At 45.8% G+C, this 71,174-nt stretch overlaps 4 protein-coding genes and 1 non-coding gene across 5 annotated transcripts; 1 reads left to right on the top strand and 4 right to left on the bottom strand.

Annotated features, from left to right (window-relative positions):
- The first annotated feature begins 25,476 nt into the window (after positions 1–25,476).
- LOC123114848 (zinc transporter 2-like) lies at positions 25,477–27,007 on the top strand. Its single transcript, XM_044536238.1, has 5 exons — positions 25,477–25,796; positions 25,863–25,974; positions 26,079–26,140; positions 26,261–26,384; positions 26,495–27,007. Exons 1-5 carry the CDS (start codon positions 25,503–25,505, stop codon positions 26,887–26,889), a joined length of 987 nt encoding a protein of 328 aa, XP_044392173.1. The 5' UTR covers positions 25,477–25,502; the 3' UTR covers positions 26,890–27,007.
- A 5,107-nt stretch (positions 27,008–32,114) lies between these two features.
- LOC123114847 (uncharacterized) lies at positions 32,115–34,917 on the bottom strand. Its single transcript, XM_044536237.1, has 2 exons — positions 33,885–34,917; positions 32,115–33,445 (listed from the first exon to the last, which is right to left on the bottom strand). The coding sequence occupies exons 1-2, from the start codon at positions 34,006–34,008 to the stop codon at positions 32,115–32,117; spliced, it is 1,455 nt and encodes a 484-aa protein (XP_044392172.1). The 5' UTR covers positions 34,009–34,917.
- A 145-nt stretch (positions 34,918–35,062) lies between these two features.
- On the bottom strand, positions 35,063–37,386 carry LOC123112328 (ras-related protein RABB1c). The gene is made up of 6 exons (XM_044533286.1): positions 37,211–37,386; positions 36,578–36,717; positions 35,835–35,917; positions 35,528–35,738; positions 35,379–35,444; positions 35,063–35,276 (listed from the first exon to the last, which is right to left on the bottom strand). Exons 1-6 carry the CDS (start codon positions 37,254–37,256, stop codon positions 35,187–35,189), a joined length of 636 nt encoding a protein of 211 aa, XP_044389221.1. The 5' UTR covers positions 37,257–37,386; the 3' UTR covers positions 35,063–35,186.
- Positions 37,387–40,209: 2,823 nt separating this feature from the next.
- LOC123112327 (subtilisin-like protease SBT5.3) lies at positions 40,210–46,520 on the bottom strand. The gene is made up of 11 exons (XM_044533285.1): positions 46,285–46,520; positions 46,070–46,185; positions 45,880–45,977; positions 45,550–45,714; positions 44,361–44,478; positions 42,321–42,861; positions 42,133–42,230; positions 41,814–42,059; positions 41,532–41,646; positions 41,219–41,432; positions 40,210–41,125 (listed from the first exon to the last, which is right to left on the bottom strand). The coding sequence occupies exons 1-11, from the start codon at positions 46,402–46,404 to the stop codon at positions 40,524–40,526; spliced, it is 2,433 nt and encodes an 810-aa protein (XP_044389220.1). The 5' UTR covers positions 46,405–46,520; the 3' UTR covers positions 40,210–40,523.
- TRNAI-AAU (transfer RNA isoleucine (anticodon AAU)) lies at positions 41,694–41,767 on the bottom strand. The gene has a single exon. It is a non-coding gene; the product is annotated as a tRNA-Ile (tRNA).
- Positions 46,521–71,174: the final 24,654 nt, after the last annotated feature.

The following is a 71,174-nucleotide window of genomic DNA, read 5'->3' as shown; positions in this document are numbered from 1 at the left end:
CGTGACGACACCTCAAGGCCACCCGCCTCGCAAGGCGGTACGGCAGGGTGAGGCGTTCCACTCTCCATCATCTCCAGACGAAGATCCCCTGAAGATGAGCTCTGCTGAGAAGGGTTGAGATCCGAACTACAAGGTAAAACTTCGGTTATCTTCCTTGGAAATAGAGCAGGGATGTCTTTCATTTTAAAACCCCTCTCTTTACTTACAGCTCGGTGGAGAGCTGATCCCCTTGGGGGCGCAATGCGACCGAGGCACCCCCCGGCGCCGGACCCTCTGACGAAGATTTCTTCCCTGTTTTGAGATCATGGCCTCTGGGTCTTCAGAGGCGGTCCTCTTCTTCCCCTGGTTAGAGGAATTCTCGATTCCTCCTTTCCTAACAGCCTCCTTCGGGGAGGCGGTAGCTTCCTTGTTCCCCTCTTCGCCTTCTTCCAAAGGCGCAACCTCCAGCATCCTGGTTAACACGGGATCCGGCGTAGTCTCAGGGAGGGGGCCGGACACCTGATTAGCTTTGCTTTCTCTATCCACTCATGTTTAAGGGATAGCTCTTTTAAGGGCAACTTTATGATAAATATATGGATAACGTGTCCGGGTACAGGGCTACTTACTTGAGTATCCGGGTGATTGCAGCTCAGACCTGCGTCCTCGGACGAGTCCGGACACATTGCTTGTCATCCGAAGAACAATTTGTACATCTCTATGGGCGTCGCGCCCATAAAATGTTGCAGGGCTCGTGGTCCTTCCGGATTAAACTCCCACAGGCGGATGGGGCGACGTTTGCAGGGCAGGATGCGGCGAATCAACATAACCTGCGTCACTATGACCAGATTGATATCTCTTTCTAGGAAATCTCGAACGCGGCCCTGCAACAAGGGCACGTCCTTGGACGGCCCCTAGTTAAGCCCATTATTGACCCATGATGCTAGTTGTGGTGGGGAACTGAGCGAAAGGCAGGTGGCGCCACCCATTTGGTGCCCCTGGGAGCTGTGATATAAAACCACCCTTGTTGCCATAAGCTGAACTCCTCTTGAAAAGAGCCCTCGGGCCATGGAGCGTCGGCATTCTTGCTTATAACAGCACCTCCGCACTCTGCGTGCTGCCCCTCGATCATCTTCGGCTCCACTTTGAAGGTCTTAAGCCACAATCCGAAGTGAGGAGTAATACGGAGGAAGGCCTCACACACGACAATGAACGATGAGATATGGAGGATGGACTCCGGAGCTAAGTTGTGAAATTCCAGCCCGTAATAAAACATGAGCCCCCTCACGAAGGGGTCCGTCGGGAAGCCTAGCCCCCGAAGGAAGTGAGACGCGAACACCACGCTCTCACCAGGTTTGGGAGTGGGAATAACTTGCCCTTGAGCAGGCAGCCTATGCGAGATTTCGCCGGTTAGATACCTGGCATCTCTTAGCTTTGACACGTCTTCTTCCGTAACGGAGGAAGACATCCACCAGCCTTGAAGGTCGGAGCCGGACATCATCGGAGGTCTGAAGTGCCGGAATCTAGAGCTTTGGGTGTTGGAACTCAAGGTGAGAGGCGGATTTGATTGAGATTGAAAGAAAGGAGTCGAGCCTTGGTCTCTTTATAAAGAGGTTGAATACCAAGAGCCCTCCCCGTGACCGTTTGGGACTCGCCTTCAATTGAGGAGACATACCAACAGGCACGATTGGGTTACCCACGCCCATATTGGTGAGAATCCCGGAATAAGGGGACACGATCTCTGCTTTGACAAGACGTGCCAAGGAAACTGCCTCGCTAAACGTGCTGAGGTGGGACAGTAAAACGATTTGAATAAAGGCTTGGCCGTGGCGTGATGTCACGCTGCGGAATACGTCAGCAGATTAGATCTGTGCAAATATTATTCTCTCTACGGTGGTATGTGGAACTTGTTTTGCAGAGTCGGACACTATCCTTGTGTTCAAAATCTTCTATGAAGTATTTAGAGGAGGAACCCGCCTTGCAATGCCGAAGACAATCTGCGCGCCGGACTCGTCATCATTGAAGCCTGGTTCAGGGGCTACTGAGGGAGTCCTGGATTAGGGGGTGTCCGGATGACCGGACTATAACCTTTGGCCAGACTCCTGGAATATGAAGATACAAGATTGAAGACTTCGTCCCGTGTCTGGATGGGACTTTCCTTGGCGTGGAAGGCAAGCTTGGCGATACGGATGTGTAGATCTCCTCCCATTGTAACCGACTCTGTGTAACCCTAGCCCTCTCCGGTGTCTATATAAACCGGAGAGTTTTAGTCCGTAGGACGAACAACAATCATACCATAGGCTAGCTTCTAGGGTTTAGCCTCTCTGATCTCGTGGTAGATCTACTCTTGTACTACCCATATCATCAATATTAATCAAGCAGGAGTAGGGTTTTACCTCCATCGAGAGGGCCCGAACCTGGGTAAAAACATCGTGTCCCTTGTCTCCTGTTACCATCCGCCTAGACGCACAGTTCGGGACCCCCTGCCCGAGATCCGCCGCTTTTGACACCGACAGGTGGCATTGCCCTTTTGGACGTCGCCACCCTTCACATTGTTCTTCTTCTCCTTTGAAGCACCCTCTCCCTCCTTCACAAAAGTTTGCTTGAGAGGAGGAGGTCCTTTGGTCTTGTCATTCTTCTTCTTATTCTTGGACTTGGGTGCGAACCCAACTCCCTCCTTGGCCACAACTTCCTTTTGATTGCTCAAAAGGTCATTGAGATTCTTCTCACCTTGTATGCAAGACACAAGGACTTTCTCAAGTTGCTCCTTCAACTTGGCATTCTCCTCCACAAGATGCACATGCTCACAACACGGGTTAGTAGCATTTGCATTATCAATTAAGACCATATGAGGAAAGGTGGCTTTCTCCTTGGTTAGCTTCACTTGGAGTTGATCATGAGACTCCTTGAGGCTAGCATGAATACCCTTCAAGGCCTTGTGAGCCTTGTCAAGTATATCAAACTCCTCTTTGAGTCTAGCAAGGTCAACCCCAAGTTTAGCCTTCTCGGAATTTAGCACACGAGAAACAACAAGTGCATGATCAAGATCTTTCTTTAATTTAGCATGGTCATTGTTGTGTGACTCCTCAAGAACCAAACGATGAACATGCTCTTCCTCAAGCGCATTAGAGAGGTCTGATATCTCATCGGCATAGTCACGACTATGACCTTCCATCTTAGAGATGGTTTCTTCATGAGCCTCGATCATGTCATTGGCTTCACCAAGTTGTTCCAAGAGAGCAACAAAGTGCTTCTTGGATTTTCCCTTGAGCTTACTCATGAAAGACTCAAATTCATTTACCTCTTCATTAGACCCCTCACTTTCATCAATGCAATCTGTCAAGGAGGGATTAGTATTGATGGTAGTTTTTATGTTGGGGGTTACCTTGTTGGTGGCTTTGGCCATGAGGCACTTGGCGGTGATGTTCTAGTTGGGTGAATCGAAGAGAGACACACGTGGAGTTGTGGCAATGGCAACGGAGGCCATGGCCATGACTATACTATCTTCATCATCATCATCATCCTCATTGTATTCTTCTTGTGCAACCACCCCTTTGGTCGGAGTCTTCTTCGTGAAGTTGTTCTTGTTGGGGAAGGACTTGTCTTTGTCTTTTCAGATGAGCTTGCCACCATTGTCTTCCCGCTTCTCGTAAGGGCACTCCGCAACAAAATGGCTCACATTGCCACAATTGTAACATGTTCTCACACGTTGCTTGCCCTTGAAGCCACTTGAGTTATTCTTGTTGAAGTTGGGCCTTGTGTTCTTCTTGCTCCATAATTGCCTTAAAGCAAGAGCCATGTGCTCATGGTAATAATATTTTGTATCTTCGGGGTTGCTCTCCTCATCTTCCTCTTCCTCATCTTCTTCCACACTAACCTTGGCGCAAGGTTGGGCTTGTTTGCTCTTTGATAATGCAACACCGCATTGTCGGCGGTCTTGTCCAAGATCCTCATTGCCACAAACTCATCCAACACTTCATTTGAGGACAAGGTGTGGAAGTCCGGCCTTTGACGGATGACGGAGGACATGGCCTTGTGGTAGGGCATCATGGCCTTGTGGTAGGGCATCATGGCCTTGAGGAACTTGCGCTTGATCCAATTGTCATCCGTATCCTTGCTCCCATGATCTCGGAGTGAGACCGCGAGAGTGGTTAATCTCCGGTAAAGCACACGAGGTTCTTGGTCTTCATTCATTGCAAACTCATCGGCTTCATCTTGCACCACTTCATAGTTGGAGCGTTGGATGCTAGCGCTTCCCTTGTAGAGGGAAACAACATGGTGCCATGCTTCCTTGGCCACGGTGAATGGTTGGAGATGTGCAATGTCTTCGGGTGGAATTGCATCTTGGAGGATGAAGAGAGCATTCTCATTGAATTGATTATCCGTGGCTTCTCTAGTGGTGAAGTTGCTTGGGTCATGCTGATAGAAACCTTCTTGAATGATTCTCCAGAGATTAGTGTTCATATGTTTTAAATAACACTTAAAGCGATAGAACCAAGCATCAAAATCTTTATTTTTCACAATCTTAGGGGGAGAGCCGGCATGATTTAAATGAGTGGAGGGAACCAGTCCTCCGTAAGTGAGAGGTGGTTCAAGATGAGCATACATGCCATTTCCATTTCTACCACAAGATAAAGGAACTCTATCACTAGAAGCTTCCCCCTTATCGGAGTTGGCATCCACCACCTTGTTAGTGGGATCGACCACTTCCAATGGTGCGGTGGATAATTTGAGACCATCAAGAAAGTTTTTAAGCATGCCTTTGACCTTGGCCGTCATGGAGGTTTTTAATGTGTCCAAAGCCACATTGAATTCCTCATGTGAGGCCGAGGTTCCCCCATCGGCTGTAGACGAGGACGGAATCACACCGGGGTGCTCCTCCTCACCGCCTACGGTGTCAACCATCTCTTCGGACGGCAAAGTCCTTAATAAAGAGACGAGGCTCTAATACCAATTGAAAGGATCGATATAGTTGACTAGGGGGGTGAATAGACAACTAACAATTTTTAGCTTTTATTTACCAAATTAAACTTTGCATCACAGTAGGTTGTCTAGATATGTAACTAGGTGAGCAACCTATATGATGCAACAACAAGAAGCACACGAGCAAGCAAGGTGTGCAACACAAAATAATCTTGCACAAGTGAAGGTAAGAGATAACCAAGAGTGGAGCCGGAGGAGACGAGGATGTGTTACCGAAGTTCCTTCCCTTTGAGAGGAAGTACGTTTTCGTTGGGGCGGTGTGGAGGCACAATGTTCCCGACAAGCCACTAGGGCCACCGTATTCTCCTCACGCCCTCACACAATGCAAGATGCCGTCATTCCACTATTGGTGCCATTGAAGGCGGCGACCGAACCTTTACAAACAAGGTTGGGGCTCTCTCCACAGCCGAATTGGAGGCTCCGAACGAAACCACGGAGCTTCACCACAATGGAATGTGGCTCCGAGGTGACCTCAACTGTCTAGGAAGCTCAAACACCCAAGACTAACAGAATCCACACACGAAAGTATGGGGGAAACAAATATCCTTTCGTGGAAGTATAGATCTAGGTCTCCTCCTTCAATCCCTAGCAAATCATCAAGTTTTAGTGGCTAGAGAGAAAGAGATCGGGCAAGAAATCTTGAAGGTATCAATGGTGGTGAGAGAGAGGGAAAAGATGAGAGTGGTAGGTGGAAGAACCACCCTTATATAGGAAACCCTAAAATCCAACCGTTACTGCGAAAACAGTACTGCAGCGGTACAACCGCTCCTAGTCCCAGACTCCCAGTACAACGAGGACTCATGGGTAACCTGCAGAAACCCTCTCAAGCGGTACAACCGGGCAGAAGGGCGGTAGTACCGGTTGTGGAGAACAACCGGAACAACCGCCCAGCCACTGCTCAACCACCGCCTTGAAACCGAAGGGAGTCACCCCTGTGCACGGTGGTCGAGCGGTACAACACCGGTGTTGTTGGAAATATGCCCTAGAGGCAATAAGAAAAGGATTATTATTATATTTCCTTATTCATGATAATTGTCTTTTATTCATGCTATAACTGTATTATCCGGAAATCGTAATACACATGTGAATACATAGACCACAATATGTCCGTAGTGAGCCTCTAGTTGACTAGCTCGTTGATCAACAGATAGTCATGGTTTCCTGACTATGGACATTGGATGTCATTGATAATGAGATCACATCATTAGGAGAATGATGTGATGGACAAGACCCAATCCTAAGCATAGCACAAGATCGTGTAGTTCGTTTGCTAGAGCTTTTCCAATGTCAAGTATCTTTTCCTTACACCATGAGATCGTGTAACTCCCGGATACCGTAGGAGTGCTTTGGGTGTACCAAACATCACAACGTAACTGGGTGACTATAAAGGTATACTACGGGTATCTCCGAAAGTGTCTGTTGGGTTGACACGGATCGAGACTGGGATTTGTCACTCTGTATGACGGAGAGGTATCTCTGGGCCCACTCGGTAATGCGTCATCATAATGAGCTCAAAGTGACCAAGTGTCTGGACACGGGATCATGCATTGCGGTACGAGTAAAGTGACTTGCCGATAACGAGATTGAACGAGGTATTGGGATACCGACGATCGAATCTCGGGCAAGTAACATACCGATTGACAAAGGGAATTGTATACGTGGTTGCTTGAATCCTCGACATCGTGGTTCATCCGATGAGATCATCGAGGAGCATGTAGGAGCCAACATGGGTATCCAGATCCCGTTGTTGGTTATTGACCGGAGAGCCGTCTCGGTCATGTCTACGTGTCTCCCGAACCCGTAGGGTCTACACACTTAAGGTTCGGTGACGCTAGGGTTGTAGAGATATTAGTATGCAGCAAACCGAAAGTTGTTCAGAGTCCCGGATAAGATCCCGGACGTCACGAGGAGTTCCAGAATGGTCCGGAGGTAAAGAATTATATATGGGAAGTCGAGTTTCGGCCATCGGGAAAGTTTCGGGGGTCACCGGTATTGTACCGGGACCACCGGAAGGGTCCCGGGGGTCCACCGGGTGGGGCCACCCATCCCGGAGGGCCCCATAGGCTGAAGTGGGAGGGGAACCAGCCCCTGGTGGGCTGGTGCGCCCCCCCCCTTGGCCCCCCCTGCGCCTAGGGTTGGGAACCCTAGGGGAGGGGGCGCCTCCACTTGCCTTGGGGGGCAAGGCACCCCCCTTGGCCACCGCCCCCCTTGGAGATTGAATCTCCTAGGGCCGCCCCCCCAAGGGTCCCTATATAAAGAGGGGGGAGGGAGGGCAGCCGCACCCTTGCACTTGGCGCCTCCCTTCCCCCTTGCTACACCTCTCCCTCCCGCAGACGCTTGGCGAAGCCCTGCCAGGATCCCTGCTGCATCCACCACCACGCCGTCGTGCTGCTGGATCTTCATCAAGAAGGAGGAGACGTCACGCTGACCGTACGTGTGTTGAACGCGGAGGTGCCGTCCGTTCGGCGCTAGGATCTCCGGTGATTTGGATCACGACGAGTACGACTCCCTCAACCCCGTTCTCTTGAAGGCGTCCGCTCGATCTACAAGGGTATGTAGATGCACTCCTCTCTCTCGTTGCTAGATGAACTCATAGATTGATCTTGGTGAAACCGTAGATTTTTTTTATTTTTTGCAACGTTCCCCAACAGTGGCATCATGAGCTAGGTCTATGCATAGTTCTCTTTGCACGAGTAGAACACAAGTCTGTTGTGGGCGTAGATGTTGTCAACTTTCTTGCCACTACTAGTCTTATTTTGCTTCAGGTATTGTGGGATGAAGCGGCCCGGACCGACCTTACACGTACGCTTACGTGAGACAGGTTCCACCGACTGACATGCACTAGTTGCATAAGGTGGCTAGCGGGTGTCTGTCTCTCCCACTTTAGTTGGAGCGGATTCGATGAAAAGGGTCCTTATGAAGGGTAAATAGAAGTTGACAAATCACGTTGTGGCTTTTTCGTAGGTAAGAAAACGTTCTTGCTAGAACCGTATTGCAGCCACGTAAAAGATGCAACAACAATTAGAGGACGTCTAACTTGTTTTTGCAGCAATTGCTTTGTGATGTGATATGGCCAAAAGTTGTGATGAATGATGAATGATATATTGTGATGTATGAGATCATGTTCTTGTAATAGGAATCATGACTTGCATGTCGATGAGTATGACAACCGACAGGAGCCATAGGAGTTGTCTTAATTATTGTATGACCTGCGTGTCAATGATTTAACGCCATGTAATTACTTTACTTTATTGCTAAACCATTAGCTATAGTAGTAGAAGTAATATTTGGCGAGCAACTTCATGGAGACACGATGATGGAGATCATGATGATGGAGATCATGGTGTCATGCCGGTGACGAAGATGATCATGGAGCCCCGAAGATGGAGATCAAAGGATCTATATGATATTGGCCATATCATGTCACTACTATTTGATTGCATGTGATGTTTATCATGTTTTTGCATCTTGTTTACTTAGAACGACGGTAGTAAATAAGATGATCCCTCATAATAATTTCAAGAAAGTGTTCCCCCTAACTGTGCGCCGTTGCGACAATTCGTTGTTTCGAAGCACCACGTGATGATCGGGTGCGATAGATTCTAACGTTCACATACAACGGGTGTAAGACAGATTTACACGTGCAAAACACTTAGGTTAACTTGACGAGCCTAGCATGTACAGACATGGCCTCGGAACACAGAGACCGAAAGGTCGAACATGAGTCGTATGGAAGATACGATCAACATGGAGATGTTCACTGATGATGACTAGTCCGTCTCACGTGATGATCGGACACGGCCTAGTCGACTCGGATCATGTAACACTTAGATGACTAGAGGGATGTCTAATCTGAGTGGGAGTTCATTAAATAATTTGATTAGATGAACTTAATTATCATGAACTTAGTCTAAAATCTTTGCAAAAATGTCCTGTAGATCAAATGGCGAACGCTCATGTCAACATGAACTTCAACGCGTTCCTAGAGAAAACCAAGCTGAAAGATGATGGCAGCAACTATACGGACTGGGTCCGGAACCTGAGGATCATCCTCATAGCTGCCAAGAAAGCATATGTCCTAGAAGGACCTCTAGGTGAAGCACCCATCCCAGAGAACCAAGACATTATGAACGCTTGGTAGTCACGTGCTGACGATTACTCCCTCGTTCAGTGTGGCATGCTTTACAGCTTAGAACCGGGGCTCCAAAAGCGTTTTGAGCAACACGGAGCATATGAGATGTTCGTGGAGATGAAAATGGTTTTCCAAGCTCACGCCCGGGTCGAGAGATATGAAGTCTCCGACAAGTTCTATAGTTGTAAGATGGAGGAAAATAGTTCTGTCAGTGAGAACATACTCAAAATGTCCGGGTTGCACAACCACCTGTCCCAGCTGGACATTAACCTCCCGGACGAGGCGGTCATTGACAGAATCCTTCAGTCCCTCCCACCGAGCTACAAGAGCTTTGTGATGAACTACAATATGTAGGGGATGGTGAAAACTATTCCTGAAGTATTTTCAATGCTGAAGTCAGCAGAGGTAGAAATCAAAAAGGAACATCAAGTGTTGATGGTCAATAAAACCACCAAGTTCAAGAAAGGCAAGGGTAAGAAGAACTTCAAGAAGGACGGCAAGGATGTTGCCGCGCCCGGTAAGCCAGTTGCCGGCAAGAAGTCAAAGAATGGACCCAAGCCTGAAACTGAGTGATTTTATTGCAAAGGGAAGGGTCATGGAAGCGGAACTGCCCCAAATACTTAGCGGACAAGAAGGCCGGCAACACTAAAGGTATATGCGATATACATGTAATTGATGTGTACATTACCAGTGCTCGTAGTAGCTCCTGGGTATTTGATACCGGTGCCGTTGCTCATATTTGTAACTCAAAGCAGGAGGTGCGGAATAAGCGGAGACTGGCGAAGGACGAGGTGACGATGCGCGTCGGGAATGGTTCCAAGGTCGATGTGATCGCCGTCGGCACGCTACCTCTACATTTACCCACGGGATTAGTTTTAAACCTCAATAATTGTTATTTAGTGCCAAGTTTGAGCATGAACATTGTATCTGGATCTCGTTTAATACGAGATGGCTACTCATTTAAATCCGAGAACAATGGTTCTTCTATTTATATGAGAGATATGTTTTATGGTCATGCCCCGATGGTCAATGGTTTATTCTTAATGAATCTCGAACGTGATGTTACACATATTCATAGTGTGAATACCAAAAGATGTAAAGTTGATAACGATAGTCCCACATACTTGTGGCACTGCCGCCTTGGTCACATTGGTGTCAAGTGCATGAAGAAGCTCCATGCTGATGGACTTTTAGAGTCTCTTGATTATGAATCATTTGACACATGCGAACCATGCCTCATGGGCAAAATGACCAAGACTCCGTTCTCCGGAACAATGGAGCGAGCAACCAACTTATTGGAAATCATACATACCGATGTGTGCGGTCCAATGAGCGTTGAGGCTTGCGGAGGATATCGTTATGTTCTCACTCTCACTGATGACTTGAGTAGATATGGGTATGTCTACTTGATGAAACACAAGTCTGAGACCTTTGAAAAGTTCAAGGAATTTCAGAATGAAGTAGAGAATCAACGTGATCGAAATATAAAGTTCTTACGATCAGATCGTGGAGGAGAATATTTAAGTCACGAATTTGGTACAGACTTAAGGAAATGTGGAATCGTTTCACAACTCACGCCGCCTGGAACACCTCAGCGTAATGGTGTGTCCGAACATCGTAATCGCACTCTATTGGATATGGTGCGATCTATGATGTCTCTTACCGATTTACCGCTATCATTTTGGGGATACGCTCTAGAGACAGCTACATTCACTTTAAATAGGGCTCCGTCTAAATCCATTGAGACGACGCCGTATGAATTATGGTTTGGGAAGAAACCTAAGCTGACGTTTCTAAAAGTTTGGGGATGCGATGCTTATGTCAAGAAACTTCAACCTGAAAAGCTCGAACCCAAGTTGGAAAAATGCGTCTTCATAGGATACCCTAAGGAAACCATTGGGTATACCTTCTACCTTAGATCCAAAGGCAAGATCTTTGTTGCCAAGAACGGATCCTTTTTGGAAAAAGAGTTTCTCTCGAAAGGAGTAAGTGGGAGGAAAGTAGAACTCGATGAAGTACTACCTCTTGAACCGGAAAGTAGTGCAGCTCAGGAAAATGTTCCTGTGGTTCCTACACCGACTGGAGAGGAAATTAATGATGATGATCAAATTACTTAGGATCAAGTTGCTACTGAACTTCGTAGGTCCACAAGGACACGTTCCACGCCAGAGTGGTATGGCAACCCTGTCCTGGAAATCATGTTGTTAGACAACGGTGAACCTTCGAACTATGAAGAAGTGATGGCGGGCCCAGATTCCAACAAATGGCTTGAAGCCATGCAATCCGAGATAGAATTCATGTATGAAAACAAAGTATGGACTTTGACAGACTTGCCCGATGATCGGCAGCGATAGAAAACAAATGGATCTTTAAGAAGAAGATGGACGCGGATGGTAATGTTACCATCTATAAAGCTCGACTTGTCGCTAAGGGTTATCAGCAAGTTCAAGGGGTTGACTACGATGAGACTTTCTCTCCCGTAGCGAAGCTAAAGTCCGTCCGAATCATGTTAGCAATTGCCGCATACTATGATTACGTTATATGGCAGATGGACGTCAAAACGGCATTCCTTAATGGCTATCTTAAGGAAGAACTGTATATGATGCAGCCGAAAGGTTTTGTCGACCCTAAGAATGCTAACAAGGTATGCAAGCTCCAGCGATCCATTTATGGGCTGGTGCAAGCATCTCGGAGTTGGAACATTCGCTTTGATGAGATGATCAAAGCGTTTGGGTTTATGCAGACTTATGGAGAAGCCTGCGTTTACAAGAAAGTGAGTGGGAGCTCTGTAGCATTTCTCATATTATATGTAGATGACATACTTTTGATGGGAAATGATATAGAACTTTTGGACAGTATTAAGGCCTACTTGAATAAGTGTTTTTCAATGAAGGACCTTGGAGAAGTTGCTTACATATTAGGCATCAAGATCTATAGGGATAGATCGAGGTGCCTCTTAGGTCTTTCACAAAGCACATACCTTGATAAGATACTGAAGAAGTTCAATATGGATCAGTCCAAGAAAGGGTTCTTGCCTGTATTGCAATGTGTGAGATTGAGCTCGGCTCAATGCCCGACCACGGCAGAAGATAAAGAAGAGATGAGTGTCATCCCCTATGCCTCAGCCATATGATCTATTATGTATGCCATGCTGTGTACCAGACCTGATGTAAACCTTGCCGTAAGTTTGGTAGGAAGGTACCAAAGTAATCCCGGCAAGGAACACTGGACAACGGTCAAGAATATCATGAAGTACCTAAAAAGGACAAAGGACATGTTTCTCGTCTATGGAGGTGACGAAGAGCTCGTCGTAAAGGGTTACGTCGACGCTAGCTTTGACACAGATCTGGATGACTCTAAGTCACAAACCGGATACGTGTATATGTTGAATCATGGAGCAGTAAGCTGGTGCAGTTGCAAGCAGAGCGTCGTGGCGGGATCTACATGTGAAGCGGAGTACATGGCAGCCTCGGAGGCAGCGCATGAAGCAATGTGGATGAAGGAGTTCATCACCGACCTAGGAGTCATACCCAATGCGTCGGGGCCGATCACTCTCTTCTGTGACAACACTGGAGCTATTGCCCTTGCCAAGGAGCCCAGGTTTCACAAGAAGACCAGGCACATCAAGCGTCGTTTCAACTCCATCTGTGAAAATGTTCAAGATGGAGACATAGATATTTGCAAAGTACATACGGATCTGAATGTCGCAGATCCGTTGACTAAACCTCTTCCGCGAGCAAAACATGATCAGCACCAGAACTCTATGGGTGTTCGATTCATCACAGTGTAACTAGATTATTGACTCTAGTGCAAGTGGGAGACTGTTGGAAACATGCCCTAGAGGCAATAATAAAAGGATTATTATTATATTCCCTTGTTCATGATAATTGTCTTTTATTCATGCTATAATTGTATTATCCGGAAATCGTAATACACGTGTGAATACATAGACCACAATATGTCCCTAGTGAGCCTCTAGTTGACTAGCTCGTTGGTCAACAGATAGTCATGGTTTCCTGACTATGGACATTGGATGTCATTGATAACGAGATCACATCATTAGGAGAATGATGTGATGGACAAGACCCAATCCTAAGCATAGCACAAGATCATGTAGTTCGTTTGGTAGAGCTTTTCCAATGTCAAGTATCTTTTCCTTAGACCATGAGATCGTGTAACTCCCGGATACCGTAGGAGTGCTTTGGGTGTACCAAATGTCACGACGTAACTGGGTGACTATACAGGTATACCACGGGTATCTCCGAAAGTGTCTGTTGGGTTGACACGGATCGAGACTGGGATTTGTCACTCCGTATGATGGAGAGGTATCTCTGGGCCCACTCAGTAATGCATCATCATAATGAGCTCAAAGTGACCAAGTGTCTGGTCATGGGATCATGCATTGCGGTACGAGTAAAGTGACTTGCCGGTAACGAGATTGAACAAGGTATTGGGATACCGACGATCGAATCTCGGGCAAGTAACATACCGATTGACAAAGGGAATTGTATACGGGGTTGCTTGAATCCTAGACATCGTGGTTCATCCGATGAGATCATCGAGGAGCATGTAGGAGCCAACATGGGTATCCAGATCCCGCTGTTGGTTATTGACCGGAGAGCCGTCTCGGTCATGTTTACGTGTCTCCCGAACATGTAGGGTCTACACACTTAAGGTTCGGTGACGCTAGGGTTGTAGAGATATTAGTATGCAGCAAACCGAAAGTTGTTCGGAGTCCAGGATAAGATCCCGGACGTCACGAGGAGTTCTGGAATGGCCCGGAGGTAAAGAATTATATATGGGAAGTCGAGTTTCGGCCATCGGGAAAGTTTCGGGGGTCACCAGTATTGTACCGGGACCACCGGAAGGGTCCCGGGGGTCCACCGGGTGGGGCCACCCATCTCGGAGGGCCCCATGGGATGAAGTGGGAGGGGAACTAGCCCCTGGTGGGCTGGTGCGCCCCCCTTGGCCCCCCCTGCGCCTAGGGTTGGGAACCCTAGGGGAGGGGGCGCCTCCACTTGCCTTGGGGGGCAAGGCACCCCCTTGGCCGCCGCCCCCCTTGGAGATTCAATCTCCTAGGGTCGGAGCCCCCCCAAGGGTCCCTATATAAAGAGGGGGAGGGAGGGCAGCCGCACCCTTGCACTTGGCGCCTCCCTTTTCCCTTGCTACACTCTCCCTCTCGCAGACGTTTGGCGAAGCCCTGCCGGGATCCCTGCTGCATCCACCACCACATCGTCGTGCTGCTGGATCTTCATCGACCTCTCCTTCCCCATTGCTGGATCAAGAAGGAGGAGACGTCACGCTGACCGTACGTGTGTTGAACGCGGAGGTGCCGTCCGTTCGGTGCTAGGATCTCCGGTGATTTGGATCACGACGAGTACGACTCCCTCAACCCCGTTCTCTTGAACGCTTCCGCTCGATCTACAAGGGTATCTAGATGCACTCCTCTCTCTCGTTGCTAGATGAACTCATAGATTGATCTTGGTGAAACCGTAGAATTTTTATTATTTTCTGCAACGTTCCCCAACAGGTGCAACCGCTTGGCCCTGGACACTTGAGTGGCTAAGTCCCAAGCGGTAGAACCGCTTAGCGCACCGGTAGTACCGGTTTGCGGGGCACAACCGGACCAACCGGACCACCACCGCCCAAGTACCACATCAAAATAGAAACCGGGTCGCTTGTTGAGCGGTACTTGGCTGGTACAACCGCAAGAGACACCCAAAATCAATTTTTTAAGCATGTTGGCGGTACAACCGCCTGGGAGCAGCGGTACAACCGCTTGGTCATGATAGGGCTGTTCATCCCCAGGGTATCACCCCAGGGGTGGTGGTTGGGTAAGTGCCAGGCGCCAGCGGTACAACCACTCGTACGAGCGGTACAACCGCTGGGAGAACACAATGGGCAGTTGAAAAAGAAAGGGAGCTCTCTCACACACAAAACGTGGAAGGCAGCGGAGGGTGTGGCAGAAGTGTACGTGCAATGATTCCCCCAACTCTTTCCGATGTGGATTCCCTCTTCATAGTACGGGTTCCCTATGACCAAAGAGATAAACACGTAGAAAGACACCGTTTTCGATCTTTTCCTTCCAGAGAGAATAGCAAACCGATGTAAGCCTAATGACCGAGAACCTGAAGCACGTAGAGGATGATTAGACCAACAAAGGGTTGTCATATGTATTTGGTATTTTGAATGTACATATTTTTGTCTATAAACATGATTAAAGTTATACATGAGGAAGCGTGCACGAGTATAGGTGTCGCGAATCCTCCCACGGTAATACAAAATACCAATAATGTCAAACCTACATAACCCGTCATAACCTACGTGAGGGATGATTTGTCCATATTTAATTGGCCCACTCCCCCATCCCCCGAATTCATCGTGCGGACCTGTCTGTTTTAAATTTAGGACCCTGGTAAGTGACACCCATGTGACACGAACACATGCCAACTCCGAACGTTTTTATGGCAAGTTTAATGATGCTAGGATGACAACTTTAGTTGCCAAGCACGGCAACTTTCTTTTCGGATTGGAAATTTCAGTTTTTTTTGGTTTATTTTTCTTTTTGGATGGCAACTTTAGTTTTATAAAATGTGAGGGCCGGAGTGCTTCATGCCACACGTTTGACATTTATCATTTGGGTAAATTTAATCCAAAACCTAAAGTATAGGTAGGTATAGCAAAGCTATACAAAGTACTACTCGAGAACACCAGCCGCACGATCTTGGCAAACAAACACCTAAAGATTAACCCAAGTTGTCTTGCATGTAAACTAGGTCCTGATAACATCGATCAAGCATTTGTTGTTTGAATGCACCTTACCAGAGCAAGTGTGGAAGATGCTTGGGATTTATGATATTATCAAAAAAGAAAAATTAAGGTGGACAGGGCCGACGAAGCAATCTTGGAACATTTGTTATGCCTTCCTGAGAAGGATATCCAAGTTCTCGGGCTTCCCAAGCTAAAGGAGACAATGGCCACTCCTGCATGGTACTTATGGTTTGAACATCGCAAGTTGACCCAAGGGGAAGCGTCTCAGAACGCTGCCCAAATTAACTAGGCGGTGAGAGGTTTAGCGACTAATTTCATTATTTCTTGGAGTCCAAAGGCCAAGGTGAAATCGGCTACATGGTTGAAACGTAGGTATGGCTACACTAAATGAATGTAGATGTTGGTTCCTAATGATTCATTTGTTGGAACGGTTGGGGCGGTTTTACATGACCATGAAGGAAAATTCATTGCGGCGGCAAATGGAAAAACTGATATATGTTTGACTCGTTCACTACGAGATTTGGGATGAATCTACCTCGAACTGTTGGTTGCAGTAAAACTAAGATCAACTCATACAGTGTGGAGGTGGTCACAACATTAAAAATGGTTATTCTTCTTGAGTGGCCATTGCCATCTTCGATGACTCTTACTTTATGTCTCTAGATTTTAATCATGCTATCTTTGATAATTGTAATAGAGTGAGTTATCATACAGCTCACGAACTTACTAGGCTAGCTAGATTTTCACCTTCAAATACTTGGTTGGAATTCATGCGCTGATGCAGTGATTCCTTTGATTGTAAATGATGCAGCGATTGTTATGACTGAATAAAGGAGGATTTGATTGTAAAAAAATACTACTTCTTTTTCGAGAGTACGCCTAGGCGTACCATAGCTTTATAGAAGGCGGAATTTCAGTTACAAGAAACTACACTCGCTGCGAACAATGAGAGTAGCACAACACCACACCAAAGACGAACAACACCGCAAGCAAACTACAACACAAAGAGCCTAACCAAACTAAAACACAACACCGCATCTCGACTGACGCCGGACACCTCCAAAGACCACCAACTTCCGGAGAGCTTCACTTGTCGACACACCATCCACTCTTATCGCCTAAGAGGAAGTGGCAAGCGGGTGGCAGGACTCGATCCGATCCGAGAAAGACGCCGTCTTGGACACACCGGCTATGGGCGTACATAGCGCTGTCGTGGAACAGAGAGGACAGCGACGAACAACGGAGGAGAGCGTCAAGGAACTAGCCATGTCTCCAACACAAAGCTCCCAACAGAGAAATGATGTCGAAGACGCCGCCCTTGTGCCGATCCAACACCGAATCGAGGCTTTCGCCCGGAGACAGCCACAACTCCGAGTGAGCGAGGGACATGACGAACATGCCTCGACGACGCCTCCAACGAGGGGGATGACATCCACGGGTGCCATCGCCGCCGGCCCCATGAAAGCCAAGCAAGATTTTCATCCGCGCGTCGCACCTCACCACACCACCAGGAATTGGGCAACACCGTCCCAGGAGCTTCACACCGCCGCCACAGCAGCACTTCAGCAACGCAGCTGCAAGCCGAGGGTCTACAACCAAACACACGACAAGGAGAACACAGGCCACATCACTGACACCCAGCCAGGACAGGAACCACAGCCACCCCGCACCTCCGGCAAGGACCAGAGCCGCCCGCAACAGCCGTCGCCACTCCAAGGGACAGCCTTGCAATGGTCGGAACCGCATCTCCATGAAGAACCAGCCGCACCACCGAGAGATCCTCGCTGCTCGCCACACTGAACAAAGGTGGTCGGCCGCTCGCTGCTCGCCAAGACTCCATCTTGGCCGAGCCATCGCAGCGCCGCCGCCATCGGTCTGGCCATGGACTTGCACCGCTGCCTCCGGACCGCGCCACCAGCACCCGTGCCCACCAACAAGCTGCTGCCTGCTCCTGCTCGGCCCGCCGCTCCACTGGGCCTCCTGCCGAGCTCCGGCCGCCAGCCCCTCCTCCATCGAGCGCAGATCTGGCCGACCCTAGCCATGTCAAGAAGAGAGCGTCGTGCCGCCACCGGCCCGCGCGCTCTGCCTCGACGCGCCGCCACCGGCCAGCCGCTACGCCGCCACACACCGCCGCATGCATACGCGCCCCGCCCGACGCGTCGGCCTCCGAACTCCGCCATCGGTCAAGGAAGAAGCCCCCCACGGCCTCGCTCCAGGAGTGGTCAGAGGAGATACCGCTGATACGTCTCCAACGTATTTATAATTTTTGATTACTCCATGCTACGTTGTCTGCTGTTTTGGACTATATTGAGCTTTATTTTCCACTTTCGTATTATTTTTAGGACTAACCTATTAACCGGAGGCCCAGCCCAGAATTGTTGTTTTTTGCCTATTTCAGTATTTCAAAGAAACAGAATATCAAACGGAGTCCAAACGGAATAAAACCTTCGGGAACGTGATTTTCTCACCGAACGTGATCCAGGAGACTTGGACCCTACTCCAAGAAGTGCCAGAGGCGGTCACGAGGGTGGAGGGCGCCCCCCTGGGCGCGCCCCCTGCCTCGTGGGCCCCCTGTTGCTCCACCGACGTACTCCTTCCTCCTATATATACCTATGTACCCCCATCAGATCTGATACGGAGCCAAAAACCTAATTCCACCGCCGCAACCTTCTGTATCCGCGAGATCCCATCTTGGGGCCTGTTCCGGAGCTCCGCCGGAGAGGGTATCTACCACGGAGGGCTTCTACATCAACACCATAGCCTCTCCGATGAAGTGTGAGTAGTTTACTTCAGACCTTCGGGTCCATAGTTATTAGCTAGATGGCTTCTTCTATCTTTTTGGATCTCAATACAATGTTCTCCCCCTCTCTTGTGGAGATCTATTCGATGTAATCTTCTTTTTGCGGTGTGTTTGTTGAGACCGATGAATTGTGGGTTTATGATCCAGCTTATCTATGAACAATATTTGATTCTTCTCTGAATTATTTTATGTATGATTGAGTTATCTTTACAAGTCTCTTCGAATTATCCGTTTTGTTTGGCCAACTAGATTGGTAGTTCTTGTGATGGGAGAAGTGTTTAGCTTTGGGTTCAATCTTGCGGTGTCCTTACTCAGTGACAGAAAGAGTTGCAAGGCACGTATTGTATTGTTGCCATCGAGGATAACAAGATGGGGTTTTTATCATATTGCATGAATTTATCCCTCTACATCACGTCATCTTGCTTAAAGCGTTACTCTGTTTTACTTAATACTCTAGATGCATGCTGGATAGCGGTCGATGAATGGAGTAATAGTAGTAGATGCAGAATCGTTTCGATCTACTTGTCTTGGACGTGATGCCTATATACATGATCATACCTAGATAATCTCATAATTATTCGCTTTTCTATCAATTGCTCAATAGTAATTTGTTCACCCACCGTAGAATACTTATGCTCTTGAGAGAAGCCACTAGTGAAACCTATGGCCCCCGGGTCTATTCTTATCATATCAATCTCCATTACTTTATTTACTTGCTTTGTTTTTACTTTACCTTTTACTTTTTACTTTGCATCTATCTATCAAAAATACCAAAAATATTATCTCTATCAGATCTCACTCTTGTAAGTGACCGTGAAGGGATTGACAACCCCTAAGCGTTGGTTGCGAGTTGCTATCGTTTTGTGTAGGTACGAGGGACTTGTGCGTGATCTCCTACTAGATTGATACCTTGGTTCTCAAAAACTAAGGGAAATACTTACGCTACTTTACTGCATCATCCTCTCCTCTTCGGGCAAATCCAACGCAGTGCTAAAAGAGGTAGCAAGAAGAATTTCTGGCACCGTTGCCTGGGAGTTCGCACAAAAGTCAACTATACCAAGTACCCATCACAATCCCTATCTCTCGCATTACATTATTTGCCTCTCGTTTTCCTCTCCCCCACTTCACCCTTGCCGTTTTATTCGCCCTCTCTTTCCCAATCTCCTCCTCTCTTTCTCTTTTGCCTTTTTTTCTTTGCTCACCTTTTTGTTTGCCGCCATGTCTGAAACTGGGGAGATTATCGTCGATATGGACAATAATAATGGCATAGAAAATCCCGAGGCTCCGGCCGATGAACCCCATATCTTGCATACTAAAAAGTTCTGAATCGTCAGTTGTAACATTATTGGCAAAGGTGTTATTCAAGATTTCTTTACTTGTACCGGTGTTTTACCATCCTTGGGTGGTTCTATCCTTCATAAAACAAGTAGTCTTGCGGATGCTATCGCTATGCTTGTAGTTAAACTTGAAAGACAATTTATGCACATGCATCCTTGCATTCATAGAATTTTCTTGGAATTTTCTAATATTGAGCATTCCTCTATTAAGCGCGCTGTTACTATCTTTCTGGCTCATGAGTTTAGATTTATCATTAGAGAAGCCAAAGAAATCTTTGCGCACTATAGGGTGGACACCGGTCGTCCTCCCATAGAAGCAATCCTTTATGATCAAGAGGAATTTAGACGTTTTCAATCTTCCGACTATGTCGCTTTCAATGAAAACCTTAGAAAAAAGGTTCCTACCAAAGTCTTGATTGATTGCATTAACGAGCTTAATAATGACTTTGCTCTTCGGAACGATGAGCTAGGATACTCTCTTGAGTATAGGCTCACAAAATTTTGCCAAAAAAATGCTTTTAGTGATGAAATAGTTGCGCACTATGAAGGGCCGAAAGAGGATCATATTCCTCCCTTTATTTATCTTGGGGACCTTTGTCCTACAAATTTTAGCCCTTCTGATTACTTTTGCTTGCCTCAAAGGAAGCTTGCCGCTGAACATAGAGAATATGAGATGAGTTTTCAAGATCTATCCTATTATTATGGCATTCGTTAGATCTATCTTCGCTTTTATGCCTAGCTAGGGGCACTAAACGATAGCGCTTGTTGGGAGGCAACCCAATTTTATTTTGTGTTCTTTGTTTTTGTTCCTGTTTAGTGCCAAATTTTGTTTCTACTTTCTGTTTAGATGTGGTTTTGTGTTTTAATTAGTGTTTGTGCCAAGTACAACCTATATGATAAGCTATGATGATAGTTGATTTGATTCTGCTGAAAAACAAAAACTTTTGCGCTCACAAGAAAAAAATCAATAAATCACAGGAACGAGCTTTTGCATTGATTCTTTTTGCTGCTGATCAATAAACAAATTTTCCAGTACGTCCTATTTTAGTAGAAGTTTTAGAGGTCCAGAAGTTTGCGTTAGTTACAGATTGCTACAGACTGTTCTGTTTTTGACAGATTCTGTTTTTCGTTTGTTGTTTGCTTATTTCAATACATCTATGGCTAATAAATTAGTTTATAAACCATAAGGAAGTTGGAATACAGTAGGTTTAACACCAATATAAATAAAGATTACAGTACCTTGAAGTAGTCTTTTGTTTTCTTTCACTAATGGAGCTCACGAGATTTCTATTGAGTTTTGTGTTGTGAAGTTTTCAAGTTTTGGGTGAATTCTTTTGATGGATTATGGAACAAAGAGTGGCAAGAGCCTAAGCTTGGGGATGCCCATGGCACCCCCAAGGTAATCCAAGGACACCAAAAAGTCAAAGCTTGGGGATGCCCCGGAAGGCATCCCCTCTTGTGTCTACTTCCATCGGTAATTTACTTGGAGATATATTTTTATTCACTACATGATATGTGTTTTGCTTGGAGCGTCTTTATTATTTGTGTCTTTGCTTGTTAGTTTGCCACAATCATCCTTGCTGTACACACCTTTTGAGAGAGCCATACATGATTTGGAATTTGCTAGAATACGCTTTGTGCTTCACTTATATCTTTTGAGTTTGATAGTTTTGCTCATAGTGCTTCACTTATATCTTTTGAGCGTAATAATTTTTGCTCTAGTGCTTCACTTAGATCTTTAAGAGCACGGTGGTGGATTTGTTTTAAAGAAACTATTGATCTCTCATGCTTCACTTAGATTATTTTGAGAGTTGTTAATAGCATGGTAATTTGCTTAAAGTTAATATACTTGGTATTCAAGATTTGTGAAACTTTCTTTTGAGTGCGTTGAATACTAAGATAAGTTTGATGCTTGATAATTGTTTTGAGATATGGAGGTGATAATATTAAAGCAATGCTAGTAGGGGTAATTATGAATTTAAAGAATGCCTGCGTTGAAGTTTGTGATTCGTGTAGCATGCACGTATGGTGAACCGCTTGTGATGAAGTCGGAGCACAATTTTATTTATTGATTGTCTTCCTTATGATTGGCAGTCAGGGACGAGCGATGGTCTTTTCCTACCAATCTATCCCCCTAGGAGTATGCGTTTAATGCTTTGGTTTTTGATGACTTCTAAATTTTTGCAATAAGTGCATGAGTTCTTTTGATTAATGTTGAGTCCATGGATTATATGCACTCTCACCTTTCCGCCATTGCTAGCCTCTCTAATACCGCGCACTTTTCGCCGGTATCATACACCCACCATATACCTTCCTCAAAACAGCCACCATACCTACCTATTATGGCATTTCCATAGCCATTCCGAGATATATTGCCATGCAACTCTCCACCGTTCCGTTAATATGACACACATTACTTTTGTCATATTGCTCTTTGCATGAACATGTAATTGACATTGTATTTGTGGCAAGGCCATCTTCATAATTTTCATACATGTCTCTCTTGATTCATTGCATATCCCGGTACACCGCCTGAGGCATTCATATAGAGTCATATCTTGTTCTAAGTATCGAGTTGTAATTGTTGAGTTGTAAGAAAAATAAGAGTGTGGTGATCATCATTATTAGAGCATTGTCCCAGTAAGGAAAGAATGATGGAGACTATGATTTCCCCATAAGTCAGGATGAGACTCCGGACTTTATGAAAAATAAAAGAGGCCAAAGAAGCCCAAAAAAAAGAGGCCAAAGAAGCCCACCAAAAGAAAAAAAAAGAAAAAAATGAGAGAAAAAAAGAGAAGGGACAATGCTACTATCCTTTTCCACACTTGTGCTTCAAAATAAGCACCATGATCTTCATGATAGAGAGTCTCATATGTTATCACTTTCATATACTAGTGGGAATTTTTCATTATAGAACTTGGCTTGTATATTCCAATGATGGGCTTCCTCAAAAGTACCCTAGGTCTTCTTGAGCAAGCAAGTTGGATGCACACCCACTTAGTTTCTTTTGTTGAGCTTTCATATACTTATAGCTCTAGTGCATCCGTTGCATGGCAATCCCTACTCACTCACATTGATATCTATTGATGGACATCTCCATAGCCCGTTGATACGCCTAGTTGATGTGAGACTATCTTTTCCTTTTTCGTCTTCTCCACAACCACCATTCTATTCCACCTATAGTGCTATGTCCATGGCTCACGCTCATGTATTGCATGAAAGTTGAAAAGGTTTTGAGATTACTAAAGTATGAAACAATTTCTTGGCTCGTCATCGGGGTTGTACATGATTAAATACTTTGTGTGATGAAGATAGAGCATAGCCAGACTATATGATTTTATAGGGATAACTTTCTTTAACCATGCTATTTTGACAAGACATGATTGCTTTGATTAGTATACTTGAAGTATTATTACTTTTATGTTAATATGAACTTTTGTCTTGAATCTTTTGGATCTGAATATTCATGTCACAATTAAGAAGATTTACATTGAAAATTATGCCAAAGTATCACTCCGTATCAAAAATTCTTTTTTATCATTTACCTACTCGAGGACGAGCAGGAATTAAGCTTGGGGATGCTTGATACGTCTCCAACGTATCTATAATTTTTGATTACTCCATGCTACTTTGTCTACTGTTTTGGGCTATATTGGGCTTTATTTTCCACTTTCATATTATTTTTGGGACTAACCTATTAATCGGAGGCCCAGCCCAGAATTGATGTTTTTTTTGCCTATTTCAATATTTCGAAGAAACAAAATATCAAACGGAGTCCAAACGGAATAAAACCTTCGGGAACGTGATTTTCTCACCGAACGTGATCCAGGAGACTTGGACCCTACTCCAAGAAGAGCCAGAGGCGGTCACGAGGGTGGAGGGCGGCCCCCCTGGGCGCACCCCCTACCTCGTGGGCCCCCTGTTGCTCCACCGACGTACTCCTTCCTCCTATATATACCTACGTACCCCCGTCAGATCAGATACGGAGCCAAAATCCTAATTCCACCGCCGCAACCTTCTGTATCCGCGAGATCCCATCTTGGGGCCTGTTCCGGAGCTCCGCCGAAGAGGGCATCTACCACGGAGGGCTTCTACATCAACACCATACCCTCTCCGATGAAGTGTGAGTAGTTTACTTCAGACCTTCGGGTCCATAGTTATTAGCTAGATGGCTTCTTCTCTCTTTTTGGATCTCAATACAATGTTCTCCCCCTCTCTTGTGGAGATCTATTCGATGTAATCTTCTTTTTGCGGTGTGTTTGTTGAGGCCGATGAATTGTGGGTTTATGATTCAGCTTATCTATGAATAATATTTGATTCTTCTCTGAATTCTTTTATGTATGATTGAGTTATTTTTACAAATCTCTTCGAATTATCCGTTTTGTTTGGCCAACTAGATTGGTAGTTCTTGCAATGGGAGAAGTGTTTAGCTTTGGGTTCAATCTTGCGGTGTCCTTACTCAGTGACAGAAAGAGTTGCAAGGCACGTATTGTATTGTTGCCATCGAGGATAACAAGATGGGTTTTTTATCATATTGCATGAATTTATCCCTCTATATCATGTCATCTTGCTTAAAGCATTACTCTGTTTTACTTAATACTCTAGATGCATGCTGGATAGCGGTCGATGAGTGGAGTAATAGTAGTAGATGCAGAATTGTTTCGATCTACTTGTCTTGGACGTGATGCCTATATATATGATCATACCTAGATAATCTCATAATTATTCGCTTTTCTATCAATTGCTCAACAGTAATTTGTTCACCCACCGTAGAATACTTATGCTCTTGAGAGAAGCCACTAGTGAAACCTATGGCCCCCGGGTCTATTCTTATCATATCAATCTCCATTACTTTATTTACTTGCTTTGTTTTTACTTTACCTTTTACTTTTTACTTTGCATCTATCTATCAAAAATACAAAAAATATTTTCTCTATCAGATCTCACTCTCGTAAGTGACATTGAAGGGATTGATAACCCCTAAGCGTTGGTTGCGAGTTGCTATCGTTTTGTGTAGGTACGAGAGACTTGTGCGTGATCTCCTACTGGATTGATATCTTGGTTCTCAAAAACTGAGGAAAATACTTACGCTACTTTACTGCATCATCCTCTCCTCTTCGCGAAAATCCAACGCAGTTCTAAAAGAGGTAGCACCCGCCGCCGCCGACACCGCGCGGGCTTTGCCCGACGGCGCCCGACGGCGGCGACGGGGGGAGGGGAGGAGGGTGGGGGTTGGGGACGGCGGCTAGGGTTCGAGCACCCGGGCCGCCCGCGGGGGGCGACACGGGGCCGAGACGAGTGAACCATGGTGGCCGTTTAAAATTTTACTACTCAAGAACAATTTAAGAAAGAGTACTACCCCGAGAAAAAAGTTGTACTCCGGCAACACATTGGCCTACACATCAGCCCCTTGCAAGCTTCCCGCCCACGTATAAATCCCCTCCTCGTCCTCGGCTCCTATCTACCTTCCGCACTGCCCAGCACAGCACCGGCACGCACGGGCATGGGCATGGCATCGGCCACCAGCTCCCGCCACCTCCTCCTTCTCGTCCTTTGGCTCAGCGCGTCCGCGAGCACCACCTGGGCCCATGGAGGCGGCGGCGACCACGACGGCGACGCGGACGGCAGCGCGAAGGCGAAGCCGGATCTGCGGGCGCCGGGGCTGGTGGCGGTGAAGCTGTGGTGCCTGGCGCCGGTCTTCGCGGGCACCCTGGCCGGCGGAGTGTCCCCCTACTTCATGCGGTGGAATGAGGCGTTCCTGGCGCTGGGCACGCAGTTCGCCGTCGGCGCAGTGCAGGTGAGCAGCATCAGCAGGTCGCACGTTCTCCGCTGAAACTAACTGCTATATCTGCGCATACACCAGCTGGCCGGCGGTGTAAAGGTGGCAGCTGCGCCGTGCGCGTACGTTTGGTTAAATCTAAATGCAAATTTGCTCCCTTTCTATTCTGGGGCGGGCGCTACGTGCTACGTGATTGGCAATCTTTCGATGTGCATTTTCACGGCCTTATTGTTACTCCTGCGATCTTATTATTAGTCATGCTTTAATGTTCAGAATCCACCCCTGTTTACAAACTTCCAGGAGCGCTGGAGGAGGGCAAGCTGAGCAGCACCAACGGCAACAGCATCGAACCACAAACATCTGTAAGTGCAGCCTCCGAACCAAGTGTTAATTTGACAACCACTCGGACTAGCAGACAGCTCTGTGTATTTCGTACAGTATTGATGGAGATATGGATTGACTTGGTTGTGGTGCACGTACAGGACGCGCACGGACCGTCGACTGCATCCATGCTGCGCAGCGCGAGCACCCTCGGCGACGGCGTACTCCTCATCGCCGCGCTCTGCTTCCACTCCGTCTTCGAAGGCATCGCCGTCGGAGTTGCTGGTAAGATAGAGACAGAGATTGATACTTCTTGAATCAAAAGATGCTCGCGACTTCCTCGCGCATCCGCTTCAAGCAATTAGCATTTCAGATTCCGTTGAATTTACTTGCAGAGACGAAAGCCGACGCGTGGAAGGCGCTGTGGACCATCAGCCTGCACAAGATCTTGGCCGCGATCGCCATGGGCATCTCGCTGCTGCCGATGCTCCCCAACCGCCCCCTCCTCTCTTGCTTCGGCTACGCCTTCGCCTTCGCCGTCTCCAGCCCCATCGGCGTCGGCGTCGGCATACTCATCGACGCCACCACGGAGGGCCGGGTGGCCGACTGGATCTACGCCATCTCCATGGGCCTCGCCACGGGCATCTTTGTCTACGTCTCCATCAACCACCTCCTCGCCAAGGGGTACAAGCCCCAGAGGCCCGTCGCCGCCGACACGCCCCTCGGCCGGTGGCTGGCCGTCGTGCTTGGCGTCGGTGTCATCGCAGTCGTCATGATATGGGACGCCTGAATTCGTGATCCATGAGAACTAGAACCATTTACCTATGGATGTAAGCCTATTGTGCTGCTATAAGTTTCTGCTAGTTGGACACCAGATTTGCAGTACCAGCTCATCAAATGAAGCAGCTAGTGACAGATAAACATAAGAACTGAATTCCTGGTTGTTTCAATACGCATTTAGTGTGTGCACTAAATCCCCTGGACAATATTTTGCTGCGTTTCGTTAATACTCCACCATCAACAAAGCATGTTAAACATGCACAATTGGAATTCCATGGTTTCATTGGAGTGTGGTTCTGTGGTTATAGAAGGGACCAAAAACCTGCTATCCCATGCTACCAATTACTACAGAGAGTTGTTTGGACCAGCCCCTGGCAACATTTGCCAAATCGATGCTTCATTATGGTCCCAGGATGAAAACATCATGCCTGAGGATAATGAGTACCTGACCCGCCCTTTCTCTCTTGAGGAAATCAAGACAGCATTGTTTGCGATGAAACCTAATCGCGCTCCTGGACCGGACAATATTCCTGCAGAATTCTATCAACATTGCTGGGACGTTGTGAGTCCGGAGTTGTTCAATCTCTTTGAGTGATTCTATGAGGGAAAATTAGATGTTCAACGCTTGAATATGGGGTTATCACATTACTCCCTAAATCTGCGGAGGCAAAGAGAATACAACAATATCGACCTATTTGCTTGCTGAGGTGCCCGTACAAATTGATCACGAAAGTTATGGATCTTAGAGCTGCGAAGGTTGCTAACAAAATCTTTAGCATCCAGCAGAATGCTTTCATTAAGGGGAGACACATTGTGGATGGCATTCTATCCTTGCATGAGGTACTGCACTATACTCATATAAAAAAGGATGTGGGAGTAATATTTAAGATTGACTTTGAGAAAGCTTATGACAAAGTCAACTGGGAGTTCCTACTGGATTGTCATGTTAAACGGGGTTTTAACTCAAAATGGTGCGGGTGGGTGTCTCAAATCCTTAGGAATGGCACGGTTAGTGTTAAGATCAATGATGAGATAGGACCCTATATCCAGAGCGCTAAGGGGGTGAGACAAGGTGACCCACATTCTCCGTTCCTTTTTAATCTTGCGGCAGAATGCCTGACTAAGATGGTCATTTCAGCCCAAAAAAATAATCTCATTAAGGGGCTAGCTTCTGGGCTGATAGAAGGAGGGGTAGGCATCCTTCAGTACGCGGACGATACTGTCCTGTGCTTTGAACATGATGTTGACAAAGCTGTCAACATCAAGCTGTTGTTGTATCTTTTCGAACTCATGTCTGGTTTAAAAATTAACTATGATAAGAGCGAAGTGTTTGTGGTGGGAGGGGATAATGACACAGACAGTATATATGCTGATCTGTTTGGCTGTCGTGTGGGATCTTTACCTATGAAATATTTGGGAGTTCCAGTTACATATTCCGCTCTTTAGAACATTGAGTTGGAGTCCCTGGATGTTAAAATGGTTAAGAAATTGGATGCATGGGTAGCATATGCAGCCTCCTCTGGCGCTAGGCTCACCCTGCTTGACTCCAGTTTGGATGGTATCTCATCTTACTTGATGTCGATGTTTCTTTTTAACAAAACCTTTATAGAAAAGATAAACAAACATCGCAGACGTTTCTTTTGGAGGAGGAGGAATAAGAAGCGAGCTTATCATATGGTTAAATGGGCTAGAATTTGCCGATCGAAAAATATTGGTGGCTTGGGTATAAAAGACCTTCACAAACAAAATATCAGCCTGCTTGTGAAGTGGTGGTGGAAGCTGGAAACTGATGATGGGCTATGGCAGCGCATCGTCCGTGCAAGATATTTCAGAAACAAAACGGTCGCGAACATTCGCAGTCGTTTCTCTGATTCTCCCTGTTGGAAATCTATCATGAAGGTCAAAGATGTTTATATGGCCGGGAGAAAAGTCAACATTAACAAGGGGGGCCTGGCAAGGGTTTGGCACGACCCATGGGTGGATAATGGTATCCTGCGAGAATGCTTCCCTGTTTTGTATGACATCTGTCAAGATCAAGACTGTACTATTGCCTTCTTTGTAGACAATGACTATAATCTTCCCTTCAGACGTAGGCTCTTTGGAGAGCTGGAGGAACAATGGAATTGGATCATGTGTGAGGCTAAGAAGATGCCTCTGAATGAGAATCCTGATGCTATCTCCTGGTCCCTGAATAGTGGAGGTAGATTCACCACTAAATCTGTATATAAGTGGCTGGAGAGAGACCTATCTGGCCCTAATTATAAATGGATGTGGAAAGCGGCAATCCCGTTGAAAATAAAAATATTCCTATGGCAATTATTCTAAGATGTTGTTCTCACGCGCGATAACATGCGGCGGAGGAATTGGCCAGGAAATCATGTGTGCTCTTTTTGTACTAATGTGGAAACTGCTAACCATCTTTTTTTCGCTTGCCCTTTCGCCCGCACAGTTTGGGGGGTGTTGGGGTTGACTGTTGGGGCTTCCTGTGCTCCCAGATCAATCTGGCAAAGTCTGGCTTGGATGTACAATTTGCTTCCTGGAGGCAAAAAATTCTATATGATGATCATTGCTGCAGTGTGCTGGGGGATTTGGTGCCTTCGCAACAAAACTACTTTTGATAAGTATAATGCTCGTTCTCCGCTGGAGGCTGTCTTCACCGCTTGCTCTTTTATGTTATACTGAGCAGGGCTGCTTAAGGAGGATGACAGGAGGAAATTCCAGGATGGTGTGAAGAGGCTGGCTCATGTGGCAGCGGCACCGGCGGACAGGCCTTATGCGCGTGGCAGGCTTCTTCTGGGAGATGAAGATGGCATCCAGATTGGTTAGATCATGTTAGTCTCATCTTAGCTTGGCCTATATCCACTGGAGTTTGATGCCCACTGGATTGCTCTTTTTGGTGTTGGTGGTCCTATCCTTTCAAGTTTAGCCTCTAGTCAGGTTAAGTCTGTAGCGAACTTTGGTTGATTGTGTCGCCAGGTTTTCGCCCCACGGCTGATAGTCCGTTACAGGGCTATCATGCAGTGGGTTTCCTGGCGATGCGCCAACTCGCTCTCCCCTTTTAGTCTCCTTTGCTTGGTAGTTGGTCTTATTCGGCTCGATGCTCATTTTGCGATACTCTCCAAAAATAGTAACAGACTGATGTATTTTCGTTGATTGCAAAATTAATGGAAAGGGGTGTGAGCCCGGTTGGAAAAAAAATGTTAAACATGCACAATAATGCCACACACGACCTACATGCTTCATTGGCTTCATGTGCACAAATTATCTGTACAATATTGCTTACGTCACTTATCACTAGCATCGGCTTAAAGTCCAAAGTAAGTGGCGGTTAAAAATAAAATGCCCCTTCGGATTGACGTGCATGATATAATAATATGAAATTCAAAAATGTCATGTAACCATTTATTTGGGCAAATCCTCATTAATGCTTACTATAAAAGTCCCCGCAGCCACATGTGCAGTGTTGTCTAGTTTTATGTGCTAGAAATGCCTAATTTGTCTTTCTTGTGTACCTCAACCAAAATGCATTTCATCATGAAACTTTGAAAAAAGTAGTATACATCCATCCACATGTATGTGCGTGCGTGCGTGTGTGTGTTTGTGTTTTCAGAAATTCTCTCTCTCTCTCTCTCGTATTTTCTAGAATTTTAAAACTTAAATATCATAGTTTTGAAAAAATAATAATATCCGGGAGCCGGGAGCCAAAAGCAATTTCTGAGTTTTTGTTCTCTCTTTCCTTCATACTCCCTCTGGAAAGATTTATAAGACGTTTTAGAAAGTGTAGTTCAAATCCCGGCACGTTAAGAAAATTCGGTCGTTTCCATTTTTGCCCCTGCGCTCACTCACTCACCCGCACTCACCCATTCCCCTCTCGCACTCACTCGCCCGCGTCGACGTCTCCCTGCCCGAATCCGGCGCGGTGGCGACGCGCCTCACTCTCCGGCGTGGTGGCGACGCTCCTCCCTCTCGCCCGCGTCGACACCTCCCTCTCGCCCGCGTCGACACCTCCCTCTCGGCCGCTTCGCAGCCTCCCTTCTCCTCTTGTCGCCGCCTCTCCCTCTCCTCGCCCGCGTTGTCTAGCCAAAATTGTTTTTTTGTGAGGTCAGGATGAGCGGGAGGAGCACGTTCGTCCCCCGCGTCGACGTCGGCGTCGAGGAATAAGCAGGTGGAGGGCATGGCGGAGCGCCACCGCCGCAAGCACCTCAATGACCTCCGCTCCGTCTTACTCCAAGATCTAGAAGGTAAAAAATGCAACTCTTTTTCATTTTTACCACGCCAGATGGAGCAATCTTGGGAGTAAATCAAGATGAGCGTGTCTTCTTGGTGCGAATTTGATTTTGGGCATCTGGATTGACTACATCCGCATCTGCATCCAAGGTCACACATTGCCGCCAATGGAGCAGAGCAAAAGGAGGAGGGCGACACCCAGGGAGAGGGGCGGTAGGAACACGAGCGAGTGGCTGTTTTAGATGAGGAGGAGCGGAGGCAGCGATGACATGGTGCAGGCGACCTTCCATCTGTTGCTGACCAGTGGAGGAGGAGCAGGAGGACGTCGGCGCCGTCGGTGAGCACTCCTCTCTGTAGATCTGATTGCTTGCCGCATGCTTGTTGAGTATTGCAAACTTGCTCCTCACTGATGATGATGACACAAAGATCTAACTGAATTTCTCGCATGCCTAGTCCTGAATCTTGATTATGTCAATGTTCACAGGAATGTGGAGAACAATCAATTTGCAGGATCAGTCCCAGAGAAGATGCTCAACGTCCCAAAATTAGTGCAGAAGACAGGACAACCACGTAACCATTCAATTTCTGCATAAGAAAGGACAACCATTTAACCATTCTGATCCACGGTTCCTCTCCGACGATAGTGAGTTGTTGTTTGTACTCCATGTTCTTTTGCTTGTACTGCTAGTGGTTATGCTTGTGCTGCTATATCTTCTGGTGCTGCTAGATTAATATGAGTAGGAGTAGAGTACATGCAGTAGTTAGAGTGCTTGCTCAGAGTAGGATTTTTGTTAGGAGCAGTTAGAGTACTCTACTGGAAGTCTGAAAGTACTCCTTGTAAGAGTAGTTTTTTTTAGAAAAGGAGGATGACCCCCGGCCTCTGCATCTAGGGGAGTGAGGCGTATAATCCATTTCCACAAACAACTTTAAAACAATATAATCCATTTCGACAAAAAAGACTCCATGGATGCATTTCCACAAACAAGTCTCATCATAGCACTACAAGTCTCAACATACTCCACTGCATGCGACATCTTGTCCTAGAATCTCCATGGCATTATCATAAACTTCACGAGGGAAATGTATCATAGGCGGTAGCATTCCTTGCCTTTCCAATCTCTCCTTCCGCAAATGTGGAATTTTATACGAGTTTCCTCCTTGATAGTTCATCACTTCAACCATGATGGTCTGAAGTGTTAGAAATATTCGGTTGAGTTTGTCGACATCATACTCATCGAACTCTTCCTGCACACCTTGAATCAGTTCTTTGATAGTCGTAGGGGCTCTGCAGTCGGTCAAAGACTCAAGGGATCTGAAATATCCAAGATCAAGTGCATTCAGATCTGGAGAATTTGGAGGTTGTTGTATTATTCTAATGTCGAGACCAGTTGTAGCCACAGCTTCTGCAAACTCTGCATCACCGGGAAGAATATGTGTCTTCGCGTTGTCCTGTTGGATCAATATTGGGCCAATATCATCTGTGGGCCACACTTCTTTTATTCCCGGAACCACTTTCTCTATCATATACTGCCGCATTACGTGTCGGTTCACAGTGACGTTCTTGATTTCCATGGTCCCTCTTGCTCTATTTTCACTTCTTCTAGCAGCTGGAATCTCTTGGACGAAAGGCCAGACACCAATTTTTCCTGAGAATGTTACATTGCCTTCAGCATCATATCTGGGTCGAGCAACAGCGGTCAGGAACATTACTTTGCCAATACAGTTCTTGTTCCGAATGGTTCTGACCGGGTCATCTTCATGAGGGAGGAGGTAGTAGTTTCTGTTCATTTTTGTCATATAGAACCACTTTTCGTCAATATGCACAATGTTGTGCATACTGATGAATTTAGGTCTTGTAGCTGCTAAAGTTGTCTCATCAAGCATCGACATACAAAACTTGATTCTTTCTCTTTTATTCTTTTCTTTCAAGCTTGGCTTCAAACGATTGGAGTGCCTCCTAATCTTGTGAAGCTTGAGTTTCTGGTAGAGTGTAGTGTGACTGACACCCAATGCGCGAGCAAGTGACCTGAGAGTCGACCTTCTATTCAATGGAACTGTGGGGATTTGAGATAGGACATTATCCTTTCCTTTCCTTCCACATCTTCTTTTCTTTTGGTTGGACACATCCACCTCCTTACCAAGCTCTTTTTGTCGCTCTGCTGTCCTCCAGATTCTCTGAATAACTTGAATATCAGCTTGAAAAATTCGAGCAACATCCTTCTTGTCAGTTCTTTTAAACTTGCCACCCCTACTCATATTCAGCGTAAGCATTGCCATGTAAGCAGCATATCTCTGCTCATCTGTTAGTGACTTTCTTTGCCTTCGTATTTGCTGAACACCTACAGCAACAAAAGAAAAATAGGAAAATTAGGGAAATTGTGTTAGAATAAGAAAACTGAAAATTACTCTTATTTAAAGCACTAGGAGTAGGCATATGCAAATTTCAGCAAGTTAAATGAATTTGAGCAAGTTAAACTTGTTGTTAAACATATGTTAAGTTCTATGAACATATATTCAGTTTTCATGAACATTTTGGAGTATGTGTATAGTATGTGTAGATGAACATATATTCAGTTTTCATGAACACTTTAGAGTATATTAAACCTGATATTTGTATAGCATCGGCTAGTGCATACTCAAAAACACCAAATCTTGTTAACAACAAGCAAAGGAATTGCTATTAAAGCACTAGGAGTAGGATGCCTATGCATATGCCAACATCCGGTGCACAACTAAAAGAAGATGTACTTCTATACAAGGAGTATGTGTATGTAGTACCTGTTGCTTCTTCTTGGACATTTAATGTTTCTTCTTGGACATCTGCTACTTCTTCTTCTTGGACCATATTCACATCAGCTTCTTCTTCTCCTGAAGGTGGTGAGCAGTTCAGGTCTGGGAGCATTTTGTGCTGCTGCTGCTATGTTCCGGTACTGTTGATGTGATACTGCTTCTCCTCTTGCTACTGATCCTGTGTTGTTGCTCCACTTGCTACTGTTGTTGTGCTGGTGCTGTTCTTGCTGATAATGCTGCTAATAATGCCGCCTGCTATTGATACTGCTGATAATGCTGTTGTTGTTGCTGGTCCTCTTGATCAACTGCTCCTCTTGATCAGCTGTTGTGTTAATGATGCTCTTAATGCTTTTGTTGTCCTAATCCTGAGCTATCGATCTCTTGATGTGGAGTAATTTGAAGATCTCTTTTGTTGTCCTACTCCTGTACTCTTGATCTTGATCTGGAGCACACCTGATTCCTTGATCTGGAGTAATTTGAAGATCTCCTGATCTGGTGTTGTGCTATGATGAGAAATTATTGCTACTGTGATTTATTGCTGCTCTCGAAGCTACTCCTCTTGATCTTATACTCCACTGTCAAGCACATGGATCTTGTACTCCACTATAGTGGAATTGATTTTGATCTCGTATCTTGCTAATGTATTGCTTCTCCTTGCTCTGGGCGACGCGAGAATTACCTGGGCGAGGAGCACCTGGGCGCGAGGAGGAGGGCTAGGGCGCGAGGAGGAGGACCTGGGCGCGCGAGCAGGAGGGCCAGGGCGTGAGGAGGACCTGGGCGCGCGAGGAGGAGGGCCTGGGCGCGGCGACGGCAAGGCTGGGCGCGAGGAGGAGGACCAGGGCACGGCAACGGCCAGGCTGGGCGCGTGGAGGGGCCCGGCGGCGACAAGGCTGGGCGCAGCCAGGCGACGGGGACGAGCGGGTGACGACGGGGACCAGCTCCTGGACACAGCCAGGCGACGGCGACGGCAAGGCTGGGGGCGTGGATACGGGGACGACGCGAGGAAGGAGACGACTGGTTCGAAATTCAAAATAAGGGCATAATGGTCTATTTGCACTTTTGTCGGCTGTGTCTGAAAATCCCTCAACGTCTTATAAATCTTTCCAGAGGGAGTACAAGACAAAAAATAGTAAACTAAAAAAAAAAGACAGTAGGAAAATATAACATTGGAAGAACAAAGACGAGCAAGATACTGTAAAACGTTGTACATCATTTTGAACTGTCAGCTGCTGCAGATTGCCTAACATATATATGCTCGAGGTTCAAAGCACGGAGTTACTACAGATTTGCTCAGCTGCTGCAGCAGCCGTAGGCTCCAGACGGCAGCGTGTCCCTGCCAAGGTTGCATAATTCATCAACTCCGGGCGTGACACCACTACACTGCAAGAGAAACAACAGTGGACAAATTAACCCGATAATCTTGTTTTAAAAAAATTAACCCGATAAGCAGCTGCTAGCAAAACACTATGCAGACACACCCACCTTGGAGAGATCGATGGCGCCTTCCTGGATCTTCTCGTACACATTGGACGAGCTTTGAAGGAATGCCTGCGTGCATATATAGGTCATGTCAGAGAAAGGCCATGGCCGAATTGCGCGCCGCTGCGATGCGATTCGGTGCTTCGAGTTACCTCCTCCACGTTGTGCCGGGTTCTGGCCGAGGTCTCCATGAAGGCGAGGCCGTTCTCCTTGGCGAACTGCTCGCCCTCTTCCGTGCTGACGGCTCGCCTCTGACCTAAATCTGACTTGTTTCCGACCAGCATGATGGTGATGTTGTTGTTGCCGTCCGCCTGCTCCCTCATTTCTTCCAGCCAGCTCGCAACATGGTTGAAGGTCTCCCTCCTGTTCTCCATCAGAGGAAAAAAATCGACATTCATATCTACGAGTAGTAAATTCTAAAACAAGGGTATCTTAAAATGCTTAAGCTGTTGAATGTACCTGGTGATGTCATAAACAAGAAGAGCAGCGGCCGCACTTCTGTAGTAGGATTTAGTGATTGACCTGAAAGCCTCCTGGCCTGCCTGCATCATGCAGTTCACTTCAGTAGAGGTTTATAATAAAGATATGACCTTGAAAACAGTAGACGGTGCATTTAATTAATTAGTTTCGTCTGAAGGTTTATAGTATCGATTTAGCTACACTTCAAGGTTCAGGGTGGGGACGGTGGTCGCCGGCGGTGGTGGGGTGCGGTGGCGGGGCGGTGGCGTGGGGATTCGCCGGAGAAAAATCCAGTCGCGGGCGGGGCTAGAGGGATGGCGGCGGCAGCGGCTAGACCGGCGGTGGGGGGCGGTTCTGGGGAGGGCGGGGCGGCGAGACGGTCACGGGAGCGCCGCCGGCCGCGGGTGGCGGTGGCGGGGCGGTGGCGTGGGGATTCGCCGGAGAAAAATTCAGTCGCGGGTGGGGCTAGAGGGATGGCGGCAGCAGCGGCTAGACCGGCGGTGGGGGGCGGTTCTGGGGAGGGCGGGCGGCGAGGCGGTCGCGGGAGCGCTGCCGGCCGCGGGTGGCGGTGGCCGGCGGTTCGGTCGGCGGCACGTTTGGCGGTTGGGGAGCTGAGGAAAAAGAAGATCTAGCTGCCACACGATTTTAATCCAACGGTCCATGAATCGACTGACCCTAACTCAAAAACTCAGTCGACTGAAATGTAGCCATTCCTTCATAGCATAGCGGAACAATTAACATACCGTGTCCCAGATCTGAAGCTTTATTTTCTTCTTGTCGATGGTGACCATCCGCTGTCCAAATTCGACGCCGATGGTCAGGTCGTGCACGGGCTGGAACCGCTTGTCGGTGAACTGCAGCAGGAGGCATGACTTCCCAACTCCTGGGACAGCAAATTCGTAACATGGTCATATATATGGTCATGGTTTCAAAGAGATTTATGCTAGTAACACTTTTCAATGGATGCAAGAACACTATGATATGGTTTCCTTCTTGGCTTGTCCTAGGTCACTGCAATCGTATATACAAGGCTTTTCGACTGAAAGGATAAAATCCTACAGTTGCGCCGAAACTGCGGCCATCATATAGCTGCACCGAGCAAACTGATACATGCGGCTAACTAAGATTGGTCCAAGCCATCGAAGAAAAACGAACAAGGTTTGGAGCTTCTACACACGAGGCATCGCATCACAGGATCACCCTCGCCGGCCGGTCGATTTCGAGTGACGAAGGCGGAGCTTTCTACTTACAACCGGCATGGATTCTCGAGATCACGCAACGAACCGATGATAGAATCAGGGCACACGATGGAGTGGACAAGAGGCGCAAGAGAACAGATGGGACAGCAGGAGAGGGGTCGAGAAGACGGCACGCACCTGTGTCGCCGACGACGATGTACCTGAACTTGTAAGCGAACGACATGGCTCCCAAATCCCCGAGAGTCCACGCACCTTCCCGCTTTAGATTTGACGGCGAACCAGAGACTCGCCAAGTTCGCGTGAGAGGCGAGGTCACGGGATTATTAGATGAGCGGTGGATCGATGGTGGCTGCACGTACGGCGAGATATGAGGCGAACAGGCCCGTGGACATGTTGTATCCTAGTCGGTAACCAACAGTGTAGATGCGTTAGGGACGGATTCAGGTACGGAATTTCCTAGTCGGTAAGCAATTGTAGTTCAAAGGCCCAAATCCTAGAAAGAGAAAAGGGAAACATAGCCCACCATGGAAGCAAAGGGGCCAGGCTAAGATCAGTACGCACAGTTTAGGTCTTCGTTTCCAACCTGCTAAAAAGAGTAAAATGCATCCTTAAAAAAGAAAGAGTAAAATGCATTGGAAGTCACTAATTGTGCGGCATGTGCTCACTTTGGTCACCGTATTTAGAAATACATGCAATACGCTCACTATATACGACAAGATGTGATTATACGGTCACAGTAGCGCGTATTGAGCTCGTATGCCGCCCCGCTTGACCAGTCCTCAGGTTCCCTCCCCTTCTCCACCTGCCACCGCCACTGCCATGTCCGTGAGCTCGGCGAGTTCATCTCTCAGCAGCCGGGCTGTGGTGCTCCCTCTCATCTGATGCCCTCACTGCCGCACGCAGGTGCAGTTCTACTTGTCGAACACAGAGAAGCATGAGGGTTGGGTGTTCTACGAGTGCGACAATGTAAGTTGCCCACCACCCTTCTTCTTTCAGTTCTGCAAGGGATGAGTATTTTTTGTTGGATTTGAGCCGATGGTGTGCTTAAAATTTTCCTCTTTTCTGGTCTATTTGGCTGATAGAATGCGTGTGGGTTCTGGCATTGGGAGCTGGAGTACGTGGTGTATCTTGTTGACAATCATTTCCTCAATGGTAATGATGTAGTGGATGCAATTGGCGCTGCAGGGGATAGCAGGGGATAGGAGGGAAGAGCTGATTCGAGAAAGGGAACAAAGGGCTAGGCTTGCAGGCATTGTGAGTGGCATTGGAGCAGGAATGGATGAAAGGAGGCCTTCAACAAATCCCTTGACCAAGCAGCAGACAGATGCACTTTTGAAATAGTTGGTATTGTTGCCTGGAATATCTCGAAGGAACGCAACAATTTTATCTTCGGGCACATTACTCCATCTCTCTGACCTTTTTTTTTTGAAAGTGCCAGCCTTGGCTGGTGTTTCATTCATTTAAGCATGGAGCAATGGTAAAAGTGACAAATGTGGTGATCCTGGATCAAGGAGATAAGAAAAGAAAGAAGAAAAAGGATGCCGACTGCACCGTAGCGGAGGCTACAATCTCACGGCGGATCCCCGAAGGGGCTCTGAAGAAATTTAACTCCACTCTGTTGCCACAGGCTAAGATCTCTTATGATTTCGTCGAGCACGTCCCCCACCCCTTGCCTCCTTCCTCCTGAAAACGCAGTGGTTGCGTTGCTGCCAGATTTTCCACAGTGCAAGCATCACCAAGGATTTTATTCCTTTTGTGAACGTTGGCTGTGTCGCAGAGACCATGGTTGCCACCTACTCCAGAGAGCTGCTGTCGTTGACTTCGCAAGCATGATTAAAACCCTGACAGTGCTGCCATGAAGACAGCTCAGCCCAGATCGTCTTCGTGAAAGTGCATTCGCAGAATAAGTGCGCAGAGCTCTCAAGGTTTCTGAGGCAGAGCTGGCAAAAGTAGTCGTTAGTCTAGCCCCTACGCTGGAGACGGTCGTTGCACCACAATCAGTTCTAGTGGAGGAGCCATGCAAATAGCTTGAGCTTCGCCAGAGCCCAAGTACCCTAGATCAGGTCCTGATACATGCCAGTCGTCGATCCCAGGGACTGCAGGGTGTAAGCAGAGTGGGAGCTGCATCTCTCTGAGCTTGGAAAGAGAGAACCACAACTGATCTTTTGTGGCGGAAATACAGGATTGAGCATCACCTTTGGGACTTTATCACTTTACTATCTCTTTCTCGGTGAAAGTCTTGATCCTCTTTGGTCTTGTTGTCATTTTTTGTATTTCCATCTCTTCTTATCTGGATTAACTTCTTTTAGGATTCTACTTGAGCCTCTCCTACTGTTTAAAACTAAAAAAACGCATGCAGGAAGCCGCCGCTAGCAAATGTGCTAGGCTGCCAAACCCCATCAACCATCATACATGCCACTAAACTACATGCGCACACGATTTTTTGCACCTATTTTCTCAACCAGGTCCTGGGCTGCCTTGCTCGTTCTATGGAGGTCACTTTGTTTGTCCTGTGTTTCGCAGTCAAATATTAGTTAGTGACTTGTTAGCAAAGTTTGCTAGAGTCGAGGGTAGAACAGTAGTCGGGCTGGGTTCTGGCCTCCGAAGTAGTTGATTTATATAACTAGAGAATACCCCGGGCGTTGTTGCAAGAATCGATTGCAATATATTTCAGTGATTTGATTTTATGAAGCTTTTATCGTTAAATTAATAATATACTCCCTCCGTCCGCCAATAAATGTACATCTAGCTTTTATTCTAAGTCAAAGTTTTAAAATTTTGACCAACATTATAAAAAAGAATAGTAGCATACATGACATCAGATTGATACATTATGAAACTATATTTCAAAACGAATCTAGTGATACTAAGTTAGTGCAATAAATGTTGCTACGTTTCTCTATAAAGTTGGTCAAAGTTTTAAAATTTTGATTTAGACAAAAAGTAGATGTACACTTATTCACGGACGGAGGGAGTATGAACTAAAGCTAAAAATAAATATTGTATATTGTATTTGATTATTGTGTAGTCAAAAAATATTTTGAATATAAGTGGTATAATGTAATGGAAAACTTTTTTTCATACATTTTGAATGGACTTTTGATGAGGTGGCATGTGTGATGAGGTGAAAGGTGTGCATGAGATCAAAATAATGAAAAACTTTTTCTCATGCCTGTGATAAATAGAATAGTGGGGATCAACTCGTTAGGTATATAGGATTTGGACTGTAATCTGGACGTTCCTTGATTAACAGTAAAGTTTTACTACCCGTAAAAAAAAGAGTAGAGATAGTAGAGATGATGCCTAATCTTAATTTTGTTTGAGTAGAGAAAGTACGTTGAACTTCTTTTTTATCAAGGAGTATATCCAAGTCCAACTTCATTAACCGCTCAAAGAACAGTTTGTACTGGCACATATGGACACTTGTTGTCGACGGACCGAACTTTTTTGTTTAGTGCATCGTTTGCTGATAACGAAACAGCGAAGCTCGTCAGGCGACGGGGACACTGGTTTTGCTCGTCCTATGGGCAGCGACCCTGACGACGACGGGGCTCCTGACGCGGTGGCGGCGCCGCCCGACGCCGTCCGACCACACCATCTGCCCGAACACATACTCCCCCGGCAAGAAATGCCCTGCCCTGGCCCTGAACATCACGGCGAACTCCTTCTCCTCCCCCGCCGCGGCGAAATCCAGCCGGCTGGGCCGCACGGACACGGACACGCCGCGCGGCTCGTGGACCCGCACGTCGTACGCCGCCGGCGCGGGGCCCACGTTCCGCACCCGCCTCGTGACGGTGTGCGGCTCGCCGGAGGCGGACAGGTGGGGCACCGTGACGGACGGGTAGTTGAGGTCCTCCGGCTTCCGCGGCCTCGTCGGGCAGGCGTGCGGGCCGTCCATGAACGTGTCGATGACGGTGGAGTTGTAGCCCAGCGCGCAGAGGAAGTGGAGGTAGTCCGCGGCGTTCGTGTCGTAGACGAGGCCCGGGTCGGCGGCGCGGTTGGGCTGCACGTGGCCGGCGCCGTAGGCGAAGGGCGTGGCGCGCAGGAACGACGAGTTGCTCATCGGCTTCCGCGTGTTGTCCTGCACCCTGGCTGCACAAGGTCAAAACGACAACTCTTTTTGTCAGCGACCGCACGAGGAGATTGATCTGAAATGTCACGTTAATTTTGTTGCCTATAATTTACCCGTGGTCATAATGGCGGACTTGATCGCGGCGGGGCTCCAGTCCGGGTGGAGGGCCTTGAGGAGGCCGGCAATGCCGGCGACGTGCGGGCAGGACATGGAGGTGCCGGACTCGGAGTTGAAGAGGACGCGGCGGCTGTCGAAGGTGAGGCCGGTCGGGCCGGCCAGGCCGGTGAACGCCGCTAGGATGCTCACCCCCGGCGCGGTGATGTCGGGCTGCAACACACGGACGTACACTAAGATGCTTAGCATGGTGGTAGAGATGTTACTGTGATTAAGGGCGGCATGGCCGAGTCTATGACAGAAGAGAGGGACCTTGAGGATCTGAGGAGTGACCGCGTTTGGGCCCTGAGAGGAGAAGGCGGCCATGAACGGCGCCGGCTTCGTCTCCAGAGCGGTGTTTGGCAGGGTGATGTAGCCCGACGCGGACCTGCACAACATTTTGATGTTCAGGAATAAAAACTACGAGAAAAAGATTGGCCCATACAGGTCTCGAACCTGTGACCTTCGCGTTATTAGCACGACGCTCTAACCAGCTGAGCTAATAGGCCCTATTGGTACATATGCCAAAATTGGCCAACATATCCAATGGCTTACCTAGTTGAATTCATGTAGGTGAGCAGCGCGACTCCGTCAGAGTAGGTGATGTGCGTGGCCGGGAGCACGTGCGCGTCGGCGATCATCTCGTTCCCGGTGGCCTCGTCGTTCGCCAGCACCAGCCCAACCCCGCCGGCACGATGAACTTCCTCCCCTTTCTCCACTCGCGCGTTCTTCCCACGCATGCACACCACGATCTTCCCCCTCACTTTCTTCTTGTCCAGCGACCCCTCCATGCACAGTTGCCTGCAATGATAATAAGATGGTTGCAGTTTCAGGTCTGACAAACACATTGCAAGTGTTTAGCAAATTTTCTTACGCTTGGACCACTGTTGCATCTTCTGCCTTGGCTTCTACAGAACTGATCAGCCGGTAATGCTCGTTGGCAGGCAGGGGCACCGGCGACAGGCTTTGTCCCTGAGCAAAACATAAATTGTTACCTTACCACGGGAGAGATGGTCACATAAGCAGAAGCGACTGAAGATAATTTGGGCAGACGCAACATACTTTGATCTGCTTCTTGTTACCGAGAACCAAATAGGCTGGGAACTCGCGGTCCATGGTGCTGGCACCGACGGTGACGAGCCACGGCGCGGTGTTGGACACCGTGCCAGCCCCGGGCCCGGAGTTGCCGGCGGAGGAGACCACGGTGACGCCGTTCCTGACGGCGTGGAACGACCCGATGGCGACGCCGTCCCTGAAGTACTCCGTTGGCGCGCCGCCGAGGGAGACGGAGAGGACGTCCACCCCGTCGTGGATGGCCGCGTCGAAGGCGGCGATGATGTCGGCGTCGAAGCACTCGCTGCCGTTGAAGGGGCGCCAGCACACCTTGTACGCGGCGACGCGCGCGCCGGGGGCGCCGCCCTTGGCCGTGCCGTTGCCGTACCCGAACAGGTTGGCGCCCGGCACGAACCGGCCCGCGGCGGTGGACAGCGTGTGCGTGCCGTGGCCGTCGCTGTCCCGCGTGCTGGCCGGGCTCGCGCCCGCGCCCGCCCGCCCCACCGTCGCCGCGTAACCCTTGTTGAAGTACTGCGCGCCGATCAGCTTCCTGCATGCGGCGCGCGCTCATCACAATCACAGTTCACATCAACTTCGTGCACGAAACACCGTAATGAGCACTTGAAAAGTCCAGCTAATGATGGTGTAACAATTCCAGGAGAATCTTGCTTGGAGGAGCAATAAGCAACGTATGATTTGAAGGAGGAATTTCCTCGGTGTGATAACGATGGTCCTTGCGTGCATGCAGACAGGATGCACTCTTGGCATGTTTCCACCCACGACTGCGTTTCATCAGGCACGCTGCATTATAGGTTGTCGAGCGAGCGGCCTGGCCGTAGCCGTAGCCGCGGCACATGAGGGCGCAGGAGCCATGGACCCCGGCACAGAAAGAGGCGAGAGCGAGGCTAGGGCTGTGCCGTGCATGGACCAGGGCGCCCTTTTGGAGCTTTTCTGAGATCTGAGCGAACTGCGTGGTGCCTAGCGGCTTGCTCAGTTGCTCGTGGATCGGTACGGTACCTGAAGCAGGCCGATGGAGCTGGATGCAAACAGGGGAGGGATACGTAGGGACAAGCTCACAAGCACGATGCCCGGGGCGACTGGGGGCAACATGTAATCATGGGAAAGCGCACGGCAGGGAGACGGAAATCTTTCTGGTAGGCCGGGCTCTAATTTTGAAGCTGAATCATGGCTGCAATCTGTGGCGCCACCACACTGGCAGGCAACAGCGGAAAGGTGCCGTCGATCTGTTGACGATGACTGAGGATGCGAGCTCTGCCTGCCTACGCTCTCGCTCGCTCGCTCACATGATTCGCAGCGTGGACGACTGGTAGAGGCTAGAGGGAGGTGCTCAGCGAAAAGGATGGCAGGAGGCACAGTTGCACAGAGGCAAGCATGCATCTGTGCTAGTGCGCTACAGTGCTAAAAGTTTCTTGGTCCAGGTTTTATTTTCCATTTCGCACCTCGTTCATTATAACATTTTAACCCAGCACGGTGGCACACTGGCAACGCCAGTAGCGCTGATGCATTGTCCGTTTGTAGTCTAATACTGCAGTTTAAGCACATTATTCAGAATCAGAGCAGAGGCACAAGTGTGTGTATAGGAATGGCTCAAAGTCCAAGGGCATGTCGAGATCACTCTCCTAAAATAACCACGAGCACTTGCCTGAACTGATGGGACAAATCCTAGTTTGGTCAGGCATGTCTCTCTCGAACCGCAGTCGGCCTCTTGTCACTAAAGAAAAGAGCTAGTAGGTGGGGGTAATAGTTAGTTTACGCCCTACAAAGCTCTGTACATTGCACAACGACAGTGGTCAAGTCAAGCCACGTTGGCGAAACACTAAACAACACGAACCAACCAACGCCGGACAAAAACCAAACCACGTCGGGATAACGCACGCAGCACAGAGCTTGAACCGCACGTCGGCATGCGCGGCGCCCCAGGCGACGCATCGAGCGGCGGAGGGCCGTGAGCCCGTGCATACGAGTAAGTATACTACAGTGCAAGCAAAGGAGAAACAGATGGAGGAGGAGGGAAATGCACGGACGGACCTGTTGCAACGGACCTGGGCGTCGTCGTCGGAGGACTGGTCGTGGCAGACGCCCCGCCACCGCGCCGGCACCGGGCCCATGCCGTCGTCGCTGAAGCTGCCGGCCTCCGGCCACACCCCTGCATGAACGAACCGGCCACCGGTGCAAACATAAGTTAGTTTCAGTCACATGCATGCTTGCGTGCATGCCGGGCGGTGGCCCCGCGCTGCGTGGTATAGTAGTAGTAGTAGGAGTAGCGTAGTCGCCGGAGCCCGGGGCCGGGGATGAGGAGGGATTTGACTCGGCGTCCGGGATTCCCTGTAGTGTCGACGACGCCGGGCCTGTGCTGTGCTGTCGCCCCACCGACGTCTACGTGCGTGCTACAAGCCTACAACTACAAGCCAGGCCAAGCAGCAGCTGCTGGCGTGGAGGAGTGGACTTGTGATGCACGCTTTGAACGCTGCACTGTCCCTCACAGCCATCGCGATCCCAGCACGTAGCGTAGCACCATTTTCACTTGAAAAACAAACGAGAAAACATTTGTTTTTCCAAGGAGGTAAAAAATACGAGCGGCACCATTTCTGACCCCTGCATGCGCTGCTAGGAGAGTCCCGAAGCGGCCGGCTTCGTGCTGAGCTGCGGCCATGGTAGTTCCAAGTCCCAACGGCTCATAAACACCGACGGCTCCGGGGACGCTCGACTCAAGGCAAGCGCGCGCAGAGGGCCGTGATAAATCCTCAGCGGCGAGCCTGCCATCCACCAGGAAAACGGGAGGCCAAAAGCCGAAACCGCTGTGCGTCTGGGTCAGATTCCGATTGCGTTGCAGTCGCAGGCAGCGGCTGCCCCTGCGCGCTCTGCGTGCACCGCACCGCACCACACACACCCACTGCACAGCACAGGCACCGGCTGCCCCTGCGCGCTCTGCGTGCACCGCACCGCACACACCCACTGCACAGCACAGGCACCGGCTGCCTGCCTAGTGCCTATACGCTACACCTACACGGGTCGGGCCGTGCCAGAAAACTGGACCGCTGTTTTGGTCTGACCCACGCACAGTATCTACTCTACTCTACACTGCTCAAAGGGATGGACCTAGTAGACTGAACCGGTGGCAGTTTCAAGTTCTTGGGTCCAAAATGATCAACACTGACTGATCCGGTGAGGAGATCATGCATATACAAGGAGTAATCGGTGAGTAATAAGTGCGTACCCGTGTCTAGGTTGCCGATGATGACGCCGTCGCCGTACCTTGCCTTGGCCCAGATGGAGTTGGGTCTCACCCGGCCGTCCTTCTCCATCCCGAGGAACTCCCATGAGCGGGTGGTGTGCAGCTTATGCCCTCTGTTGGGGAAAACAGAGATCACGCTCGGGTGCTCTGCACGGGCAGCGTAAACACGGCTTAATACCAAGAACCCATCGAAACAGAATCCCACACCCAGCAAAGACCACATGCGAAGCGTCGTGTAGAGGAAAATGTAAATTATCCAGTGCAAGAAGAAGACAAACGAAGAAGAAGATGATGAAGAGTTGAAGAGATTACTTGAGATCTGCATTGCGTCTTCCTCCTCCAGCGTGGCGGCGAAGCCATTGATGTACCTGGTGTAGGAGTAGAAGATGGCATCCTGCGCCTTCTCCTCGCTGCATGCATACAAATCAAATTCAGAAGCATTGCCTCGAGATGTTAATCTGGTTTGCGGTGATCAGCAGTAGGGCGCTTGGATTGGACTTACCTTCCCAGGACGGAGCCCAAGAACTGGTAGTGCGAGTTCTTGGCGCGTTCCTGGTTGGAGGCCAGCGCCGCGCCCTCCCTGCCATGCGAGTGGCATCCGAGGTACACAACATACGACTGCAGGGCAGGAAATCAGCAACCATTTTTCACCAGCAAGGAGAAACGAACCAAGAAGAGAAGGGCCAAGAGCTAGCAGCCACCACCCGCTCCACTCGCCTTTATCTCAGCAGAGGCCGGGCGCTGCAGCAGCGAGAGGCCGCAGACCAGCAGGAGCACCGGAGCAAGGAGAGGAGCACGGGGGCTGCTCTTCACAGAGGAATGCATGCTGCCGCGCATCTCCTTTTCCGTGTGAGTACGGGATGATTGCTGTCGAGAGGGGATTGGGATGGATTCGGGGTCGGGGTCGGTTCTTGGGGCGCTGCGAGGTACTCCCTCCGTTCCAAAATAAATGACTCAACTTTGTACTAACTTTAGTACAAAATTGGATCATCTATTTTGGAACGGAGGGAGTAATGGGTACTTGGGAAGGAATGTGCTTGGGCACTGTTGGTTTTTTATAGCGGCATGGGGGGCGTGTTTTGTCCTCTCTCTCTGTAACTGAAAGTGTGGGAGCTTTTGTGTGCGCCAAAAGAGCCTTTTGGCGAGGAGCAGCGGCGTGCCTTTCGGTTCAGTTATCATTTCCGCAGCCCCCTCCCTCGGCTGTGGCATACGGAAGCCTTTTTGGGAGGTTTTAACTGAAGATATGGCGATGATGAGTGAGTGATGTGCTCAGCCCGTGACATAGATACCAAGCCTTGAATACTGCATATCCATTTGGAGAGATTTTTGTGGGTTGCAGTACCAATTGGGGATTGGATTGGATGCTGCTGGTATTTATGCTCTGCAATACCTATGGCTTGTTGTTGCGCTTCCTCATAGTTTGTTTGGAAAATGGCATTTTCTTCGTAGTAGAGAGCACATTTCGGTTCCAGCGTACATCATGTGGTGACACCGTAGGAACCAACCATCATTGGAACATAGAATAGTACTCCGTCCGTCCTATAATATTAGAGCGTTTCTAACACTAGTGGTTTAAAAGACGCATTGTGGGATGAAGGGAGTAGTTCGTTCGTGTATCTCTATACCTTGGTTTCTGACAATGGGATCATGCCAACCATAAATGGTGACAAAACAGAGAAGATTTAGTACGGATCCAAACTAAGGGTGTGTCTGTCTGTCACCGCATAGGGTTAATTTCGATTTTTCGACGTGCACAAATAAGGGTGAAAATAATGCCCCTATGTGGTGATCAATAAGGAAATAAATGAAACAAATTATTTTATTTTTACTATTAAGGAGAGTTGCTGGTCTTCGTGATGGTTGCTTCTCCACCAATGGATACAAATCGATAAGGAAATAAATACATAATTGTTGCATATCGATAAGTAAAGATATACTACTAATGTGGTTAATTAATGATATTAATTCTGTAATCTACATCTCGTTCAAATAAGAAATGAAATAATATTTCATTGATGGCTCATAATAAATAAGGGAATAACAAAAGAATAATTAATAACATTGATATATGACATGAGATTTTTTTTATGTATGTGCACAAACAAGCAAGAAGATAACACATCATTAACCCATCATGATAAGTAAGAAATTAAATAAATAAGGCAAAATAATGGAATTATTTCTTTTGTTGTGTTCTTTTAGGGGAATTCATTTCTTTTGTTGTCTTAGACATGGATGTGCTATCCATGTACTACACAAAGAAAACACACACGGCATAAATGATCTCTTTAGCTTTAGAGGCTGCATGACAAAAGCATGAAGATACATCTAGCCATAGGATTCATTTGTGCTATGACATAAAATATGGTGGTCTTTTACCACCATACATGGGAGATCTCTAATATATTACAAAATGACTGCTCCACTTAAAACCTTTTCAGCTTTGACACATCAAAATAAAAATTGTGACAAATTAACCAAAATCACTACTTATGACCTAAATGATGGTAAATAATGACTAAGATATATATACGTAGAGAATATACATAAATATATATGCAAAAATATGGAATATATTTTTATTATATATAGATACAAAAACATCCAACATTCGCTTTTTCTTTGAGAAAAACTGACCAAAAAAATCAAGGATAACATAAGCCGACTAGAAATGCAAACGCCACACAGCCAGGCCCATTGTACCTCAAAAGCGGAGCCTCCACTAAGATGGAGAGTCAATCCTCAAAAAAAAAAAAGATTTAGAGTCCCAATAGGACGCTAGGGTGCATCAAGGAGTTCCGGCTTCACACAGAGGCGCTTGAACTGGGCGAGGGTGTTTGCAGTTTAACTAAAAAAGGCAATGTAGAGACACTGTAGTGTCCCGGTACTGTAGAAAAATGGTACGGCACCATCTTTTATTTTTTGCGAAAAACACAAAAAGGTTAACTATAGCAGCCTGTTTTGTTTTTCTTGTCGACTCTTATTTCGAGCAGCTTATGAAAATATGAATATATATGCTGAACAATTTTCGAATACACATTGAATTTTTTTGTAATATACATTGAACACTTCTTAAAACAGAAAATATTGAATAAAGTTCAAATACACGATGAACATTTTGTAGTATGAGTTGACCAATTTCTTAAAATACAATGGATTGCATTTAAATACACAACGAAAATTTTGTAGTATAAGTTGAACAATGTCTTAATACACGATGAATTTTTTTATAATGCATGGTAAACTTTTTTACAATATATGGTGAACATTTTCCTTAATATAAAATGAATTTATTTTGTAATATGTGGTGAACCATTTATATAATACTCAATAAAAAGAAGAAAACATAAAAATGAACCAAAATTTAAAAGTAAAATAAGAAACGTAAAACAAAAAAGGAAGCAAAACGTTGCCGCCCACGGGCGGCAAATAGTCTAGGCTTCAAGCGCCCAGATTCGTGTTGGCGTGCGCAAAACGGTATGGGTCAGGACCCATTTGTGTTTACCTAGCTTAGCTTGTGATTCATTAGGAGTACTACTAGGTTGTCTGGCTTCATTAAGAAAAATAATCGACTATCACTTTATTACAGATTTAAAGTTTGCATTCAAAAAAGTTCATCAATTTGAAAAAAATATTCATGAATTTTCAAAACGTTCATGCATTTGAAAAATAATTTTTGAATGAAAAAATATTTACATGTTTGATAAACCTTCACGAGTTTGAAACAAAATTCATGAAATTTTAAAAACTAGATATTTTAAATAATGTTTTGAATGTGAAAAAATTAATGGATTTGAAAAAAAATGATAGCATTTTTTTAAAAGTTCACAAACTTGGAAAACAGTCCATGAATGTTAAAATTTTCATGAACCTAAAAAGTTCATGAATTTAAAAAATGTTTTTCAATTTAAAAAGTCAAAGAATTTAGAAACCGTTCAAAAAAAATTCCAAAAAATCTCGATTTTTAAAATTATTCACATAATTTCATTAAGTTGTCATGAATTTCAAAAAAGTTCACAACATCTGTCACGACATTCATGTATTTTTTAGAGTATTTTCTTCCTACCATGACGAAAGATTTGGCTGAAAACTGCTGCCATGACAACAGAAAATGGATGCCATGGTAGATTTTTGCTAAACCTGCTCCAAGACGACACAGACTTCTCCAACTAAAGGAGCTATGCCACATCACACTTTTATGAATTAGAAAACATTCATGATTTTTTGAAAAAAAACATTTCTGGTTGCTACGACGATAAGTATGGATGGTAATTGATTCTCTTGAGAGCGGTTGCCACGACAATTTTTTTGCAAAACTGCACGAAGACGACGCAGACTTCTCCAACAAAAGGGGCTATGCCATATCACACTTTTATGAATTGCATGTGATGTTAATCCCATTTCATGCACCTTGATTGACGTGTAGTAGTCGTGATTTTGTAGGGTGATCTCTCACACTAAAATATCAAGTGGTTAGTGTTCTCCCAAACACAGCGCCATCTTAAATATGTGTTACTTTGGGGTGCGCCTTGTCACATTGGTATGAACAACTTGAACTATTTAAGGAGGGTGTGGTCGGACCGTGCAGCGAGATCGCTTACTTGTCTTGACATTCATGGCATGAGAGTCTTGATCTCGAAAGACGCCCATCGAAAGATGAACAATAGTCAGATAGAGAGGTGATTGGCTTGTTGGACTACTGATTGATTTTTTAATGCATAATGTCACATCAATGACGAAAAGCTGACAATTGATCTTGAATCGCTTGAATCAATTATGAGAGATATTGCTTTGAGTGAGAGTGCATGTTGAAATTAAATTGTTAATTACGAGTGCAATTACTTATGAACAATGTCAAGTATAACTTGCACTACATTTATAGATTAATTGCTCACGGGCAAGTACACTATGCTTGCTTCCACGAGACCCGAACTTCAAAATGTTTAGGGATAGTTATGTGATATTCTTGAAATTGAAAGTTGTTTTCAGAAACAAAAGCTAAAAGATATGAGATATCCAAAGCAATGTTTGTTTCAGGTACTAGTAAGCTTGCACATGTAATACGCGTCTGAAATGATATACTTGTAGTGAAAAGGATAATACAAGGGCATTCATAATAAAACCAATGAATCAACATATCTAATCAAGCTCATTTCCACATAATAAGGTTGTCCAAGCACTTCTAAGGGCATCTTCAAAGGCAACCCGCAAAAAACCTCCCGCATCCGTCCGCGGACAGGGTGGACCAGTCCACATACATGGATGCGGGAGACAACCATCCAACGCTAGCCGCATACATTTTCAATACATGCTTCCTACGACGCCCCTGCCGCAAACAATGATTCGATGCCTGCTATGTCTTGAGCTTGTGTTGGTTTTTCCTTGAAGAGGAAAGGGTGATGCAGCAAAGTAGCGTAAGAATTTCCCTCAGTTTTTGAGAACCAAGATATCAATCTAGTAGGAGGCTCCTCAAAAGTACCACGCACCTACACAAACAAGCAAGAACCTCGCAACCAACGCAATAAAGAGGTTGTCAATCCCTCCACGGCCACTTGCGAAAGTGAGATCTGATAGAGATAATATGATAAGATAAATATTTTTGGTATTTTTATGATATAGATTGGAAAGTAAAAGATGCAAATAAAAGTAGATGGAAACTTATATAATAAAAGATAGACCCGGCGGCCATAGGTTTCACTAGTGGTTTCTCTCAAGATAGCATAAGTATTACGGTGGGTGAACAAATTACTATCGAGCAATTGATAGAAAAGCGAATAGTTATGAGATTATCTAGGCATGATCATGTATATAGGCATCACGTTCATGACAAGTAGATCAAAACGATTCTGCATCTACTACTATTACTCCACACATCGACCGACTCATGCCTGCATCTAGAGTATTAAATTCATAAGAACAGAGTAACACATTAAGCAAGATGACATGATGTAGAGGGATAAACTCATGCAATATGATATAAACCCCATCTTTTTATCTTCGATGGCAACAATACAATACATGCCTTGCTGCCCCTACTATCCCTGGGAGAGGACACCGCAAGATTGAACCCAAAGCTAAGCACTTCTCCTATTGCAAGAAAGATCAATCTAGTAGGCCAAACCAAACTGATAATTCGAAGAGACTTGCAAAGATAAATTAATCATACATAAAAGAATTCAGAGAAGATTCAAATATTTCTCATAGATAAACTTGATCATAAACCCACAATTCACCGGATCTTGACAAACACACCGCAAAAAGAGTTACATCAAATAGATCTCCAAGAAGATCGAGGAGAACTTTGTATTGAGATTCAAAGAGAGAGAAGAAGCCATCTAGCTAATAACTATGGACCCGAAGGTCTGTGTTAAACTACTCACAACTCATCGGAGAGCCCTTGGAGATGATGTAGAGGCCCTCCGTGGTGGATTCCCCCTCCGGCGGAGCGCCAGCGACGGCTCCAAGATGGGATCTCGCGGATACAGAAGGTTGCGACGGTGGAATTAGGTTTTCGTGGTCGCTTCTGATGGTTTCAGGGGACGGGTGTATATATAGGAGGAAGAAGTACGCGGTGGATGATCGAGGGGCCCACGAGGGTGGGGGCGCGCCCAGCCCTGGTGGGCGTGCCGGGCACCCTCGTGGCCGCCTCGTTTGTTGCTTGACGTCCACTCCAAATCTCCCGGTTGGCATTTGTTCCAAAAAGATCGTTCCCGAAGGTTTCATTCCGTTTGGACTCCGTTTGATATTCCTTTTCTTCGAAACACTGAAATAGGCAAAAATAGCAATTCGGGCTGGGCCTCCGGTTAGTAGGTTAGTCCCAAAAATGATATGAAAGTGTAGAGTAAGGCCCATAAACATCCAAAACGGGTAATATAATAGCATGAAACAATAAAAAATTATAGATACGTTGGAGACGTATCAAGCATCCCCAAGCTTAATTCCTGCTCGTCCTCGAGTAGGTAAATGATAAAAATAGAATTTTTGATGTGGAATGCTACCTAGCATAATTCTCAATGTAATTTTCTTTATTGCGGCATGATTGTTCAGATCCAAATGATTCAAGATAAAAGCTTATAAAACATAAAAATAATAATACTTGAAGCATACTAACAAATAATCATGTCTTATCAAAATAGCATAGCCAAAGAAAGCTTATCCCTACAAAATCATATAGTTAGGCCATGCTTCATTTTCATTACACAAAATACTTCCATCATGCACAACCCCGATGACAAGCCGAGCAATTAGTTCACACTTTTTAACGCGCTTCAGCCTTTTCAACTCTTACGCAATACATGAGCGCAAGCCATGGACATAGCACTATGGTGGTGGTTGTGAAGACAAAAAAGGGAGAGGATAGTCTCACATCCACTAGGCGTATCAACGGGCTATGGAGATTCCCATTAATAGATATCAATGTGAGTGAGTAGGGATTGCCATGCAACGGATGCACTAGAGCTATAAATATATGAAAGCTCAACAAAAGAAACTAAGTGGGTGTGCATCCAACTTGCTTGCTCACAAAGTCCTATGACGTTTTTGAGGAAGCCCATCATTGGAATATACAAGCCAAGTTCTATAATGAAAAATTCCCACTATTATATGAAAGTGACAACATAGGAGACTCTCTATCATGAAGATCATGGTGCTACTTTGAAGCACAAGTGTGGAAAATAGATAGTAGCATTGTCCCTTCTCTCTTTTCTCTTATTTCATTTTTTTTTCTTTTCTCTTTTTTTTATTTGGTGGGCTTCTTTGGCCTCTTTTTTTATGGGCTTCTTTAGCCTCTTTTTATTTTTATAAAGTCCGAAGTCTCATCCCGACTTGTGGGGGAATCATAGTCTTCATCATCCTTTCCTCACTTTGGACAATGCTCTAATAATGAAGATCATCACACTTTTATTGATTTACAACTCAAGAATTACAACTCAATACTTAGAACAAAATATGACTCTATGTGAATGCCTCCGGTGGTGTACCGGGATATGCAATGAATCAAGAGTGACATGTATGAAAAATTATGAAGGTGGCCATGCCACAAATACGATGTCAACTACATGATCATGCAAAGAGCAATATGACAATGATGGAGTGTGTCATAATAAATGGAACGGTGGAAAGTTGCATGGCAATATATCTCGGAATGGCTATGAAAATGCCATAATAGGTACGTATGGTGGCTGTTTTGAGGAAGGTAAATAATGAGTGCATGATACCGGTGAAAGTTGCGCAACATAATAAAGGCTAGCAAAGTGGAAGGGTAAGTGTGCGTATATCCATGGACTCGCATTAGTCATAAAGAACTCATATACTTATTGCAAAAGTTTATTAGCCCTCGAAGCAAAGTACTACTATGCATGCCCCTAGAGGGATATATTGGTAGGAAAAGACCATCACTCGTCCCCGATCGCCACTCATAAGGAAGACAATTAAAAGAGCACCTCATGCAACAAATTTGTCACACAACTTTTACCATAGGTGCATGCTACGGGACTTGCCAACTTCAACACAAGTATTTCTCAATTTCATAATTACCCAACTAGCATGACTCTAGCATTACCACCTTTATATCTCAAAACAATTATCAAGCACCAAATTGATCATAGTTTTTAATGCACTTTCTATGATAGTTTTTATTATACCCAACTTGGATGCTCATCATTCTAGGACCAAATTTATAACCATAGAAAATACCATGCTGTTCTAAAATACTCTCAAAATGATATAAGTGAAGCATGAGAGATCAACAATTTCTTCAAAATAAAGCCACCGCCGTGCTCTAGAAAATATAAGTGAAGCACATAGAGCAAAACTATCTACCTCAAAAAATATAAGTGAAGCACATAGAGTATTCTAATAAATTCCAAATCAAGTGTGTCTCTCTCAAAAGGTGTGTACAACAAGGATGATTGTGGTAAACTAAAAATGAAAGACTAATATCATACAGGACGCTCCAAGCAAAACACATATCATGTGGTGAATAAAAGTATAGCTCCAAGTAAAGTTACCGATAGACGAAGACGAAAGAGGGGATGCCTTCTGGGGCATCCCCAAGCTTAGGATTTTGGTTTTCCTTGAATATCTTGGGGTGCCATGGGCATCCCCAAGCTTAGGCTTTTTCCACTCCTTATTCCATAGTCCATCAAATCTTTACCCAAAACTTGAAAACTTCACAACACAAAACTCAACAGGAAATCTCATAAGCTCCGTTAGTGCAAGAAAGAAAAACCACCACATAAGGTACTGTAATGAACTCATTATGTATTTATATTGGTGTTAAAAATAATGTATTCCAACTTCTCTATGGTTCATACCCCTACATACTAGCCATAGATGCATCAAAATAAGCAAACAACACATGAAAAACAGAATCTGTCAAAAACAGAACAGTCTGTAGCAATCTGTAACTTTAGAATACTTCTGGAACTTTAAAAATCCTACAAAAATAGGACGTCCTAGGAAATTTGTCTATTGATATACAGCAAAAATAATCAATGCAAATAATGTTTCTGTGATTTATTGAATTTTTTCTCATGAGCGCAAAGTTTCTGTTTTTCAGCAGAATTAACTCTTACCATAGGTTATCCTATAGGTTTTACTTGGCACAAACACTAATTAAAACATGAAAACACATATAAACATAAGCTAGATGAAATATTTATTACTAAACAGAAGCAAAAAGCAAGAAACAAAAATAAAATTGGGTTGCCTCCCAACAAGCGCTATTGTTTAACGCCCCAAGCTAGGCACAAAAGCGAGGATAGATTTAAGTAGTGCCATCTTTGGCACTCAATTCATAAGTAGCTCGCATGATAGATTCATAAGGTAATTTTACTTTATTTCTTGGAAAGTGTTCCATGCCTTTCCTTAAAGGAAATTGGAATATAATGTTTCCTTCCTTCATATCAATAATTGCACCAATCGTTCTAAGGAAAGGTCTACCAAGAATAATGGGACATGAAAGATTGCAATCTATATCAAGAACGATAAAAATCTACGGGCACATAATTCCTATTTGCAACAATAAGAACGTCGTTGATCCTTCCCAAAGGTTTCTTAATGGTGGAATCCGCAAGATGCAAGTTTAAAGAGCAATCATCAAAATCATGGAAACCTAGCACATCACATAAAGTTTTCGGAATCGTGGAAACACTAGCACCCAAATCACATAAAGCATAACACTCATGATCTTTAATTTTAATTTTTATAGTAGGTTCCCACTCATCATAAAGTTTTCTAGGTATAGAAACTTCCAATTCAAGTTTTTCTTCATAAGATTGCATCAAGGCATCAACAATATGTTTGGTAAAAGCTTTATTTTGACTATAAGCATGAGGAGAATTCAACACGGATTTCAACAAGGAAATATAATCTATTAAAGAACAATTATCATAATTAAATTCCTTGAAATCCATAATAGTGGGTTCAATGCTATTTAAAGTCTTGACCTCTCCAATCCCAGTTTTACCAAATTTGGCATCAAGATCTAAAAACTCTGAATCATTGGGACGCCTTTTAACTAAAGTTGACTCATCTCCAGTCCCATCATTATTAAGATTCATATTGAAAAACAAGGATTTAATAGGGGACACATCAATAACTTTTAGATCTTCATCATTATTATCATGGAGACTATAAGAACATGCTTTTACAAAGCAATCTTTCTTAGCACGCAATCTAGCGATCCTTTCTTTGCACTCATCAATGGAAATTCTCATGGCTTTGAGAAACTCATTGATATCATGCTTAGGAGGAATAGATCTGAGTTTCAAAGAAACAACATCAAGCGAAAGTCTATCAATGTTCCTAGCCAATTCATCAACTTTAAGCAATTTTTCTTCAAGCAAAGCATTAACATTCTTTTGATAGATCATAAATTCTTTAACACTATTTTCAAAATCAGAGGGCATCTTATTAAAATTTCCATAAGAGTTGTTGTAGGAATTACCATAATTATTAGAGGAATTACTAGGGAACGGTCTAGGATTAAAGTTTCCTTTATAAGCATTGTTACCAAAATTATTCCTACCAACAAAATTCACATCCATAGATTCATTATTATTCTCAATCAAAGTAGACAAAGGCATATCATTGGGATCAATAGGAGCACTCTTAATAGCAAAAAATTTCATAAGTTCATCCATCTTTCCACTCAAAACATTAATTTCTTCTATAGCGTGCACTTTCTTACTAGTAGATCTTTCGGTGGGCCATTGAGAATAATTAGCCATAATGTTATCAAGGAGTTTAGTAGCTTCTCCTAAGGTGATTTCCATAAAAGTGCCTCCCGCGATCGAATCTAAAAGATTTCTAGAAGCAAAATTCAATCTGGCATAGAAATTTTGTATGATCATCCATAAATTCAAACCATGAGTAGGGCAATTGAGAACCATTAATTTCATTCTTTCCCAAGATTGGGCAACATGCTCATGATCAAATTGTTTAAAATTCATAATATCGTTCCTAAGCGAGATGATCTTAGCGGGAGGAAAATACTTAGAGATAAAAGCATCTTTGCACTTATTCCAAGAATCAATACTATTTTTAGGCAAAGATGAAAACCAAAATTTAGAAAGATCTCTAAGGGAAAACGGAAATAACTTCAATTTAACAATAAAATTATCTGTATCTTTCTTCTTTTGCATCTCACACAAATCGACAAAGTTGTTTAGATGTGTAGCGACATCTTCACTAGGAAGGCCGGAGAATTGATCTTTCATAACAAGATTCAGCAAAGCAACATTGATTTCACAAGACTCAACATCATTAAGAGGAGCAATCAGAGTACTAAGGAAATCATTATTATTGGTATTGGAGAAGTCACACAATTTGGTATTATCTTGCGCCATCGCGACAAGCAATCCAACACACAAGCAAACAAAAAGGGCAAGCAAAAAAGAGAGGAGAATGGGAAAGAGAGGGCAAGTAAAACGGCAAGGGTGAAGTGGGGGAGAGGAAAACGAGAGGCAAATCGCAAATAATGTAATGCGAGGGAGATGAGTTTGTGATGGGAACTTGGTATGTCTTGACTTGAGCGAAGACCTCCCCGGCAACGGCGCCAGAAATCCTTCTTGCTACGTCTTGAGCTTGCGTTGGTTTTCCTTGAAGAGGAAACGGTGATGCAGCAAAGTAGCGTAAGTATTTCCCTCAGTTTTTGAGAACCAAGGTATCAATCCAGTAGGAGGCTCCTCAAAAGTCCCACGCACCTACACAAACAAACAAGAACCTCGCAACCAACACAATAAAGGGGTTGTCAATCCCTTCACGGCCACTTGCGAAAGTGAGATCTGATAGAGATAATATGATAAGATAAATATTTTTGGTATTTTTATGATATAGATTGGAAAATAAAAGATGCAAATAAAAGTAGATGGAAAACTTATATAATAAAAGATAGACCCGGCGACCATAGATTTCACTAGTGGCTTCTCTCAAGATAGCATAAGTATTACGGTGGGTGTACAAATTACTGTTGAGCAATTGATAGAAAAGCGAATAGTTATGAGATTATTTAGGCACGATCATGTATATAGGCATCACGTCCGTGACAAGTAGATCGAAACGATTCTGCATCTACTACTATTACTCCACACACCGACCGACTCCTGCCCGCATCTAGAGTATTAAGTTCATAAGAACAGAGTAACGCATTAAGCAAGATGACATGATGTAGAGGGATAAACTCATGCAATATGATATAAACCCCATCTTTTTATCCTCGATGGCAACAATACAATACGTGCCTTGCTGCCCCTGCTATCACTGGGAAAGGACACCGCAAGATTGAACCAAAAGCTAAGCACTTCTCGTATTGCAAGAAAGATCAATCTAGTAGGCCAAACCAAACTGATAATTTAAAGAGACTTGCAAAGATAACTTAATCATACATAAAAGAATTCAGAGGAGATTCAAATATTTCTCATAGATAAACTTGATCATAAACCCACAATTCACCGGATCTCGACAAACACACCGCAAAAAGAGTTACATCGAATAGATCTCCAAGAAGATCGAGGAGAACTTTTTGAGATTCAAAGAGAGAGAATAAGCCATCTAGCTAATAATTATGGACCCGAAGGTCTGTGGTAAACTACTCACAACTCATCGGAGAGGCCTTGGAGATGATGTACAGGCCCTCCGTGGTGGATTCCCCCTCCGGCGGAGCGCTGGCGATGGCTCCAAGATGGGATCTCGCAGATACAGAAGGTTGCGGCAGTGGAATTAGGTTTTCATGGTCGCTTCTGATGGTTTTAGGGTATGGGTGTATATATAGGAGGAAGAAGTACGTCGGTGGACGATCGAGGGGCCCACGAGGGTGGGGGGCGCGCCCAGCCCTGGTGGGCGCGCCGGGCACCCTCTTGGCCGCCTCATTTGTTGCTTGACGTCCACTCCAAGTCTCCCGGTTGGCATTTGTTCCAAAAAGATCGTTCCCGGAGGTTTCATTCCGTTTGGACTCCGTTTGATATTCCTTTTCTTCGAAACACTAAAATAGGCAAAAGAACAGCAATTCAGGCTGGGCCTCCGGTTAGTAGGTTAGTCACAAAAATTATATAGAAGTGTAGACTAAAGCCCATAAACATCCAAAACGGGTAATATAATAGCATGGAACATTAAAAATTATAGATACGTTGGAGACGTATCAATGCCTATGCTGTGACCATTCATTCGAACAGAAGAAGAATGGCATCACAAGGAAGGATGGGCCAGCAGTGAGTGGTGGAAGCTGTTAGATTCATCTCGCGAGCTTATTTTTTTTAGTTTGTGGTGCTGCTGTTGGGGAAACGATTTGGTAGTGTGATGATATGGAATGTTTCATCCAATGTGTTTATTGACTTGCACTTGGAGTGCATGAATGAATTTTGGAATCAACAACACCACACCATTCTTGTTGATTTGGATTCTTTCCGATGCGTTATGCTGCCAAAATTTCAAGCCATGACTTGTTCAAATTTTGGCTTTGTTTGTAATGAAACCAAATTTTTTCGGTCTCCACTCCAAAATGGTAGGGTCTTTTTCTGAGAGAACCAAACCTTTTGGGTCCTCACTGCAAAAATATGTTTGAGCTCGATGTTATTTTGCCGGCTAAGAGGGAAATTTTTGTTACCTCCTTGGGTCATCTAGGTTCTTTGTTAGTCCCCTGAGCACCCTTGTATCTTGTCATTGTCTTCTATTTTATGTTGTGGTGTTGTGTTGTTCTGTTGGTTGTAAGGGCTTCACCAATTTAAAGCTGGGGGATAGCCTTTTTTCTAAAAAAAACACGCGCTCACAAATTTTGGTTGCTAATGTGAACTAACGCCTCCCTACCACCCTACAACCAGCATATGTATTATCAACAATGAGCGATAATAAGTCAAAAAATGGGGCTCCTATTTCATAGGAGTATAGGAGGCACGCAACAAAGGAGGGGCAGAAGATTCCAATAATGTTTTTAACTGTTTTGGGAGAATCCAATGCCTCGCCAAACATCCTTTTTTTTGCTCTCCTGGGCCTAATTAGACGGGAACGCCTTGATACGTCCATTTTGCATCATGCTTTTATATCGATATTTATTGCATTATGCGCAGTTACTACACATTATGTCACAATACTTATGCATTTTCTCTCTTATTTTATAAGGTTTACACGAAGAGGGAGAATGCCAGAAACTGGAATTCTGGGCTGGAAAAGGAGCAAATATTAGAGACCTATTCTGCACAACTCCAAAAGTCTTGAAACTCCAGGAAAGCTAGTTTTGGAATATATTAAAAATATTGGGCAAAGAAAGCACCAGAGGGGCCCACCCACCTGGCAGGCCCCCGACATCCATCTTATGCTATATGGTGTCTTTTGCCCTAGAAAAAATCATAAGGAAGCTTTCAGGACGAAGTGCCACCGTCTTGAGGCGGAACCTGGGCAGGACCAATCTAGGGCTCAGGCGGAGCTGTTCTACCGGGGAAACATCCCTCCGGGAGGGGGAAATCGTCACCATCATCATCACCATCGATCCTCTCATCGACATGGGGTCAATCTCCATCAACATCTTCACCAGCACCATCTCCTCTCAAACCCGGTTCATCTCTTGTATCCGATCTTTGTCTCAAAACCTCAGATTGGTACCTGTGGGTTGCTAGTAGTGTTGATTACTCCTTGTAGTTGATGCTAGTTGGTTTATTCGGTGGAAGATCATATGTTCAGATCCTTAATGCATATTAATACCCCTATGATCATGAACATGAATATGATTTGTGAGTAATTACGTTTGTTCCTGAGGACATGGGAGAAATCTTGTTATAAGTAATCATGTGAATTTGATATTCGTTCGATATTTTGATGAGATGTATGTTGTCTCTCCTCTGTGGTGTTATGTGAACATCGACTACATGACACTTCACCATTGTTTGGGCCTAGGGTGAGGCACTGGGGAGTAATAAGTAGATGATGGGTTGATAGAGTGATAGAAGCTTAAACCCTAGTTTATGTGTTGCTTCATAAGGGGCTGATTTGGATCCATATGTTTCATGCTATGGTTACGTTTACCTTAATTCTTCTTTCGTAGTTGCGGATGCTTGCAGGAGGGGTTAATCATAAGTGGGATGCTTGTCCAAGGAAGGGCAGTACCCAAGCACCGGTCCACCCACATATCAAATTATCAAAGTAACGAATGTGAATCATATGAGCATGATGAAAACTAGCTTGCAGTAATTCCCATGTGTCCTGGGGAGCGCTTTGCTTTATATAAGAGTTTGTCCAGGCTTATCCTTTGCTACAAAAAGAATTGGGCCACCTTGCTGCATCTCATTTACTATTGTTACTTGTTACCCGTTATGAATTACCTTATCACAAAACTGTCTGTTACTGATAATTTCAGTGCTTGCAGGGAATACCTTACTAAAAACCGCTTGTCATTTCCTTCTGCTCCTCGTTGGGTTCGACACTCTTACTTATCGAAAGGACTACGATAGATCCCTTATACTTGTGGGTCATCAAGACTCTTTTTTGGCACCGTTGCCGGGGAGTGAAGTGCCTTTGGTAGGTAGAATTTGGTAAGGAAACATTTATATAGTGTGCTGAAATTTACTGTCAATTGTTACTATGGAAAATAATCCTTTGAGGGACTTGTTCGGGTTATCTTCACCCCAACCAGAAGTGCAAAGAGTTGCTCCTCAACCTACTGAACCTACTGAAAATGTTAACTTTGAAATTCCTTCGGGTATGATAGAGAAACTGCTAGCTAATCCCTATACAGGAGACGGAACATTACATCCCGATATGCACCTAATCTATGTGGATGAAGTTTGTGGATTATTTAAGCTTGCAGGTATGCCCGAGGATGTATTCAAGAAGAAGGTCTTCCCTTTATCTTTGAAGGGAAAGGCATTGACATGTTTTAGGCTATGTGATGATATTGGATCATGGAACTACAACCGATTGAAATTGGAATTTCATCAGAAGTTTTATCCTATGCATCTGGTTCATCGTGATCGTAATTATATATATAATTTTTGGCCTCGTGAAGGAGAAAGTATCGCTCAAGATCGGGGAGGCTTAAGTCAATGTTATATTCATACCCCAATCATGAGCTCTCAAGAGAAATTATTATTCAAAAATTTTATGCTTGGATTTCTCATAATGATCGCTCCATGCTCGATACTTCTTGTACTAGTTCTTTTATAAAGAAGACTATTGAATTTTGGTGGGATCTTTTAAAAAGAATTAAATGCAACTCTAAAGATTGGGAACTCGATGAAGGTAAAGTGTCAGGTATTGAACCTAAGTTTGATTGTGTTAAATCTTTTATGAATACTAATGCTTTTCAAAAGTTTAGCACTAAATATGGACTTGACTCTGAGATAATAGCTTCTTTTTGTGAGTCTTTTGCTACTCATGTTTATCTCCCTAAGGAGAAGTGGTTTAAATATCATCCTCCCATTAAAGTAAAGGTAGTAGAACCTATAAAGTTGAAGAAAAAACTATTACATATAATGTTGATCCTATTGTTCCTACCGCTTATATTGAGAAACTACCTTTTCCTGTTAGAATAAAGGATCATGCTAAAGCTTCAACTGTGGTTCGTAAGAGTAATGCTAGAACACCTACACCGCCTCAGCAAATTAAAGCTGAACCTAGTATTGCTATGGTTAAAGATTTCTTGGTCGATAATATTGATGGGCATGCTATTTATTTCTATGATGAAGTTGCTAGAATTGCTAGACCCGATACTAAAAATAAACATAGACTTGTTGTTGGCATGCCTGTTGTTTATGTTAAAATAGGAGATCATTGTTATCATGGCTTATGTGATATGGGTGCTAGTGTGAGCACAATACCTCATTCCTTATACAAAGAAATTATGCATGATATTGCACCTGCTGAGATAGAAGATATTGATGTTACTATTAAGCTTGCCAATAAAGATACTATTTCACCAATTGGGATTGTTAGAGATGTTGAAGTCTTGTGTGGGAAAAATTAAATATCCTATAGATTTTCTTGTTCCTGGTTCCCCACAAGATGACTTTTGTCCCATTATATTTGGTAGACCCTTCTTGAATACCGTTAATGCTAAGATAGACTGCGAAAAGGATATTGTTACTGTTGGTTTAGGGGATATGTCTCATAATTCTAATTTTGCTAAATTTCGCAGACAACCCCATGATAAAGAATTTCCTAGTAAAGATGAAATTATTGGTCTTGCTTCTATTGTCGTGCCTCCTAATGATCCTTTAGAACAATATTTGCTAGACCATGAAAATGATATGTTTATGAATGAAAGAAGGGAAATAGGTGAAGTATTCTTTAAGCAAGGACCTATTTTGAAACACAACTTGCCTGTCGAAATCCTAGGGGATCCTCCTCCACCCAAGGGTGATCCCGTGTTTGAGCTTAAACAATTACCTCATACTCTTAAATATGCTTATCTTGATGAAAAGAAGATATATCCTGTTATTATCAGTGCTAACCTTTTAGAGCATGAAGAAGAGAAATTATTGAAAACTCTGAAGAAGCACCGTGCTGCTATTGGATATACTCTTGATGATCTTAAGGGCATTAGTCCCACTCTATGCCAGCACAAAATAAAACTGGAGAAAGATGCTAAACCAGTAGTTGATCATCAACGATGGTTAAATCCTAAGATGAAAGAGTGGTAAAAATGAAATACTAAACTTCTGGAGGCAGGTATAATTTATCCTGTTGCTGATAGTTAGTGGGTAAGTCATTTCCATTGTGTCCCTAAGAACGGAGGTATTACCATTGTTCCTAATCATAAGGATGAATTGATCCCACAAAGAATTGTTACAGGTTATAGAATGGTAATTGATTTCTGCAAATTAAATAAAGCTACTAGAAAAGATCATTGCCCTGTACCTTTTATTGATCAAATTCTAGAAACACTACAAAAAAAAGACACATCCGTGACATTTTGGGCCGAACGATTTTTTTTGTCATACTTATGACACTTCTATGACGATAATTGTGACAAAAACCGGTATCATCATAGATGTGGTGGGCTCCTACTTCTATGACAAAAAATCATGATAGAAAATGGGCTTTTCGTCCTAGGTGGTCTGAAGACGCAGCTGCATGACATTCTTTGGGCCGTCCATGACGGAAAAAACCGTGGTAGAAGCGAGGGCGAGGAAAATATCGGGGTGTTCCCGGTTATGGTGGGTGGTCGGGGCCAAGCGATGCGCATTTCTCTCATACACGTACGCGCGTGTGTGCGAGGTGTTGGCCTCTAACTGAACCCGAGCGAGGCGTTGGGCTCTAACTGAACCCGAGCGAGGCGTTGGGCTCTAACTGAACCCGAGCGATTGCATTACAGGCTACGCGTTACTGAACCCGAGCAACCGATCGATGGCTGTTACTAAACCCGATTGAGTTATTCATTCGCTACTGCTGCTAACTGAAGCTGATCGATGCTGCCTCTGGATTAATAGTGAGCGTTGCGGGGGGGGGGGGGGGGGGTTGGATGAACAGTGAGTGGTGGGGGTGGATGAACAGGACCCCGTGGCATTGCCTCTGGATGAACAGGACCCCGATCGATCGAGCCGGTTGGGGCTGGATGAATAGGACCCTGTGGAGGGCTGGATGAACAATAGACGATGGAGGGGTGGATGAACAGTAGCCCATGGAGGGGTGGTTGAACAGGAGCCCGTGAAGAGGGGTGGTTGAACAGTAGCCGGTGGAGTAGCACGCGGTGGAGGCTGGATGAACAAGAGCCCGTGGATGAACAGTCATAGGTGGAGGATGGAGGAGGTCGACAGTGGAGATGAATAGTAGCCCATGGAGTCCCGTTTTGCGGTACGCCACACCCCTCCTGATGAACAGGACCCCTGTTTCGACCGTAGCGCTCCAACACAAGTCTGTTTCCTCCGTTTTGTGGTATGCCACACCCCTCCTGATCAACAGGACCCCGTTTCGACTGTAGGAGGTTCAACACAAGTCTGTTGCCTCCGTTTTGCGGTATGTCAGACCCCTCCCGATGAACAGGATCCCGTTTCAAACATGGCCGGTCGAACACAAGGCCGTTTTCTCCCTTGTGCGGTACACCAGGCCTCGTTTCCATCGCCTATTTCATCTAAGACGGTTGGCTCCCACGCGTTTCGTTGCCTCCCGATGAACACGACGCATTCCGTTGCCTCCCCATGAACACGACGCATTCTGTTGCCTCCCCATTAACACGACGATGACGCAGTTTCTCCGTTCCAACCTAGCCATGTACACGAGTCCTGGCCATACGTATGCGCGAGTAGGCGTTCGAGACCCCGCCCGTATGTACGTACGTGGCTGTATTTACTTTCTTGCACCCTGGCCGTTGTACGTACGTGTACATGCTACGTGCGCACCTCTACTACGACACGTGCGCGCCTCTACATCGACCAGTATGTACGTACACGTTCATGACCAGAATGACAACACTACGTACGCTTCGACCAGGTGGGTCCCGATTGTCAGGCAATTCCTTGTGTGCGAAGATGTAGCTGGTGGGTCCTAGCAGTCAGGGGGGCGAATCTTTTTTTGCCCAGATGCACTTCCTTGCATGCGAAGATGTAGCTGGTGGGTCCCAACAGTCAGGGGGCGAATCATTTTTTTTGTAATATGGACGCACTTCCTTGCGTGCAAAGATGTAGCTGGTAGGTCCCAACAGTCCGGGGGGAAACGGTTTTTTCACGAAATACAGTCGCCCGTCCGGTGGGTCCCTGCTGCCAGGTGGAGGAATCATTATTTTCCGCATAATAAGGAGGCACTTCCTTGCTGCGGCCGTGGACCCAGCTGTCAGCCTCTCCACGTACAGTTCACGTCCGATGGAAGTCGTTCCTTGACCATGTTGACCACGCCACACCGAGAGCACCTGGGCGGTGGACGATGGCGAGGCCTAGGAAGGGGACGACGTGGAGCCGGGGACGACGCAGCAGTGGAAGCCCGCGCGGAGAGGAGTACGAGGGTTCACCGGTTTGGCTGCGGTATGAGGCTGCCGTCGCTCCAGGGCCTGGCCAGCGGTGGGAATAGTAGGGGGCGGTGAGGCCTCCGCGGCAGCACAACCGGCCCTGGGAGGCAGGAGCATACGGCACGACCGACGCTGCTTTGGGCGGTTGGAGCAAGAAGACCAGAGGTTGAAGAAGCACTACGGCCGTTGGATGGACATCGTACGGTCATTGGAGCTAGAATCGTTCATATTGACTAAGTTGACAAAGCCCTCCGTCCCTGTCAACTTAGTAGGCCCACAAGTCAGCCTCCCACCAAGGTGGGTCCTAGCTAGCAGGGGTAGTATTCATTTTTTTGTGCGTAATAAGGAGGCACTTCCGGTGGGTCCAAGCTGATAACGGGGGGAACATTTTTTCACGAAATACCGTTGCCCATCCGGTGGGTCCCAACAGTCAGGGGGAAAACATTTTTTTGCAAAATAAGGTGGCCCGTCCGGTGGGTCCCTGCTGTTAGGTGGAGGAATAATTATTTTCCGCGTAATAAGGAGGCACTTCCTTGCGGCCGCCATGGACCCAGCTGTCAGCCTCTCCACGTATAGTACTCTTCCGATGGAAGTCGGTTGTTGACCATGTTGACCACACCGCACCGAGAGCACAAGGGTGGTGGACGACGACAAGGCCTAGGAAGGGGACGACGTGGAGCCGGGGAAGACGCAACAGCGGAAGCCCGCGTAGAGAGGAGTACGAGGGTTCACTGGTTCGGCTATGGTGTGAGGCTGTCGTCGCCGCAGAATAACATGGGGTGTGGGTGAGTAGAGGGATGGCCTGGCCAGCGGTGGGAGTAGTATGGGGCGGTGAGGCCTCCGCGGCATCACAACCGGCCACGAAAGGTAGGAGCGCGCGGCACGACCGGTGCTGCTTTGGGCGGCTGGAGCAAGAAGACCAGAGGTTGAAGAAGCACTACGGCCGTTGGATGGAAATCGTACGGTCACTGCAGCTAGAATCGTTTATATTGACTAAGTTGACAAAGCCCTTAGTATGCGTCAACTTAGTAGGCCACAACTCGGATTTGGCAGAGAACATATAGCCCATTTGCGATTTGTAAGAATGTACAACCCATTTTTTAATTCTAATGGAATTTACTACAGCCCATTTACAGTTTGTTAGAAGTACAACCCAACTTCTAGCTAGGGCAATGATTAATAATTTCAAACAACCGCTCAAAACAGAATTCAAAAAAAATTCCCACAATTTGATGGGATCCGAAATATTTTTATCCGAAATTTCTAGTCAAGTTAAATATAATTTCAAAATAAAGTTGTCTCCACGAATATCCGTCATGTAGTTCAAGTTTCCGAACCTGACCTGGTGGCCAGGGGCATAGCTGTCGATCTGCTCCAGATGACTAAGCGAATTGGTCCGCAACACGAAGCCGCCGAACACAAAGATCTATCCGGGGAGAAAAATCTCGCCCTGGACCGTGTTGTTGGCGATTGAAGATGCCACCAAGCCTCAAAGCGATGACATAGAGGAACTCTCAATGAAAGCACCAATGTCGGTGTCAAAACCGGCGGATCTCGGGTAGGGGGTCCCGAACTGTGCGTCTAGGCGGATGGTAACAGGAGACAAGGGACACGATGTTTTTACCCAGGTTCGGGCCCTCTCGATGGAGGTAAAACCCTACTCCTGCTTGATTAATATTGATGATATGGGTAGTACAAGAGTTGATCTACCACAAGATCAGAGAGGCTAAACCCTAGAAGCTAGTCTATGGTAGATTGTTGTTGTATATGTCTATCGACTAGCCCGACCCTGGTTTATATAATGTACCAGAGGCCTAGGATAACAAGAGTCCTAGCCGAATACGCCGGTGGGGGAGGAGTCCTTGTCTTGATCGCCAAGTCTTGTGGATTCTTCCTTGTATGCGGCAGCTGTCCAGACTGGCCCACGAGTATACGGCCATGGGGGTCCTCGGCCCAATCCAATTGATCGGGAGACGATGCGTTGAGTACCCCATAGTCCAGGACACCGTCAGTAGCCCCCTGAACCGGTCTTCAAGTTGGGGACGCTCCTCGATTCTTCTGAACTATTCTTCATCTTCGTTCGTCGGTCTTGAAAACTGGTTCAACAAATCTTCTCATCTTCGATCTTGAGGATCGCCGAAATGCATTCGACGAGTTTACACGTCGGGTATCCGAGGAGCCCCTTTAAGTTTACGGCCTTTATCAATGCCTTGCTATTTTTGTGCCATGCCTCGGGTTTGAAGTTGTTCCCGGGCGGCAACGTCCTCTTGCGTCCGAGCTCCAACGCCGGACTGCATTCGAGGTATCTTTTGCAGCCGAGCACCAATGCCGGACTGCTTCCCAGCTCTAACGCCGGACTATGTATCCGAGCTCCAACGCCGGACTGTATCCGAGCTCCAACGCCGGACTATGTATTCGAGCTCCAACGCCAGACTGTATCCGAGGTGCCGTAAATCACCTTGGTTCAAAGAAGTTTGAAGGATTTTAGCCGAGCTTAATGCCGGAAATGCCCTCTATGGAGCCAGCCACTAGCGCTCGAGCTTTATGCTGGACTGCTTCCGAGGTGGTGCACCACCCAGAATGTGGGCCGATTTTTGTCAATATTTTTGATTGATGCAATTTATTCTCTGCTGAGATACATAACCAGTAGCCCTCAAGGTGGGTATCGGTCTAAAACCCGAGATGCACATGAAGGATGACATAAGACCGCTGATCCCCGTAGCCGCCGAGACTCAGGTTGATTTGCAAAATCGGTCTGAGGATCAAGTCCTAGCAAGGCAGAATACTTTGGGACACAAAAAGCGGCGTGCTCAGTCCTCGAGACTCAGGTTGGGTGCGGCCGACCAACCTGAGGATCAAAATCTCCTCGGAAACTGCATTGCACTTATTTTTTTTGCATAGAACAGGCAATGCAGTAGCCCCCGAGACACTGGTCAGGTGGCAAAACCAGATCAGGGGATCGATGTGCCCCTTTAATATTTGTAAATAATAAGCCCGAAGCCCAGTAGCCCCCGAGCCTTAATGCGGGCACGAGAGGCCGAATTAAGGATCGATATCCATAGTAAAATCAAAAATTATGTGTAATGACTCTATGTATCCAAGTACTTTACGTCATTAATGCTCGGATCCGCATTGTACAAAACTTTGTTGACCGACCATCGGCTTCCACCTCCTCGGCCAATAGCCGAGGAGTGTTTGCCCTACTTTATAAAGCCTTTATGAGGGCAAAGATTTACAACAAACAAGGCAATCTGGCCATACAGTTTTATAAACAAAGGTACGCGGAGAGACATGTTATATTACTGTTTAACAGAAGAAATGTCTTCCAAAGAAAATAGTCCCGCTATCGGTTCCTTTCTTTGGGTTGTCATGCTAAGCATGATCATGAAACCTCAGCTCCAATGTAAGAGCAAAATATTGAGGATTTAGTTTGGGAGGCTAGTTAATAGCCCCCGGTAGTGTTCGGCGACAGTCGAGGTCAAGCCGTAAACACTTCGGCCATTGTTATGAATGGCCCATCGTTTAACACCATCATCGGATCGCCGACCAGTTTACGCTTATTGTGACAGTCAGTTTTCGGCTTTATCCACTGAGGTGCTTAACCATGTGAGCTGGAAGCACAACGCAGTGGTTCTCCCTTTGCACACCTAGCCGAACAAAGCGGAACATAGGAGGCAAGCACAGGAGCCGGGCAACCCAACTATTGACCGAAGACACAATTCGAAAGTGATGCTTATATAGCAATATCCGAGAATGTTTTTGCCGAATCTCTAAAGGTGTCCGGCGTTGCACTGCGAGACTTGTGCTGAAAACACACAAATAGTTTAAAAGTGCCATGGGCTCAAAAAGCCAAAAAAATTATTCAAAAGGTTAATGTCCAAACTAGATCAAGTGTTCGGTGCCAATCCGAAAACTGGACCTTAGAAAAAAAGGTGCTTCTGCCGTGCTTTAACATGACACATCCTATCTCAGAACTTCAAGTGGGTCAGCCTACGGCTTCAACCTCCTATCCCGAAGGCGGAGTACTTCTTACTAGGCCAGTTTAGCAAACTAAACTCTAGCGACTTTGAGAGAGGAATTAGGCTCCCCGGCTAGTGACCGCACACTTGTGTCGAAAAAAGGAGTGATAAATAATAATAAAAACTTTGCAACGACTAAGAAGAAAAACACTTATCATAAAAGGGCTCATATAAATTTAAGAGCCCCCAAGTGACTTGGGTAAAAGAATGATTGCATGTACCGAAGTACTTATATCATATCTATGTTCAACCGAACTTTAAACGCGTCTTAACCGACCGTCGGCTTCTCCCTCTTCGGTCAAGGACCGAAAAGTGTTATGTACTCCATCTGTCGAGAATATTGATGGTGTTTCCAATAACCAGGCAATCAGGCCATAAGGCTGTAACAGACAAAGCGCGCTCAGGGAACTTATGCTATATTACTGCGAAGTGTAAGAAGCATCTTCGAAGAAAATAGTACCCCCACCAATACCTTTCTTCGGTGCTCATTGTTATTATGAGACTTGTGCAATAGATTTTTTGTACTGATGAGTTCCGTTGTGTGCCGACCATGATTGAAAACAATAAGAGCGCTAGCTTTCGGCTTCACCCAGTCTGAGGTCCGGCTCGGGTGACCCGATCGTGACAATCGCAGAGGTGCTCCCTTTACTCCCTAGCCGAACAATCGGGAACGTAGGGGTAAGCACAGGAGCCAGGCAACCCAGCTTGCAAATCGCTTAAGTCAATATGGTGCATATTGTGGCGTAATACACGAACAAGGAACGAAGACGTACAAGTATAACCATATGCAAGAGGAAAAGCTTCATGAAGGAAGCCCCCAAATGAATTGGGTATTTGAATTTATGCGTCACAAACAAAGTTTGGACAAGGAAATTTTTTACAAGCAACATTTTTCCAAAAAGGTATAATGCTTGGTCGAGCCGAACACAAGTTAAAAATTAAAACTTTGAGCATGAAGGCAACTTAGTTGGTTAATGTGTTCGGTATTGATGACGCGGTCCGAGCTTGATGCGGGACAAGGTTCCATCCCCCAAGCCGATCCCGAGGTGGCGGAGCAAAGAGCTCGGCACTCCGAAGTGGTGACATAGCACGGTCAATGCAGGACAGCAGGGTGATGCCGAAGTCCTCGACATGGGGTAATGAAGTGTTGACGAAGCCCC

Source organism: Triticum aestivum, chromosome 5B, assembly GCF_018294505.1.
Source record: "Triticum aestivum cultivar Chinese Spring chromosome 5B, IWGSC CS RefSeq v2.1, whole genome shotgun sequence".
In the NCBI taxonomy this organism is placed as follows: Eukaryota; Viridiplantae; Streptophyta; class Magnoliopsida; order Poales; family Poaceae; genus Triticum; species Triticum aestivum.
The sequence above is the reverse complement of the archived record's forward strand: the minus strand, read 5'-3'. Positions and strand labels throughout refer to the sequence as shown.

Excerpts from the sequence above, each read along its gene's own strand:
- LOC123114848 (XM_044536238.1), top strand. The coding sequence starts at position 25,503 with ATGGGCATGGCATCGGCCACCAGCTCCCGCCACCTCCTCCTTCTCGTC. Across the intron at positions 25,975-26,078 it reads CGCTACGTGCTACGTGATTG|GAGCGCTGGAGGAGGGCAAG; the intron begins GCAATCTTTCGA and ends ACAAACTTCCAG. Across the intron at positions 26,385-26,494 it reads CATCGCCGTCGGAGTTGCTG|AGACGAAAGCCGACGCGTGG; the intron begins GTAAGATAGAGA and ends ATTTACTTGCAG.
- LOC123112328 (XM_044533286.1), bottom strand. The coding sequence starts at position 37,256 with ATGTCGTTCGCTTACAAGTTCAGGTACATCGTCGTCGGCGACACAG. Across the intron at positions 35,739-35,834 it reads CTTGTTTATGACATCACCAG|GAGGGAGACCTTCAACCATG; the intron begins GTACATTCAACA and ends GATGGAGAACAG. Across the intron at positions 35,277-35,378 it reads GCGCCATCGATCTCTCCAAG|TGTAGTGGTGTCACGCCCGG; the intron begins GTGGGTGTGTCT and ends TTTCTCTTGCAG.
- LOC123112327 (XM_044533285.1), bottom strand. The coding sequence starts at position 46,404 with ATGCGCGGCAGCATGCATTCCTCTGTGAAGAGCAGCCCCCGTGCTCCT. Across the intron at positions 44,479-45,549 it reads CATCGGCAACCTAGACACGG|GGGTGTGGCCGGAGGCCGGC; the intron begins GTACGCACTTAT and ends TCGTTCATGCAG. Across the intron at positions 41,433-41,531 it reads TCACTCCTCAGATCCTCAAG|CCCGACATCACCGCGCCGGG; the intron begins GTCCCTCTCTTC and ends CGTGTGTTGCAG.
- LOC123114847 (XM_044536237.1), bottom strand. The coding sequence starts at position 34,008 with ATGCTCCCAGACCTGAACTGCTCACCACCTTCAGGAGAAGAAGAAGCT. Across the intron at positions 33,446-33,884 it reads TGTCCAAGAAGAAGCAACAG|GTGTTCAGCAAATACGAAGG; the intron begins GTACTACATACA and ends TTGTTGCTGTAG.